This window comes from Oncorhynchus clarkii, chromosome 11 (assembly GCF_045791955.1).
Source record: "Oncorhynchus clarkii lewisi isolate Uvic-CL-2024 chromosome 11, UVic_Ocla_1.0, whole genome shotgun sequence".
Lineage (NCBI taxonomy): Eukaryota > Metazoa > Chordata > Actinopteri > Salmoniformes > Salmonidae > Oncorhynchus > Oncorhynchus clarkii.
In genome coordinates this window covers 35640018-35700965 of record NC_092157.1, presented here as the reverse complement: position 1 = coordinate 35700965, position 60948 = coordinate 35640018, and the positions used below count along the sequence as shown (strand labels likewise).

At 41.1% G+C, this 60948-nt stretch overlaps 3 protein-coding genes and 1 pseudogene across 3 annotated transcripts; 1 reads left to right on the top strand and 3 right to left on the bottom strand.

The window, feature by feature from the left end:
* Window positions 1–20337: 20337 nt before the first annotated feature.
* Window positions 20338–21512, bottom strand: LOC139420569 (sex-determining region Y protein-like). Its single transcript, XM_071170754.1, has 2 exons — window positions 21203–21512; window positions 20338–21005 (listed from the first exon to the last, which is right to left on the bottom strand). Exons 1-2 carry the CDS (start codon window positions 21510–21512, stop codon window positions 20338–20340), a joined length of 978 nt encoding a protein of 325 aa, XP_071026855.1.
* A 10797-nt stretch (window positions 21513–32309) lies between these two features.
* LOC139420726 (large ribosomal subunit protein uL15m-like) lies at window positions 32310–44093 on the bottom strand. Its single transcript, XM_071170957.1, has 5 exons — window positions 43895–44093; window positions 36617–36774; window positions 36205–36370; window positions 35759–35882; window positions 32310–32727 (listed from the first exon to the last, which is right to left on the bottom strand). The coding sequence occupies exons 1-5, from the start codon at window positions 43997–43999 to the stop codon at window positions 32390–32392; spliced, it is 891 nt and encodes a 296-aa protein (XP_071027058.1). The 5' UTR covers window positions 44000–44093; the 3' UTR covers window positions 32310–32389.
* Window positions 44094–45039: 946 nt separating this feature from the next.
* On the top strand, window positions 45040–49006 carry LOC139420725 (acyl-protein thioesterase 1-like; annotated as a pseudogene).
* A 2257-nt stretch (window positions 49007–51263) lies between these two features.
* Window positions 51264–55177, bottom strand: LOC139420724 (regulator of G-protein signaling 20-like). The gene is made up of 4 exons (XM_071170956.1): window positions 55020–55177; window positions 52632–52715; window positions 52146–52380; window positions 51264–51922 (listed from the first exon to the last, which is right to left on the bottom strand). The coding sequence occupies exons 1-4, from the start codon at window positions 55175–55177 to the stop codon at window positions 51728–51730; spliced, it is 672 nt and encodes a 223-aa protein (XP_071027057.1). The 3' UTR covers window positions 51264–51727.
* Between the last annotated feature and the right edge of the window lie 5771 nt (window positions 55178–60948).

Below are 60948 nucleotides of genomic sequence, written 5' to 3'. Positions count from 1 at the left end.
ACTTGGTTGATATGGACCAACCAGGCTTTGTAAGAAACCGCTCATCTCCTGATAATATCAGAAGATAATTTCATATTATGCATTATGTAGAGATTGGCCAAGAATCTGTCTGTATTGGAACCTTTATTAGATGCGGGAAAAGCTTTTGACCGCATAGAATGGAACTACCTGTTTGAAGTTTTACAGAGGATGAATATTGGACCTCAGTATATAGGTCTGATTAGATTACTGTACAAATGTCCGGTAGCTCAGATTCTGACTAATGGAAACATTTCCTCACAGTTCTCCCTATCACGTGGCACAAGACAGGGTTGTCCCGCTAGTCCGCTCCTTTTTTCTTTGGCTGTAGAGCCACTGGCAGAAGCTTTTAGATCTCATCCATCCATCCATGGTGTTCGTATAGGTGGGCGTGAAGATCTGGTCTCGCTAAATAGCTGATGACATTTTACTTTACCTCACTAAACCAGAAATGTCACTCCGAACATTAGTTGATATCCTGAAAGAATATGGGACTTTTTCAGGATATAAAATAAACCTATAGTATAATTATGCCTTTTAACAGGGCAGCTATGCAGAACCCAATCTTAGACCAGCCGTTTTGTTGGAAACCACAGAAAATGACATATCTTGGATTGCAAATTCCTTCTGAAATTATTAAGACATATCAACTGAACTATACACCATTTCTCAAAAAGGTTGGGGAAGAATTGGATAGATGGCGGGATTTACTAATTTCTCTTATTGGGAGGGTAAAGATGAATATATTCCCAAAATTCTTGTACCTTTTGCAAACCTTGCCCTTTTCTATTCCCAAAGTTTTTTTCAAACAACTTAATAGGAAGGTTTCTTAAAGGCTGTGGGGGTATGGCAAGATACAACTACAAGTTCACCCTCACAAATAGGGGAGGAGCGTCTGACCCCTGCTACATTGGCATCTATACCTTATATTAGCCCAACTAAAGCTTTGCTAGGTCTCATAAACAATCCTTTCATGAAGAACACTTTAAATATATTGAAGTCTGTAAACTAACAGAAGGACTTAGATCTATATATGAACAAACACCGTTCTATAATAACACCATCTTTCCCAAAGCCCTGAGAGATGGTATTACATTTTCTTGGTTCAACAAAGGAATTAAAACATTTGGTAATCTTTATAGAGAAGGAGAACTACTATCCTTTCAACAACTGGCATCTCGTTTTCAGTTACCTCAAACTAATTTCTTCAAGTACCTATAGGTAAGGCATTATATTGCCTCTGAGCAGGGAGGGAGGATTCAGCCCACGAGTAACCATAACTGATAAACTGTGGCTCGAAAGGAAAGGGGTAAAAAGATTTGCTGAAAGCTTGCATGAAGTGGCATGATGACCTTGGTCTCATTGTTGAGGATGAGAAATGGGGGATGCTCTTTTTAGATGCTCAGCGTCTTTCATTTAACACAAGGCACAAGTTGATGCAATTCAATATTTTACATTTACACCAGAGAGACTGTATAAGACCAATTCTAAATATGAAAAATGTTGCCCCAGGTGTAAAACGGGAGTGGGCACACTTATGCATATGTTTTTGTCCTGCCCTGAACTAAGCAATTGTTGGAAAGACATTCAGATCTTATCACAGGTCACTAATATGACGGTACCACTAGATCATTCCCTTGCTCTTCTTGGAGATAATTATGTTTTACCAGTTAATATTCGGAGCGAAACCAGATTCATTCAATTGGCAGTCATTGCAGCCAAAAAATGCACAGCTATTATATGAATTATATATTATATGAATATACTGATGTCTGGGGGGACTTTCAGCAGTTTCTAGAGACGTCACCTTAGCTGCCTCATTACTACTGTCTTCATTCATCTATTATTATTATTTGTTTTTGGGTTGAATAATTATTTTTTTAGCATGGAATGTGAAGGTCGTTCTCTTTCTGTTTCTTGTTGTTAATCAGTGAAGCTAATACCGGTAGAGGGGAGGTGGGGGGGGGGGGGGGGGGGGGGTGTTCCTGTGTTGGGGAGGGAAGGGTTTTGCACAATGTGCTCCTGTGTAGTAGCATGGTGTTTTGTGTAGATGGAAGGAATAACTGGGCATTATCTGTGTCATATTTTGCAGATATATATTTATATATGTTTTCACCAAACATAATTGGACACATCTCATCCAAAAGGTTGACTGAAGTTTGCCAAAAGCATCTGGAAGCACCTGGATGATCATCAAGACTCTTGGAAGAATGTTCTATGAACAGATAAGTCAAAAGTATACTGCAATTTTTTTGGATGATGGGTCCCATTATGCCTGGCGAAAACCAAACACTGCATTCCACAGTAAGAACCTTATACCAACAGTCAAGTATGGTGGTGGTATTGTGAAGGTTTTGGGATGCTTTGCTGCCTCAGCACCTGGACGACTTGCCTTAACACAATGAACCATGAATTCTGCTCTGTATGAGAATGTCAGGCCATCCTACTGTGAGCTGAAGCTGAAGTGCAGCTGGGTCATGCAGCAAGACAATAATCCAATACACACAATCAAGTCTGCATGAAAATGGCTAAAAAGCAACAAATTAAAACTTTTTGAATGGCCTAGTCAACGTCCAGACCTAATCCCAATTGAGATGTTGTGGCAGACCTTTGGTCACCCCAAAGCCAACTCCTCCTTTGGCTGCCTTTCCTTCCAGTTCTCTGCTGCCAATGACTGGAATGAATTGCAAAAATCACTGAAGCTGGAGACTCATATCTCCCTCACTAACTTTAAGCATCAGCTGTCATATTGTTTTTTTTTTTTTTTGCTCCTCGCACCCCAGTATCTTGACTTGCACATTCATCTTCTGCACACCTATCACTCCAGTGTTAATTGCTAAATTGTAATTACTTCACCACTACGGCCTATTTAAATAAAGGTGATTTTTGTATTTAAAAAATAAATAAAAATAAAAGCAGCTCATGCTTGAAAACCCACAAATGACGCTGAGTTAAAGCAGTTCTGCATGGAAGAGTGGGTAAAAATGCATCCACAGCGACGTGAGAGACTGATCAACAACTACAGGCTTGCGTTTGGTTGGAGTAATTTCAACTAAAGGTGGCACAATCAGTTATTGAGTGTAGTAAGAGGGCAATTAAGTATGTCATTGTTGTGTTATTTGTTCACTCAGGTTCCCTTTGTCTAATTGTAGGTTTTGGTTGAAGATCTGATAATATTCAGTTTAAAAAATATGCTAAAGTAGAGAAAATTAGAAAGGAGGCAAATACGTCTTCACAGTACTGTAAACTTATCCAGCTATACCTGTATCCTTACATGTTTTACAATATAAGAACACCTTTAATTATGGGGATTCTTTAATAAATGTGTTAAAGGGGTCTCTGCGTTCCATTAACCAAATTGGCGCACATTCAAGAAATCTGATTTAAATAAAGTGGATATTCGTCAAATCCGTCATGATTTATGTAATGTAACAGGCCCACAATGTAGTTACTCAAGTCTGATTTGGATGTATTTGGCTGTTTTCGCTGCATAACATTTAGAAGTTGTCCCTTTTCAGGTTTAGAAGCGACTGCTAAATGGTAACTCCCGTTCGTATGAGCTGGTTAGAATAGCTAGCATGCAGAAATTGGTGGTGGTAGTCAGTTGTTTTGAACTGTAATGCAGTTGATTGGTGACGATGACATGAACATGTGTTGGTGTTGACATCCATACAAGCATTATATTCAGATTTTTACCTCAACATAATGTGAAATACACATATAAACAACAGCCTAAATGTAGGCTGATTTTGCTGGGTGGCAATGAGGAGATTCGGGATCTTTCCCCCACGGCCCTTTCCCCCCAAACGTTTCCATGGCATTTCCATTGTTTTGGTCAAGTTCGATTGACGTCTTTACCGCATGTGTTGTGTTTAATATGTAGGCCTACCTTTTCAAAGTCTAATCAATTTACAGATTTATTCCATTTAAAAACAATGGCTACTGTACATGCAGCTCCTCTCCGCGGGCATTATGTTGTCCTATATGGTTCTTAAATGACAGAAAAAGCTGAGTAATGGGCAATGTGTTGTTTTCACACAGCTGTGGTTTTATGGAGGAAATGCACTGTGTGAGTGCTTCCTCTCTGAGCTGTTCCCTTTACACTAACGGTGTATAGAAGCACATATTACTGACAGGAAGATCCTACTTTATATTGCATTTTAATTGGCTGCACACCTACACACCCACACATGTTCTCATCACTCACAATGTAAGGAAGCCGTACCATTCACTTTCACACGTAGCTTCTATCAAATTCGTAGCCTAAAATATGCCTTCAGTGCAGCCATATATCAAACCAGATGGTTCTTGCCAATAATAATGTTGAATAAATGATGTCTGTGAAAATCATATTTATTTTCTTCTTTTGACAACACCTTTTTGTGGATTTGATTTCACTTTTCAGTGCAGAAATGTAATTGAATTAAGATAAGATCATTGAAAAAAAGATGACAGCTAAATGAATGTATGCAGTTGTCTATGATGTTTATTTTCAGTAACTTTATCTGTGACCCGCACACAGTGGAATAGTTCTATCAATACTTAAGGTTGGATATCTTTTCGACATCAAGGGGACACTTTGCTCAGGTTAACCTCTCAGTGTTTGAGTTCACCTGACGTTAAATTACCTGTCAGAGATCATCTCTTGACAGGGAATTTACACACAATGGTGTCGAGCATCCATATCAACTCAGTAACAACGCAGTACCCTCGCCAAGTCAATGTGCCTTGAAGGCTTCAATCTGAGTCGCCTCAATCCGAATATAAAGAGCAATAACAGTTTCCTTCATGAGCACCTAAACCTAGACCCTAAACCCCTTCAAAGTCAACACTAAATAACTAAACATTGGAGCAGTCTAATTCCATTGATTATGATTTACAGGTACTGTGTACATATTAGGACATATTAGGACAGCCTCAATCTCAGCATGAGGTCCTAATATGGATACCATATTGGGGATCAACAGCAATGTTATTGAGTGTTGATTACTAGAATGATCAACAGGACAGTGTCTGGATCTAGGCATTAAACTTAGCCTCACACTTAACTTTTGACTTTTCCACCTAACCTCAATGGCCAGAGTCAGCAGACCAACTTCCCCTCTGTGATATTCTCACAAGATAAGAGGGAAAACTCTCAGGCAGCAACACAGTCAGAGAGACTCTGAATACTATCCACTGCCATCAGTATACACAAATACACTAAACAACATTCATACACTGACATAGGTAGCATCCCCAAATTGTACCCTATTCCCTATTTAGTGCACTACTTTTGACTAGGATCCATAGGACTATGGTCAAACGTAGTGCAATGCATGGAAATAGGGTATGTGCCATTTGGGAAACAGTCAAAGGTATATATGGAGACCTCAGAGGAACTTGATCACTTCTGGATGTAAAACTTATCTTTCCGACATTGTGGTCGATGCACAGCAAGTGGACCTTGAACTTTGTAGTTATTGTTACGTTTGTGCAGCAGGTTATAAAGCTTTCTGGCTGGGTACCATCCAAAACATTGTCTTATCGCTGGGGGGCTGTGGAGTTTGGGCCCTTATCAGATGGCCTTGTGGCCTTACAATAACATTGGCTCTATCAGAGCCGGGCAGACCCCTATCTGGCAACGCTGCCCTGCAACAACAATAAATACAGCATGCGAGCAACACACACACACTCAAGATGCTCCCAACCTGGTGTGTGTGTGTGTGTGTGTGTGTGTGTGTGTGTGTGTGTGTGTGTGTGTGTGTGTGTGTGTGTGTGTGTGTGTGTGTGTGTGTGTGTGTGTGTGTGTGTGTGTGTGTGTGTATGTGTGTGTGTGTGTGTGCAAATTTCACATTACAAAACCTGCTGCCACATCAACTACCACATTAATATAATGCAAGGCACTAGTAGTAGATTACATTTTTTGATTCACTAGTGTGGTGCAATAAAATAAATTGCCGCAGAATTGTGACGTAGTGGAACGTATCTCTGATGCCACAATATTGTACGGTGGGTGATGCACAGTTTGAATTTCACTTGATTAGCTATGAGGTCAATCACAGATTTGATGGACCGTTTATTATGAGGTGCAGATCTACTCCCATTGTGTGATGAAGCACAGATTTGATGGACCGTTTATTATGAGGTGCAGATCTACTCCCATTGTGTGATGAAGCACAGATTTGATGGACCGTTTATTATGAGGTGCAGATCTACTCCCATTGTGTGATGAAGCACAGATTTGATGGACCGTTTATTATGAGGTGCAGATCTACTCCCATTGTGTGATGAAGCACAGATTTGATGGACCGTTTATTATGAGGTGCAGATCTACTCCCATTGTGTGATGAAGCACAGATTTGATGGACCGTTTATTATGTGGTGCAGATCTACTCCCATTGTGTGATGAAGCACAGATTTGATGGACCGTTTATTATGAGGTGCAGATCTACTCCCATTGTGTGATGAAGCACAGATTTGATGGACCGTTTATTATGAGGTGCAGATCTACTCCCATTGTGTGATGAAGCACAGATTTGATGGACCGTTTATTATGAGGTGCAGATCTACTCCCATTGTGTGATGAAGCACAGATTTGATGGACCGTTTATTATGAGGTGCAGATCTACTCCCATTGTGTGATGAAGCACAGATTTGATGGACCGTTTATTATGAGGTGCAGATCTACTCCCATTGTGTGATGAAGCACAGATTTGATGGACCGTTTATTATGAGGTGCAGATCTACTCCCATTGTGTGATGAAGCACAGATTTGCCGAGAAAATCAAAGCTACTGATTTCCTGTGCTGAGGAAACCCCCTTTACAGAGAATGGCTTTATAATGCCGAGTGCCCGGGGCTTCCTTAAAGATAAATAAAAACATAAATAAAAACATGTCCGACCACTTAACATTTATTGTTCCTCTTTCAGGCTGTGAAGTAGGAACCATATTGTTTATAATAAATAAGTCCATTAGCAGTTTTGGGCCAGGTGGGTGACAGTGGCCCCGAGATATCCCACTATGCCCACCCCAGGCACCTACGCCCCTAGGCCCAGGGCAGAATTCTTCCATTTAAGGCGTTCGTGGCCTAGGAAGGGGGGTGCTGGGTAGTGGCGGGCTGACTAGGCTGAGGCCCTGTCACGTTTTCTCTAGTGATAAGAGCAGGAGCAGGAAGCCATGCAAGGGCAGGAAGGAAGAGCGCTTAAGCTGCCTGGAAGGTGTGAGAGAGGGAGAGAGAGAGAGAGGGGAACAGGGCGAAGGAGACTGAGGGTAGAGAGAGAAATATATATATGAGAAGGCAAGGAGAGAGGGAGTAAGTGAGAGGAGAAGGGAGAGAAAGCAAAGCTGAGTAAGAAATTCAGTTGATTAGTTAACTGTAGTCCAACCCAATGGTTAGTGAAATATCGCTGTCTGTCTAATGAAACATTTTACATTTACATTTTAGTCTTTTAGCAGACTCTCGTATCCAGAGCAACTTACAGGAGCAATTAGGTTTAGACAGGAAACCGCAGGTTTAGACAGGTGTGAAGGACAGCCCTTTGGCCACAGAGTGAACCGGGGCTGTGTCCCAAATAGCACTCCTCCTTTCTCTATGTACTGCTCCACCTTTAACAAAAGCCCATAGGGCTCTGGTTAAAGTAGTGCACTATATAGGCAATAGGGTGTCATTTGGGATGCTGCCCTGGAGTTCAGAGGGGAAGTGGGTGAATTACTATATTTGGTCAGAGAGGCCAGCGTGTTTGTGCAGGAAACACTGCTACATACAGCTGTTTTCCACAGCGTCCAGTATACTCTTCCTTAAAATAGGCCAAATTAATCTGAGATGTCTCAAGAAAGCTGTCATTCATTTTGACGTTTTTGCTGAGATCTTAGTCGTGCAATTTTACATCTAACTGAGATATTTGGTGCAGTATTTCTCAGGTGAGTCTTCTCTTGTTAAATGACAACAAACACTTGATTGAAGAATCCCTACTGATGACGAATCACAGATGAAGGTTCGTAGTCTTTGCCTACCGAATTTAGGCTTGCCTCGAGAAAATGTTGTGTGTGCACGAACCCTTGAACGAAGACCAAAACTAACAAAAGAATTCACAAATTGTCATCATAATATATGCACGAAATGACATGAATGGACATTAGTTAGCATAATGCCATATAGTGGTATAAGTAGCGATCAAATGTGATATAATGATCAAATGTAACACCTAGATACAGTGACACAGGCCTTAAGTCGCCCCCACAGCGAAATACATTCAAATGGCTCCTCCTTAATAAGATGAATGCTTTCGGGGAAATCCCCCACCCATCCTTGTTATATAAAAAGTGCTAATAGCAGCAGTGAAGCCCTGTCACTTGACACACCTGAACTATTTGGGTTGTCACAGTAACAGGAGAGAATCTCAGAATCTCAGCTCTACCACACATCTCTCGTTTTTTTTTCTGAATTCCCTCTTTTTTTAATCAGTCTGCTCATCTAAAAAGGATTTAAGGGCGACCAATAAATAAAGCTCTCATAATGCCTCTCTGGAAATGAATTTCACGGGAAACGGGGTATGGTCATGTAGGTCAATAGTCGCCGCCGCTTTTGTTTATTTTCCCTTCATATGAACGTTTGCAAACTTGGAGAAAGCAATTCCTGTTAACCAGAACTTAACAGGAAATTTAACGTAATTAAATTGTATGTGCACTAGGATTGACTATATAAAGAGCAGTTGTTGGAGAAATATAGCAAAGTAGGCCTATGGATGGGGAAAAATACAGGTTAGATTGCTGTGATTGTGGTGTTGCAAACTAGAGTGAGTCCTCCCCTGGAGCTAACTGGGATAACCACACTCTGCCAGGGCACTCAGGGCTCCCTTCTGTCCATTCTTCTACTTATTGACATAACATACCTATTACTAATTCAGTAGACCATCAACAACATTTAAGTTCCACACACAAATTGTATTCATTTTCCATGTTAAACTTATACATGTAGGCCTAACTATTCGGAGGTAGTAGGCCTTTTTCATTTTACCGCCCCATGTATACAAATATACAATATGCTCATCAAATGAAAGTACATTCCCACATTTGAGACCTAATGTCCTTGAATTGACTCCTTCTTTATTGAAAGGCTTCAACTGGCGGAATGAGAGCCCCATGGGCCCTGGTCAAAAGTAGTGCACTGCATAGGGAAAAGGGTGCCATTTGAGACATACGCAGCCTTGTAATAACCTTTAAGTGGGTGTAGTATCCTATGAAGCGGGGGTTTCTCCCTTGCTGTAAACACTATCAGGTACAGGGGCCTCCCCGGCTGCCACTAAGCAGTAAATAAATATGAGGCTATTGTATTCCTGCAGCCTAACTGTCCTTGCTCTCTCGTGCTGAGTAAACGCAACATACAATGGGAGGCCGGGCTGCTGTGTCATTTGCCATCCCCCTGGATCCCCGCTCCAGCTCTCCTCACCATGGGAAAGTGGCTGCGGAGGAAAGGAGAGGCCGACAATAAGGTGAGTTGCAACCAATGCTTTTCCTAAATTAGGTTTAATATGGAGACAGCCCGCATATGTACGACAAAACAGGCATCTCACCATTTTTACAGCTTCCACAGTGACGTTTACGGTAAATATAAACGGGTCAGATTCCAACAGGGTTACATTATTGTTGATATGATTTTGAGTTATATGGCACTCTTTGGGTCACGTTATTATAAAACTTTCAGAGGAGAAAACAACTCTAGCCTTGGGCTTGTTGTTTTGTCCTCGCTGGGTGTGTTACCGCTGGGAGGATAAACCCAAGTAAAAACTGAAAGTTGGGAGGCTTGGTGGCCACCTTAGGGTGGGTGGCTTCCTCTGCTGTGTCTCCGCAGGAAAAAGGCGGACAGCCAGAGTTCCCTGGAAGAATGCGCTAGGAGACCTTGAGGCCTTGAGCTATAGGTACCCAGACCCAGAGAGGCCCCCAGGAGAGGCACATTACTCAGGCTTGTCACTGCCTCAAGCCAGGGAGAGCTGCCCAGGCCTGCCTATGCCAGGCACAGGCGGCGGTCACTGCAGCTCCGTCCCGTAATCACAGATGACATACTTGGAGTAGTTTTCCAGATTTGTTTTCCTGTCTCTCCAGCTGCGAGTGGGCAAACAGCACAGGAAGAATAACAGAGGTTGCAGCCAGGCTCCCAGAAAGTGGCGTTTATAAACAGAGCAAAAATAAAAGTTGAAAGGCACACTGCTCTCCTCCTGAGAGCCTCAGAGAGAGGGGGAAGTGAGGCCACGTCCTATGAGAGTCCAATCTCCCTTAACACCCCCTGCCTCAAAACACCCTGCCACTCAAACCCACACAGTGTTTACAAAAGCAGTGCCACCCTGAATCACCACATTATGCTACATCCAAATGCTTCCAAACACATCCTAAAAACATTCTGAGACCCCCAAATTACCTCCAGGTGACATTTTTATCATTACAGTATAATGCCATGTCAATCCACACACCTTATACCACAAATCAACATATAGACTGTGTGAAATAACAACATCAAGCTCATGGCTGGTTAATCAGGTGTCAGTGAGCTTTATGTGGTGGCCCTGTTTGCTCAGTCAGTTCAGGTTTACATGGTGGCTATCATGTAGGTAGAAGATATGGCTCAATTGCCATACAGTGGTGCTCCAGGTCATCATTGTGACTGCAGCTGAGAACCAGCTACCCTGCTGAGAGAATGGGGCTGTATCACTCAAGTTTACTCTGCTAAGCCAATTACTACAGGTTCTCAAGTCAATACAAGCTAACAGGTGCCCACCATGGAGGGGAAACAGGAGGAGGAGGAGGCGGAGGAGGAGGAGGAAGGTGTTAGGGGACAGACAGATTGTGCCCCCAATGAGAGATGTTGTTGGAGTTACTACGGGAATTGTCATTGTATGGAGATTGTATGTAGTCACACACATGCAAGCACACACACACACACACACACACACACACACACACACACACACACACACACACACACACGCACATGCGCAGGTATTGTTCTTGTCCCTGACCTTCATACATCGCTAACAGATTCCACAGACACATCAAAGGCCGTTGAAGAAGAACTGTGAATGACATGTCTTCAATTTTATAAGCGCTTGTTATTGGGATTTAGAGTTTAAGTGTAGAGGAAGGTCATGCTTTGTTTTAACAGTCCACTGTTTACCTGATATTTGGAAACAACATTTTTTTCCTTTGGGATTCATTGAAAATGGTAGCACTAACCATCACTAGAAAAACACAGTTACACATATCAGTAAATATCAAATAATTACCCATTACCAAATGTTAGCATGTAATAGATGATGAATACATACTAGTAATAATAATAATTAAATAGTATAATATATTACCTTTGTAAAGCACTTATTATTACATATGCCTATGAGGTTATATCCTGCTAAAATTCAAGTGACCTCAAACCATTTTGCTAATGAAGTGATGTCCCAGGTGTATTGAGGTGCGGAGAAAGCAGGGGGAATCTTTTCCTGTGACGTGTGGACACACCATCTGGAAGGCTCATCAAATCAGTCTCATCAAATCATAAAAACACAACTGCACAACACTCATATACAAGTACATACTCAAACGCTGAGTCATAGTAGTGTACTCTGAGACATTCAGGAAGAGCCCTGACGTTATTTCCAGAGGACGTAGTGTAGTAGGGTAGGGTAATGGGCTTGCTAAACAAACTCCAGATGATCACAGCGCGGGTAGCTCCCTGTGAGCAACTCATAGTACATACACTGATCTAAGCGTCCAGGTGATTATAAAAAAAAGAACACACGCACCCTTGCACACAAACACACACACACACACACACAAAACACACACACACACAGTACATACGACTACGCTTAGATTGAGGATTGTGTGTGTAATCAGTTCCTATATGTGTTTGTTGACAAGCTCTGGTCTCAGGAGCCTCTAATAGAGTATTGTATCTTCCCAGCAGGTCACAGGGGCCACACCTAGACGCCCCATTCTATTCAGTCTATCTGTCAGACTAAAACCCCATTACTGTAATCAGCTGTCTGGTTTTCTGGTGGTGTCTCCCTGCTCCAAAGGCACCCACTCCACTCAAAAGAAGGGTCCCCACTGTGTTCCCCCCTGGAGACCGGAGGTCCCATTTACCCATCTCTTCTCTTCTCTCCTTTCCGCCCTACTATATCTCTTCTACAACATTCATTCTCCTCTCCTCTCTTGTCTCCTCTCTGCTCTACTCTCCATTCTTCCCCTATCCCCTCTCTTTTCTCCTCCACTCTCTATTTTCTCCCACCTCCATTCTCCCCTCTACTCCTTCCCTTTTTCCATCTCCTTTCTCCATTGTCCCTGCAGATAGGAGCCAAAGCCAGGTTCCTACCCAAGTTAGCCAATGATGGCCTGGCCTGCGTCTGAGCATAGACCTGTGAGACTCAGAGGTGAAAGCCCATTGAAACTGTTGGACTGAGGCTGAGACTGCCCTGATGAGGTTATTGTAATCTGATTGTCCAAACAAGAGCTTGATTGGAGTTGCCCCAGATAGACTCATAATTAACTGTTCTGCCCTTAGATTTTTATCAGAGACTAATTAATGGGTTGTAATAGAACTGGTTGGTTTTTAAGCTTTTCATTTCAAGCACACTACACACCTACAGTGGATGGTGGTCATTTTAAGCTGGAGTCAGAAATGTCTTTACATGTCTCCTTAGGGAATCCCCTTGCCTATTTATTTGTATTTATTAATTAATTAATAAAATTATGTTCCAAGCTCTTTATGTTGTCCATTCCAGTGCCAAGTCTATCAAACAGCCTCTCTATTAAATTATAGAGAGAAATAAAATGTGTTTCTAGTCAAGAAGCCGTTGAGAGTCTCAAATCAGACTTTCCTGTTTCCTGTTTGACTTTTCTTCTCGTCCATAGACAGAGAGACATTCCTGAAGGAGAATTCACGAATGAGCACTATCAGTAGAGAGCAAGTATGGGTAGCTGCAGCCCAATATGGCAACCAGACTATGAGCAAGTGGTTGGGTCGAAAGAAGTGGGTGTATGGAAAGTGAATCAGCTAATTGGGCAGATTTCTTGCCACTCAAGACTGTTTTGCCTGGCTGATTGGGCTGCACGGCGAGTTGATAAGCCGATGACTAGAGTACTGGTGTTGTACGGAGGTGCCTGCCGACCTGAGGTGCTTCCCACTGGGCAGCTGTATCAAGGTATTAACGGCAGTAGTTAACGTAGCAATATTTTTTCCAAACATGGTTTTATTTCAAGTAGAATAGCAGCCGCTCCATGTGAATCTTATTACCATCTTAAAAAAGATAGCAATAATAAATATATGAACAACCTGTAAAGATTCTAGGCACATCTCCCATGCATAGTTTTTTATTTGGGGGGGGGGGGGGGGGGGTAGGCACCTATATCCTTCAGTAGGACTCATGAAGTTAAACTCAGACATCTCAACATTCACAAAGTCAAATACAGATTGCACATCTCGCCCACTTGACAAATCAAAGCCCAAGAAACATTCCTGAATAAAGCCCTGATCATCCACATACCTGACGATAAGTGACAACTGCAAGCAGACTGGTGCCACCATAGGTCCTAGAGCGGTGGGGCAATTCTTACCTCCTGGGGCTCAGAGTTTTTCCTTATCTGTTAACCTAACCAGGAAAACTCTGGACATGACAGTGATTAATCCGCTGTAAAAAGGTTTTGTATGGGATATGATGGGACCAGTTTTTCCTAATCAGGCCACATGGTTTTAAAACACTGGGGGGAAGAAAACCATGTCAAACTAGCAACCTTATACTTGTTCATATGAATTATATTTAGACTAGATTAGAGGGGGATTTCCTCTACCCAGACACATAGACAACAAGTGATAGACAACAGAACTCACAGGGCTGAGCTTGCGTTATGCATGTTTGCATCATGCAGGCCTATGCAAAAAATTACTCACATCTGTCATCACTATTATGACAATTGATTCCTTCCAGTTAATCATTTTGGATTGAAAACGTATAGGCAGCATAGCCAGCCAAATTTGGAATATTAAACCGATTTTGATCACATTCACATTTTCTCCTGACACACAAATGGACTATAAATACATAACGTTACCAATTTGTTTACCCTGACCAGATGGACAGCGCACATTAGTAGTCTACAGTTGTCTCGTTTTCATCCCATACAGTATGTCAGATCTCGACTGTTTAGGTGTAGCCTAGGCTGCTGCAACATTTATGTATTGAGTTTTTGCTTGTGTCTGTCTGGAGTGATTATGTGTTATCATCTTTGCTACGTATGTGTTTGAAAGTTTCTTCAAGTGCAATCGCACAAACCAAGCGCTTTGATGAAACTGGCTCTCATGAGGGCAGGAAATGAAGACCCAGAGTTACCTCTGCTGCAGAGGATAAGTTCAGTAGAGTGAACAACCTCACATTGCTGCCCAAATAATTGGTTAACAGAGTTCAAGTAACAGACACTTCTCAACATCAACTGTTCAGAGAAGACTGCGTGAATCAGGCCTTCATGGTCGAATTGCTGCAAAGAAACCACTACTAAAGGACACCAATCAGAAGAAGAGATTTGCTTGGGCCAAGAAACATGAGCAATGGACATTAAACCGGTGGAAATCTGTCCATTGGTCTGATGAGTCCAAATGTGAGATTTTTTTTTGTGAGATGCAGAGTATGTGAACGGATGATCTCTGCATGTGTGGTTCCCACCGTGAAGCATGGAGGAGGAGGTGTGATGATTTGTCGGGTGCTTTGCTGATGACAATGTCTGTGATTTATTTAGAATTCAAGGCACACCTAACCAGCATAGCTACCACAGCATTCTGCAGCGATATGCCATCTCATCTGGTTTGGGGACTTAGTGGGACTATCATTTTTTTTTCTCAACAGGACACCGCCAGGCTGTGTAAGGGCTGTTTGACTAAGAAAAAGTGTGATGGAGTGCTGCATCAGATGACCTGGCCTCCACAATCACCCGACCTAAACCCAATTGAGATGGTTTGGAATGAGTTGGACAGTATAATGTTGGAAATGCATACCAGGTGAAGCTGGTTGAGAGAACGCCAAGAGTGTGCAAAGCTGTCATCAAGGCAAAGGGTGGCTACTTTGAAAAATCTAAAATATATTTAGATTTGTTTAACACTTTTTTGATTACTACATGATTCCACATGATGGGGGGAGGGTAGGGCTACCGTCTTATCGGCTCTTGACCATCCATGCTACTTTACTAGTGTTTTGCGTTGTTTTGTACATAATGTCGCTGCTACCGTCTCATGTGACTGAAAAGAGTTTCTGGACATCAGAACTGGAATTACTCACCTCAAATTGGACGAGGAGTTTTTCTTCAATGAGTCAGACATGAGGGATGTACTATGGACCAGGCCCAGATTCACAGGAAAAGGAAACGTGGGTTTCGCGGAAAGAAATCATGCCTTGTGAGGATCAGGCGACGAGTGGCTAATCTGCCCTTGCCTTCCGTTCTGCTAGCTAATGTTCAATCAGTAGAAAATTAAATGTGACGAACTGAAAGCGTGTATATCCTACCAACGGGACATTAAAACTGTAATATCTTGTGTTTCACTGAGTCGTGGCTGAACGATGACATTAAGAACATACAGCTGGTGGGTTATACACTCTATCGGCAGGACAGAACAGCAGCCTCTGGTAAGACATGTGGCTGGGCTTATGCATATTTGTAAACAATAGCTGGTGCACGATATCAAAGGAAGTCTTAGGGTTTTTCCTACCTGAGGTAGAGTATCTCATGATAAGCTGTAGACCACACTATCTACCTAGAGAGTTTTCATCTGTATTTTTCGTAGCTGTTTACATACTACCACAGACCGAAGCTGCCACTAAAACTGCACTCAATGAGCTGTATTCCAACATAAGCAAACAGGAAAACGCTCATCCAGAGGTGGTGCTCCTAGTGGCCAGGGACTTTAATGTAGGGAAACTTAAATCAGTTTTACCTAATTTCTATCAGCATGTTAAATGTGCAACCAGAGGGAAAAAAATTCTAGACAACCTTTACTCCACACACAGAGACGCGTAAAAAGCTCTCCCTCGCCCTCCATTTGGCAAATCTGACAATAACTCTATCCTCCTGATTCCTGCTTACAAGCAAAAATTAAAGAAGGAAGCACCAGTGACTTGGTCTACAAAAAAGTGGTCAGATGAAGCAGACGCTAAACTACAGGACTGTTTTGCAAGCACAGACTGGAATATGTTCCCGGGATTCTTCCGATGGCATTGAGGAGTACACCACATCAGTCACTGGCTTTATCAATGAGTACATCGAGGACATCGTCCCCACAGTGACTGTACGTACATACCCCAACCAGAAGCCATGGATTACAGGCAACATTCACACTGAGCTAAAGGGTAGAGCTGCCACTTTCAAGGAGCGCGACTCTAACCAGGAAGCTTCTAAGAAATCCCGCTATGCCCTCCAACGAACCATCAAACAGGCAAAGCGTCAATACAGGAATAAAATCTAATTGTACTACACTGACTCCGACGCTCGGTGGATGTGGCAAGGCTTACAAACTACTAGAGACTACAAAGGGAAGCACAGTCGAGAGCTGCCCAGAGACACGAGCCTACCAGAAGAGCTCAATAATTTCTTTGCTCGCTTCGAGGCAAATAACACTGAAACACGCATGAGAGCATCAGCTGTTCTGGACGACTGTGTGATCACGCTCTCCGCAGCCGACATGAGTAAGATCTTTAAACAGGTCAACATTAACAAGGCCGCTGAGCCAGACGGATTACCAGGATGTGTACTCCAAAAATGAGCTGATAACTGGCAAGTGTCTTCACTGACATTTTCAACCTCTCCCTGTCTCAGTCTGTAATACCAACATGTTTCAAGCAGACCACCATAGTCCCTGTGCCCAAGAACACTAAGGAAACCTGCCTAAATGACTACCGACCCGTAGCACTTACGTCTGTAGCCATGAAGTGCTTTGAAAGGCTGGTCATGGCTCACATCAACACCATTATCCCAGAAACCCTAGATCCACTCCAATTTGCGTACAGCACCAACAGATCCACAGGTGACTCAATCTCTATTGCAATCTCTATAGGGTACAGAGATGGATGGGGTGGTCATTTAACAATCATGTTAAACACTACTATTGCACACAGATTGAGTCTATGCAAATTATTATGTGATTGTTAACCACATTTTTACTCCTGAACTTATTTAGACTCGCCATGACTAAAGGTTGAATACTTATTGAGTCAAGACATTTCAGCATTTCATGTTTAACTAATTTATACAAATAAAAAATAAAAAAAACATAATTCCACTTTGACATTATGGGATATTGTGTGTAGATCAGTGACACAAAATCTGAATTTAAAATCTGAATTTAAAATGTGATCCATTTTAAATTCATGCTGTAACACAACAAAATGTGGAAAAAGTCAAGAGGTATGAATACTTTCTGAAGGCACAATATATTTTTGCATCAGCACAATAGTGCACAAGGATGGATAATTCATAGTATTTCCTTCTTCACAAGTAGATTCACTCATTATAAATCTTAAAAATTGAATGATTTGTTTCCAATCGTCCCACTGGTGTCTGCTCTTTACTGTTGATCATATGAACCCTTTCACTGCTATCATTGACACTGTCTCTGTTGGTCCTTCAGGAAATTCCTGAAACGGAATATTGATTGTTGCTAAGAGACCAAATTACAACAGAGAAACACAGTAGAGAAATGTAGGATTAGTTTAGAGAAGGCATAGACAAATTGTGCACGAGAGAGAGTGAGAGAGTAAGAGAAAGAGAGAGAAAGAGGGAGAGGGAGAGATTGAGAGACAGATTCTAAAATGAAGCGATTCCCAAACTATCCATAACAAAGCCATCACCTACAGAGAGATGAACCTGGAGAAGTGACCCTAAGCAAGCTGGTCCTGGGGCTCTGTTCACAAACACAAACAGACCCCACAAAGCCCCAGGACAGCAACACAATTAGACCCAACCAAATCATGAGAAAACAAAAAGATAACTACGACACATTGCAAAGAATGAACAAAAAACTGAGCAAAACTAGAAAGCTATTTGGCCGGGACACACACACACACACAAACATACACACACACACACACACACACACACACACACACACACACACACACACACACACACACACACACACACACACACACACACACACACACACACACACGCACACACACACACACACACAGTGACAGAATACCTGACCACTGTGACTGACCCAAAAGTAAGGAAAGCTTTGACTATGTACAGACTCAGTGAGCATAGCCTTGCTATTGAGTGAGGCCGCCGTAGGCAGACCTGGCTGCCAAGAGAAGACAGGCTATATGCACACTGCCCACAAAATGAGGTGGAAACTGCACTTCCTAACCTCCTGCCAAATGCATTACCATATTAGAGACACATTTTTCCCTCAGATCACACAGACCCACAAAGAATTCGAAAACAAATCCAATTTTGATAAACTCCCATATCTTTGGGTGAAATACTACAGTGTACCATTCCAGCAGCACGATTTGTGACCTGTTGCCACAAGAAGAGGGCAACCACTGAAGAACAAACACCATTGTAAACACAACCCATATATATATGTATGTTTCTTTTTTTTCTTTTATGAGTGTAATGTTTACTGTTCATTTTTTAGCGTTTATTTCACTTTTGTCTATTGTCTATTTCACTTGCTTTGGCAATGTAAACATATGTTTCCTATGCCAGTAAAGCCCTTTGAAATGAATTGAATTGAGAGAGGAAAGGAGAGATTTCAAACCTTCAAAATATCCTGTGTATTGAGCTTGTTGTTGTATTTATGTGTGAGAGAGATAGTGTCTCTCAGTCACACATAAACACACACTGTCTGACGGTTTTACATGAGTATCATGGGAATGGACCTGACGTCAGATTTCTTCCGTTCATTCAGGGATCTGTGGGTTAGAGCCTGGAAGTGCTGAGCGGAGCTGCTCTTTAGGTCCCTAATCAGCCCTCTCTCCCTGGGCAGGTCGCTGGACCTCTGTCCCCTGGCCTCCATTTTGCACCTCCCCCTTCCCCACATAATAACCATCCCTGTCATTATTCAATGTTTCCTCATGTGAACCCTCAATAAAGGATGCATAAAAAAATATATGTGTTGGTGAATTTGAGTGTGTAGTGGGGGCTTGTGATGTGTTTTATTGTAGCGTTCATTGCTTGGCTGATGGAGCTACCCTGCCTGGTCCTATGCCCAGTCAGGTTGGGGCAGAGTGAGAGAAACATTTTCATAAATGGATAAACATTTGGCAGCCAGAGGCATATGAGTCGGGAGATGTGTGGATATTTGGCATATTTTTAGAGCCTTTGTGAGATGTTTTAAAATGAAACAGGAAGTGTGGAGGTTTATGCCCATGGCACCCACCCTATTTTCCTCCCCTCGCCCAGTCAAGAAAGACATAGGCCCAGAGATAAAACAGTATGTCAACAGCCTGGCTTCTGCCAACGGCTGGGCAAGCAATAAACCCAACAGCCTCTCAGTCCACTCCAGTTTGTTGACACGAGTAATAAATATTCCAGATCATTTGTTGCCAGTCATCCATCAAAAGACAGTTCTCTTTATAAGTGAATCTGTTGAAATGTTGTATAATTTAGTGCACCACACATTTTAATCTGTTAATTGTGTAGCATTCACTTGAGAGTAAGGACATCCAAATGTGAGATTATTTTAGATGTATTTATTTATAAGAAATACTGGGTTGGAAACATTCATCAATGAGAATACATTTTGACAAAAACAAAATATACAATATAAATAACAATGCTAAAAATGTAATCTTTAAAACATGTAATACCATTTCCATACTTCTAAAATAGTATCAAATAAGTTGGAGAAAAAACAATCATTTAAATTAATACATTTTGGAGTTGACATAGACAGGTTGGTTGTTCAGCAACTAAACCGAAGGGTGCACAACTATGGGGGAAAACAGACAGGTTTGGCTTAGATTGCTGACAACATGTAAACTATATTTTGTTTTATGTTTATTGAAAACATAAAACCTTTGCACAATAAACACTTGTTATCTCTCAAATACATGGTTAGCTGATTAGAGAATTTTAGCCATATTAGCATAGACATGACATGAGTCCAAACCCCCTCAAAACAAGAAATGGTATCAATAACAAGATACAACGAGCTGAAACAAGCCACCTACGATTCCCCACATGGCAGCTTCTTGTCATGGTTCCTATCTATCTGATCATTCAGAATCATAACACAACACAGCCTTCTGCCTCATCGATGAGAGCCAACCCATCTATACTGTACACACAAAAACAGCTCAAATCTTTGCCATATATGGCAAATGACATAGTTCAGGCCTGCCTTGCTGGTGATAACTGGACTCCATTGGCTCAGGCCTGCATGGGGGCGGGCTCAGGTACTGTTCAAACTCACTGCGGTCCAGATCATACAGCATATCTAGGTGAATCTGCTCCAGATAGAGCTCCAGAGAGAGGTCAGTGGAGGAGAACAACTGGAGGCCCTGGGCCATGAAGTCCCCCTGCTCCCAATGAGACACAGCATAGGCTGGGCTGGGGACCTCACACTGCTGCAGCCCATGCTGGGTAGAGTAGTATGGGTGAGGCTCTGCTGGGTATGTCCCTGTGTTAGAGTATTCTAGAAGCTTGTTAGGGAATGTGGCTGATGGGTCTGAGTAATTTGACCTGTTTGGGAAGGTCCCGGGCATATGGGAGAAGTATGCCTGGGAGTTTGGGTAGATGGCTGTGTTTGGGTAAGCTTGATGCTGATGGCAATGGTTCTGGATTAGGTAGTTGAGAGGGACCAGGGCCTCCACAGGTAGGGTTTTGGGGCCCTTCTTCAGCTGCTTCTTCCTGCGGGGCCGGTACTTGTACTTGGGGTGGTCGATGGTGTGCTGTACTCTCAGGCACTCTGCTTCCTGCATGTAGGGCCGCTTCTCCGCCAGAGACATGTCCTTCCAAGTTTTACCTGCGGCAACACAATCGTATTAGTTATTAGTATAGAAACACCACAAAACACACAATATGCATGCTACATTCAGCTAACTTGCCATGTCTGTCCTCATCAATTGGTTAATAGGCGAATAATGATTTTGGTAATTGTTGAAATATGAATAGTCTCATAATAGTTTTAAGACAAATGGAAATTATGTGAATAAAAGTTACCGAGCATTTTGCTGAGTTCCTTGTTCTCTAGTTCAGGGTTGAGTTTGGCAAGACGTCTGCGTTCCTCCTTGGTCCAGATAATAAAGGCGTTCAGCGGCCTTCTGACCCGTGGCTCTGCCAATGGTTTCGGCTCAGGACTAGAGCAGCTGGAGTCGGAGTTGACCGAGAGATGACTGGATGGGACAGAGCCGAGGGACTGCGTCTCGGGCATCTGCTCACTCTGGAAAGACGCACCGCAGAACTCGTCGCTTTCAAACATGGCTTTCGTTATGCAAAGATCGGAATGTGGGGGGATCCGATCAAAGTACATGGTTATGTATCTTTTTTTTTAACCTTTGATGTTGCTTTGAGGTTGCTCTCCTACTCCACTAGTGATGGACATTGGCTATATGCGTTCCCGGGTGTCTATCCACCAATAGTAGGCCAGGAGGAGTGGGTTTAAGGTGTCAAATCAAGGTGTTCTCTCAAGTCAGTGATAGTTCTTGATGCCTCGCTCAATCTATCATCAATCAATCAAATGGCCATTTAATGTTAAATCAAAAATAATACATGTAGGCCCTATTATTTGCCTATCGAATTTAATATATATATATCATTTCTTTTTTAAATGATCCGTGATAAATGCTCTCATGATTCGGTACAATGACTGCTCGATTGGATCTCGACAATCTTGGCAAATTTGATGTGGGCCGTCTTTCCCTTTGAAGTTGGAGGCTAAAAATATCAACGTATTCCTTATGGATTTACCTTTTATGAAGCTGGTGAATTCCTATGCCTTGCCCTGTGCCAAATGAATCGGATGCCTACTTTATTCCCCTTTTGAAATATATTTCGTTTTTCTATTGATGCCTTACTTCACTTTCCTCTGTGTGTTATAAATACAATTAAATAAATTGGACATCCATCCTCTAACATCAAAGTTCTCTGGCAGAACTTTAGTTATTCATTATAAGTCACGTGCCAATTGCCCGATCCTCAAATCAAATCCAATCAAATTGGGTTTGTTAGCAGATGTTATTGCGAGTGTAGCGAAATGCTTGTGCTTCCAGTTCCGACAGTGCAGTAATATCTAACAGTAATCTAACAATTCCACAACAACTACCTAATACACACAAATCTAAGTAAAGGGATGGAATAAGAATATGTACATATAAATGTATGGATGAGCGATGCCCGAGCGGCATAAACAAGATGCAATAGATGGTATATAATATAGTATATACATATGAGATGAGTAATGCAAGATATGTAAACATTATTAAAGTGGCATTATTAAAGTGACTAGTGATCCATTTATTAAAGTGGCCAATGATTTCAAGTCTGTATGTAGGCAGCAGACTCACTTATCAGGTCCACTGCCTCTCTCAAAGCACGTTTTACACATATGGGGACACTGAAACAAACGTGATCAAGGCAGGTTTATTATAGGATTATATACACACATATTTACCCACAACAAAAGCGATATCTAAACGTTTGATAAGGGTGCTTGACAAGCTTATCTTTGTGTGTGACAGTGGCCTATTTCAAGTCGATTCATCAGCAGGCCTATAATACAATAGTCTATTGAGCTAAAGCCATCTTGGACATTCTGGGGGTTTTCATGGGTTAGCACAAAGACATATCCAGCATGTAAAAATATATACTAAGAAAAATATGAAGCCTATTTTAAACAGGCCTTTTTGACATCTTGGCCATGTTCGTGTTGCCTTTGCCGTGTCAGCCATTGCCGTGTCAGGTTTTTCAGAGTGATAAGATTTGCACAGGAAGTCCTAAAAGGTCAGGAAGGAAAATCTATTGGAGTTGTGTGGGACAGTACAACCCCCCAGGGAGCTAGGGCGAGCTTGTTTTCATATAAACATGTTTCATTTTCACAACTCGTGATATTGTTCATGAACTCACAAATTTAGATATTAAAATGACCTCAGTGCGTCAACAAACCCTGGCTGTGAAGCGCAGCCTTTGAGTTCAGTCAGTGTATTCCTTTTGATTTGCAATTTGCATGACTGGTCTATTACAGAAAAAGGCCTAACATGATAGAATTCCTCTTGGTTTCATATGATAATCCCACTCTATTGATACCACATCTGATTATACATCCCATCAACTTCAACAGGAGGCTAGTGTCATTACAGCAGTTTATGCAGATGTAGAATCAACAAGACACAGGCGAGCGCCTGTCATCCATTCTGGTTTGCGCCACCTGTCATGTTTTGTTGTGGCTAGGCGTTGTGGAAAAAACACACGGCACAGCAGTGTCTTCATTCATTTAGGCCTTCACCTGCACTGTTTTGCAGTGACAGATGAATTGCTGAATATGTCTTCAGGCCCCGTATATAAAAAAAAAAGGTAATGGGAGTTGACACCTTGATCAAACAGACGAGTCAGTTCTGATGTTGCCTCGGTTCAGTCAATAACAAGGCGATCAAGGTTTATTTTTCTCCGAGATGCTCCTCTTTTAGACTCTTCAAAGTCAAAGATCAGTCTGGGCGTCGGCGCAACGAAACTTTGAGCCCTGAGGTGTATGTTTGTGAATCGATATAATGTATGTTTGCTTATTAGACAGTCTAATGATAACAGAACGAAGTAATCGAATTTAGGCGCTCCAATTAAAGCATAGGCTGATGGCCACACTAAATATGTGTTAGTAGGCTATAGCCCGATTTGTTCAAATTGATCTGGCCCCTATAGTTAAAGATGTCAATGACATTTTGTCACATACTGCGTTCATGATCTCTCACAGGGTTCGTTAATCAAGATTGTGCGCTTGACATTGCATATGAAACTAAGTTATTTAGCCCAATAAAAATAAAACATAGTTAAAAAAATATATCCTTATTATTTACTAGCGTACTTTAGAAGCCTAATATTAGCCTAATAAGACACATAAAACATTTTATTTTATCCACACAAACTGCATTGCAATATATTTTAGGAAATGTTAGAATTAAGGTTGGAATCCACATCCAAGTGTTAAATTGCACACACAGGCAGCGGCCGTGTGAAAACCGCTAATGGTTTGAATTAATTAGCTTGAATGACTCAGCATGAATACAATAATATTCGTTTCAGTTGACATTTCTGTAAATAATGTTTGACATTCAAAATAGCGTATCTTATTTCCCCCCCTTATCTCTGGTGTCTATTTACCTTTGGCATTTACTGGTCAGAAAATAAAAACGTGATTTATTTTTATAGTTGTTGCAAATGTTCATTATATTCTTAACCATGATTTTGTTATGAATTGAAGGTGTGTAATCCCATTGGTTTCTTAATAAATTAATGGATGGCAGTTGATCCACAGTAGGCCTATCATTGCATTGTTTCATGCATGCCATTGTGAGTGTTGAAATCCAAACAGCTAGGGACAGTGATGTTGCTGAATGGTCACTATAATGTTTGAATGGGATTGTTCTCTGAAGATTCCGCATCACAATGTTCCATTGTATTGGACAGAAGTCATATATGAAACACTCCTGAGACACTCTCTGTCTTCAGTCTGATTTGGAGTGAGCCTGGATGGCCCGGGTGGAGCGATCAGCATTGGAGGTCTCCAGGGGTCTCCACTACAGTCTCTTCACCCGAAGAGCACCTTCTCTGGAATGGGTCACCTTCTCCATGGATGTAAGAACAAGGATTCCCGCTATGACAGTGTCTTGGATGTGGCTGAACCTAGGACATGCTGGAGCCAATGCTGTCCCTCGATGGACCAAGGATGTACAGTACAGTAGTAGAAGAGGAAGCTCTTTGGATGGGTCAGAACAAAGATTCTTGCTATGACAGTCTTCGATGTGGATGTTCCTACACTATCCATTACCTAGAAAGGTTCTTCAGCTGTCCCCATAAGATAACCCTTGAAGAAGCATGTTCTGTTCCAGGTAGAACCCTTTAAGGCCCAGGTAGAACTCGCTTGGGTTCAATGTAGAACTCTTTCCACAGAGGGTTCTACATGGAACCCAAAAGGGTCTACCTGGAACCACAAAAAGTGTTATCTTATGGGGACAGCTGAAGAACCCTTTTGTAACCTGTGTAGGATATGCTGGAGCTAATGCTGTCCCTCAATGGACCAAGGACATACAGTACAGTAGAAAGAGGAAGCTAATTGGATGGAGTGACATGAGGCTGATAGCCATGCCTGGATATAATTATCATCACCACCAATGGGACCATTTTGTTTTGTGTCCGTGTGGTTTGCATGCAGGGGTTACGTTTGCATGTGGTGGAACTGAAAGTAAAATGTTCAGATCCTACTGTTCACCATCTCCCATCCTAGGATGATCTTCACCAACTATACTTTGAAGCTCTGTGTATTAAAGTAACTCCAATGACAAATGTGTCACTGCATAAAGGAGACATGAATGAAGAGCATTTCTAACAAGAGGATGTTTGTTGACGGAGCTCTTATAAAAGAGTCCCATGTGGAGATACAGGTGAGTTTCCTCACAGTGGTTCATCATAGGAACCTGTGATGAGGTTTGAGCTGTGAGCTGCATTGGTTCATGAAACTGTGTGAGAGGGAGTGGAGGGGGAATCTGGTGACTTTTGTTCAGACTCCTAGTGTATTGTATGGGCTCAGATACACTGTCAAGCTAAGGCACTATTCTATGTAACAGTCGTGTTCCCCTCCTCTCCCAATTCAATTCAGCAGGCTTGCCCCCCCTCTCCTCTATTCCTGCACCCAGTCAGTGCTAATCATGTGTCTGCGCACACACCACATAGACCCAGGTCTCAGCCCTGGGTGCTAGCCCCGGCACTTGTAAACAGTGCCCTGCCCTGTCCTACGTGGGGATAGCTGAGACGATTACATGCCCCCTGGGGTGGCAGGGCTTAATGTGGTCTCGTTAGCTGAACACAATGATGTCCCCACCTCTCCGAGCAGATAACACACCAGACCCCAAACAGAACTTACAACGGTACAACCACATCCTCAGACCACCAAACCCTGGCTGGCTACAGTGCTGCAGCAGCAGGGACCAGACACAGAATGGGTGTATTCGGCTACATCATTTTTGGGATCATTTCATCATGATTATTGCTTTATTAGGGTGATTTGTGCTTCTACATACATTCGAAATAGCACATCTGCTTTTCCTCAAGTTTTGTTTTCAACATTTAGTTAAACGTCCACATCTTGGTCACTGAAATAAGACAAAAGGATAACAAAATCAAGGTATTTATATTACGGTGTTGTAATACATTCAGTGATGAGGAAGTACATCTAAACAGTATAACCCGCACCTTTGCGAGAGCACAACACAGCTGGTTCAGAAGAACAAAAGACACCTCTAGAGATCCAATAGGAACCAATGATGACTCTGTCCATTGTGTCAGCCTACTGTGTCACGATGCAGAAACAAACATCAGTGTTCATATCCCATGAACCGATTCAAACTTTATTCCTCCCTAGTGAGTTATCCATAAGTGTCTTTCCCTGTAAAATGCATTGCTCAGCAGCTCTGAAATACACTATTGAAGGAGGCTTCAAACCTTTCGAGTCAATTCTATTATTTGCAAATTAGGAATTGTATTCTGGACCTGGCTCTCTGATAAGACCCTTATCTGTTGAATTGAGTGGTTTGTTTATTGTCCGGGCTGTTGAGCTTTGGCATTTGATGAAGTATTGTATTGCCACAGCGGGCTATTGCCACTATATCCAATACAGGCAGTCTCAGTCACTGAGCCTCTCTGCCGTTCTACCCAAGCACTGCTGTCATGGAAACTGTATCTCATCATGGTCCTATGCAATATGCCAGATTCTCATATTTTACCCAAAGGTAAAGACTTGTACCCTAGTGAGTGTATAGCCCCTTGATCTGACCCACTGCTCCTCCCTGTCCTGTCCCCGGTTTTGTCTGTGTGATCTGCCCATTGCCCAGGTCCCCTGGCAGACAGACAGATAGAGCTCTAATTATTAACTGGTCTAGAATCAGTATCAATGCATAGCCCTCACTAGACCTCTGCGATACCATGATATCTGTGTCTGTCCTAGGACGGCCTACTCAGAGATAGCAGATAAGTAATCACAATGCTCTGATCTGGTCTGCTCGGACAACGACAATATTTGAATGTTTAATTAGATAGTGTGAACTGGGCAAACTATCAGACTCAGACATTAGGTTATTTGTAGCACAAGCCATGGTAAATGCTTGACAAACTCACGGCAAATCTTTTTAGTCTTAAGTAGGAGAAATGCTTAGACCACTCGATTGACAGGCCATGTGAATTAAGTTTAGAACAAATGTTTAGTCTGGCTAAAGTGTAATTTAGTTTAGTCTAAAACACTTAAGTCTACTATTATACAAATGTGGATGCTTTCTGCGTAGATACTTTAAATTCAACATGAACTCCAGACCAGGGATTTCAGAGAAACCTCTCAAAAGTTTAAACAGTCTCTTCTTTTTTTAAATGTTCAGACCTGATCCAGATTAAAAAGGATTTCTGTTGCTTTGAAGATAAGGACTGCAGCTCTGCCATAAACAGTAATTGTGTAGTTTCTTTCCTGTGGTGTGATTTATTTAAAGTATTATGCTGTAAGGTTTCAGGCTTGTTTTCCTGGCAGGGCCTGTCATGTGTGTACTGTATCTACTACGTGTGTATGGAGTTTATTATTGGCAACAAGATGCCAATCCTGAGACCCCCCCCCCACACATACCCAGAAAAACACTCATGATGGCCTTCGAATTCGAATGTGACATGTGTGCAGTATATACAGAAATAGCATAAGACATTTACAAACGCTATAACTAAATGCGTAGTAAGATTAGGACATTTTACATTTAAGAAATTAAGTTGTACACTAAAATTCCCCTAATTTTGCAATTGTAAAAGTCTAAAAGGATGTTCAGATCTATTTCACCTTTGGCAATTGATATTACAAAACACCCAAGCAATTTGATTTACATACTGGAAGATAATATTTATTTGTATTATTTTATATGTATTAAGTTATTTATGGAGAACACATATAGAAGAGGCTGGGGAGTATGACTTTTCTGATGCCATTTATTCTGGAATGCCAATGTAAATTCAATAGCTTACATCTGTTGGGAAGAATATGTACAGACGACTACACAGTATAAATATGCGTTGTTTAAAATAATGTATCTGATCAAATTAATATCATTAGGAATGATGAAGAAATTAAAGGTGATTAACTATATGGATGTTGTTTTGCATGTTTGCATATTTCCGATTGCATCAAAGAAGCCCTTTAGTCAGATGCATGTTTTCTGAACTGGGGGTGCACTCTAATGGTGGAATTCCAGAAATGTGATGTGGAATACCTTGTCCCCTTCCTGTCTGAAAGGGTGATCATTTAGATAACAACCAGGAAGTGTTTTTTGAGCATTACATTAACATCATGACATTTTTTAAATACCTTTTACGTTTCAGTCAGCTTTAGAGCATAACAGGGGCAAAACGGCAAGTGTGTGCTTCAGATTGTGTTCCAAACAGGGGGTGTAGAATCATTCCAATGTCCAGGCCAGGATACAGCTGCCTATGACTAATTTAAAAACCCCTTCTCAATCTAAGGCAGGCCTTTTCACATGTAACACACAGCATGCATCTGTTTCCTGTTTTCATTCAGAGTTTTTATTTTCCTTATTTCCCCCTCACCTGTTGGGGTCTACGTTCCTTCCATCGTGTTGATCATTGGTGTATCTCAGTAAGGGGACCTAAAGCACCGCCAGCGGATGTGATCATTACAGCACTTTCATCTTAGACTGCCATGCGGACATTAATCAAAGTCAATACATTAGTCAAAGATTTTTTACTATTTTCTATATTTTATATTAAATAGTGAAGACTTCAAAACTATGAAATAACACATATGGAATCATGTAGTAACCAAAAAAAAGAGTTAAATCAAACCATATTTTATATTTGAGATTCTTCAAAGTAGCCAACCTTTGCCTTGATGACAGCTTTGCACTCTCTTGGCATTCTCTCAACCAGCTTCATTAGGTAGTCACCAGGAATGCATTTCAATTAACAGGTGTGACTTGTTAAAAAGTTAATTTGTGGAATATCTTTCCTTCTTAATGCGTCTGAGCCAATCAGTTGTGTTGTGACAAGGTATGGGTGGCATACAGAAGATAGCCCTATTTGGTAAGACCATATTATGGCAAGAAGAGCTTAAATAAGCAAAGAGAAACGTCAGTCCATCATTACTCGGAGACATGAAGGTCAGTCAATCCGGAAAATATCAAGAACTTTGAATATTTTTCAAGCGCAATCGCAAACACTATCAAGCGCTATGATTGAACTGGCTTTCATGAGGACCGCCACAGGAAATGAAGACCCAGAGTTACCTCTGCCGAAGAGGATAAGTTCATTAGTTACCAACCTCAGACATTGAAGCCCAAATAAATGCTTCACAGAGTTCAAGTAAGAAACACATCTCAACATTACCTGTTCAGAGGAGACTGCGTGAATCAGGCCATCATGGTCAAATTGCTGCAAAGAAACCACTACTGAAAGGACACCAATAATAAGAAGAGTCTTGCTTGGGCCAAGAAACACGAGCAATGGACATTAGACCGGTGGAAATCAGTTCTTTGGTCTGATGAGTCCAAATTTGAGATTTTTGGTTCCAACCGCCGTGTCTGTGTGAGATGCAGAGTAGGTGAACGGATGATCTCTGTATGTGTGGTTCCCACCGTGAAGGAGGAAATGTGCTTTACTGGTGACACTGTCAGTGACTTATTTAGAATACACTTAACCACCATGGCTACCACAGCATTCTGCAGCGATACGCCATCTCATCTGGTTTGCGCTTAGTGGGACTATGATTTGTTTTTCAACAAGACAATGACCCAACACACCTCAAGGCTATGTAAGGGCTTTTCGACCAAGAAGGAGTGCTGCATCACTGGAGTTGTGGAGTGCTGCATCCACAATCACCCAACCTCAGTCCAATTGAGATGGTTTGGGTTGAGTTGGACAGCAGAGTGAGGGAAAAGCAGCCAACAAGTGCTCAGTGTATGTGGGAACTCCTTTAAGACTGTTATAAAAGCATTCCAGGTGAAGCTGGTTGAGAGAATGCTATCATCAAGGCAAAGGGTAATAAAATAGATTATTTTGTTTAACGCTTTTTTTGTTACGACATGATTCCATAGCTGTTATTTCATAGTTTTGATGCCTTCACTATTACTCTACAATGTAGAAAATTGTACAAATAAATAAATCATTGAATGAGAAGGTGTCCAAACTTTTGACTGGTACTGCACATTCAAAAATATGTGGACACCCCTTGAAATGAGTGGATTTGGCTATTTCAGCCACACCCATTGCTGACAGGTGCATAAAATCGAGCACACAGCCATGCGATCTCCATAGACAAACGTTGGCAGTAGAATGGCCTTAATGCCTCCTGAGTGGTGCAGTGGTCTAAGGCACTGCATCGCAGTGCTAGCTGTGCCACTAGAGATCCTTGTTCGAGTCCAGGCTCTGTCGCAGCCGGCCACGACCGGGAGACCCATGGTGTGGCGCACAATTGGCCCAGCATCGTCCGGGCTATGGAATTGTTTGAACGGCAAGGATGTCCTTGTCTCATCGCGCTCTAGCGACTCCTGTGCCGGGCCGTGCTCATGCACGCTGAAACGGACGCCAGGTGTACGGTGTTTCCTCTGACACGTTGTGGTGCGGCTGGCTTCCGGGTTAAGCGGGCATTGTGTCAAGATGCAGTGCGGCTTGGCTGGGTCGTGTTTCAGAGGATGCATGGCTCTTGACCTTCGCCTCTCCCGAGTTCGTTGCAGCGATGGGACAAGACTGTAACTACCCATTGGATACCACAAAATTGGGGGGGGGGGAGAAACAACAAAAAATGGCCTAACTGAAGAGCTCAGTGACTTTCAACATGGCATCGTCATAGGATACCACCTTTCCAACAAGTCAGTTTGTCAAATTTCTGCCCTGCTATGGCAGCCCGTCAACTGTAAGTGTTGTTATTGTGAAGTGGAAACGTTTAGGAGCAACAACGGCTCAGCCGCGAAGTGGTAGGCCACACAAGCTCACAGATCGGGACTGCCGAGTGCTGAAGCATGTAAAAATTGTCCGTCCTCGATTACAACACTCACTACTGAGTTCCAAACTGCCTCTGGAAGCAACATCAGCACATTAACTGTTCGTCGGGAGCTTCATGAAATGGGTTTACATGGCCGCACACAAGCGTCAGTGCGCAATGGGTCGGCTAAAGTGGTGTAAAGCTCACCGCCACTGAACTCTGGAGCAGTGGAAACAAGTTCTCTGGAGTGATGAATCATGCTTCACCATCTGGCAGTCCGATGGACAAACCTGGGTTTGGTGGATGCCAGGAGAATGCTGCCTGCCCCAATGCATAGTGCCAACTGTAAAGTTTGGTGGATGAGGAATAACGGCCTGGGGCTTTTTTTCCATGGTTCGGCCTAGGCCCCTTAGTTCCAGCAAAGGGAAATCTTAACGCTACAGCATACAATGACATTCTAGACAACTGTGCTTCCAACTTTGTGGTAACAGTTTGGGGAAGGGCTTTTCCTGTTTCAACATGACAATGCCCCCGTGCACAAAGTGAGGTCCATATAAGAAATGGTTTGTCAAGATCGGTGGAGAACAACTTCACTGGCCTGCAGAGCCCTGACCTCAACCCCATCAAACAACTTTGGAATGAATTGGACCGCCGACTGCGAGCCAGGCCTAATCACCCAACATCAGTGCCCGACCTCACTAATCCTCATGGCTGAATAGAAGCAAGTCCCCACAGCAATGTTCCAACATCTAGTGGAAAGCCTTCTCAGAAGAGAGGGAGGAGGCTGTTATAGTAGCAAAGGGGGGACCAACTCCATATTAATGCCCATGATTTTGTAATGAGATGTTCGACGAGCAGTCGTCCACATACTTTTGGTCAAGTAGTGTGCGTAACCTAACCTCAATTTACTCCTCCATTCACTATAAGCATTGATCATTAAGCATGGTGCCTTTCTTACAGAGATGTACAATATAATTATTTTCAGATTTTGGGTGAAACGCCCCTAAGACGAATGAGAGAACCATGGCATTAAATTATGAACATTTAATACAGTATACACAGTACATCAGTTGTGTTGAAAAAGCTGAATCCGTTGGCCAGTTATGCTAAGAGACGTTTATTTTAAATCACCCATCATGACATTTATGTATATAAACAGAGCATGTTTATGTTAATCATTTTTAAGAATTGTAATATTGGAGCAGTTTGTCGTCAGTCGGTTTCAGAATCTTTTTCTCTGTCATGTTGACCACCCAGCCTGGCGAGAGGCCAAAGAAGATCTGTCTGGGGTCCTTCCTCATAAAGAGCATGTGGAACAAGTCGTCTTTGGAAATGTCCGGTAAAATGTAGCCATACTTCTGGGCCAAGGCTATCCGTGCTTTTTGAATCTTCTCTGGGTCTGCCAGGTAACCACGGTTGGCAGCATCTGTGTAGTAGGGGACCATGTCCTCCCCAGGCAACATTCTCTTTGGAATGGGCTGTCCACTTAAGAAGAACGGCACAGGCTTACACAGGACCGCTACAGACAGAACAAAGCACAGAGTTACTACCTCTCCAAGTGTAAAATGTAAGCGTCATAGCAAGATGATTCAAGTTTTGGCTTAATGTGTTTCTACGGAGTAACACTTTACAATAGGGTTCTATTTGTAAAGGGTTTATAAAAGGACTTATTATGTAAATGCATAATAAATCATTAATAAATAGGTTATAACAAAACACCCCCAGCTATTAACCATTTATAAATGTACTTACAAATGCGTTGTATAATCATGCAACCTTATTTTCAACGGTTGCAAAGTTAAACAATAGTTATTTTCTCACTTTTGGGTATGATGCATTCCTGCTCTTTCCCAGGAACAGAAATGATTGGTTTTCAGACCAATGGTCAACTCCAATGATATGTCTTTTATTTTTTATTGGGTGGGTGGGGGGGGGGGGAGGGGGGTAGATCAGCTTTAATATTGCGGATAGATTGAGGCTTCCATGAAAAACTTTCCCAACTTTGGGAGATCTGTGAAACGCGCTTAAAATAAACGACCTGGAATGTGCACAAAATGTTGTGTTGGCACTGACATCATGTGACAGTGCGTCGTGAACAATCATGATGGACGTGGCTATGAGAAAGGTTCACAAAGATACAAATGTTGACAGCGGAGACTGTAAAACACCAGCTGCTCAGTTAGCTAATGTTTGCTAGCACATCTGTCCTGCCTACATAGCTAGGAAACGTTAGCTAGCCCGCTAGCTAGCAGTAGATAGAACCTCAAATGTATTTTTGAATATAGACATTCTGCTAGACTACACAAGATAATCTTTGGAATGATATAGCTAACTAAATAAGTAGATCACGTTTGCTGGCTAGCTAGCTAGAAAAAGACCCCCTGTTTTAAGACTTAACTTGCTAGCTAGCGTATTAGCAAAAAATGTGGTAACTACCTAGCTAAGCCCTTTCATCAGTGTCAACTATTAGTGTTGACAAGTAATGTTAAACTCTAACTATTATTATTCATATTATTAGCTAGCAGTGGATAACATAATTAGTTAAGCATAAATGGTAGAAATTATAATAATGATGATAGTAGAGTAATGTAGCTAGGTTGCCATAAAGTTGCCATAAATTCCTCTTCCTTACATTCCCAACTGCCAGGTTTTCTGAACAAAAACACATATATATATATTTTTTTTTTCATTGCTGGACATAAGACTGTAAAACACCAGGAAATCAGCTCCAAGTGATTTTAATGTAAAAAAATCTGTTCCCAAGTATTCCCACGCATAATAGAGAGACGTGATTGTATACAAATGTAAGCAAGGTTTGAAATTATGTTTCAGTCAAACATTATATCAGTTTGGGCCTCTTGCAGTCAATTTGCAGTTTACAAATGACTTGGAATTATGTTCTGGTCCCCCGACCATCCGCTCAGCAAAAACATTTGCACGCGCTGAATCTAGTTGATGATCCCTGCCATAAGGTCTCAGACTCCAGGATGGGAAAATGATTAACAAGAAAGAAACAGATGAAGACACAGAAGGGGACTGTGTTGTATTTTAAATAGTTAATCTGTTATACATTTCTATTCTGACTTCTAAATGTTAAAAGGGGGAGAAAAAGACCCCCCCTGTTTATCCGAATTACATAGGCTACTCACTATACCAATGACAGGCTACAGATTTGAGTCCCCCCAATGTATCCTATTAAATGAAATGTTGTTCTTAGTATGTATTGCATGTTTGAGGAGGTTATATACTGTTATAAAATGTTTGTATCTTGACATTAATAAATGGCCAGAAGGTTTCTACTTTCTTTTAAGGAATATTTTTTTGAAGATATAAATATTGGTAGGCCTAGCTCATTAATAAATGATCCGTAGGGTTCCACTTTCTTTAAAAGGTTTTAGATCTGTCATTCTCATTGAAAGCAAGTCTAATAAGTGGTACATCTGTACATCTATGTGCGCTATTTCTATCTTTCCTGTTTTTAAGTTTTGTTTTTACCTTCAGTTTTGTACACCAGCTTCACATAGCTAAAAATACGATATTCTGGGTTATGGGAAAAATATTTTACAGCGGTCTAGATGGTTCAATGATTGTCTACACAATGAATGCTTGTTTTGTCACAAAACTGAAATTAGGCAACCAGGAAATGGCAGAGCGATTTCTGCGACATTTAAAGGAATCTTTTCAGCAGTTATAAATATTGGTGACTAATTTGTTATTGGTCTGTGGATTGACACTTTAAAATAAGGTATAATTTGAGCAGTTATACATGTTCATAGATCTGTTACTTAAAATAAGGTATACTTTTAGCAGTTATACATGTTGGTAAACCATTTATAGATTTGAGAGTTCACTCAGAGTTTAGACATACTTATAGGACAGTATTGGGTACTCATCACCACATACATGAGAGAAGATAGCACATAGTTAAGCATGTTCAGTCAATTAATTGTGGGTATGAAGACCAAAACAGTCTATGTTGTGAGAGGATATATCTTCCACTGTTACACAGACCAAAGGTATTAGGGTTACCATTTCACACCAGAGCATTCACCATACTTGGACTATCACAGAGAAGTGGTAAGTGTGTGTTGATATAATCTGGTAAGGGGTAATAATTTAATTATGTCGTGGATGTAAATTTGTCCAGGGCATCAGGGTTTCAAACGTGGGCCAAGATACATGAAAACAAAGCTTGTCTGTTCCAGGGACAGAGCACCAATGCATCACATCCAAAAGTGATAAAATAACTATTGTTCAACTATGCAACTATTGACAATACGGTTGCGTAAGGGTTCATCAATATATGCATTTGTAAGTGCATTTATAAATGGTTAATAACTGGAGGTAAATATTGTCTCACTATTTGGCAAACACTGACCAGTTATTGCACTATTTTGACCAATGCGATATTGACCAACCGTTTATTAATAGTTTAATGCATTTGATTAAATAACTTAATAACATAATTATAACCCCTTTATAAACACTTTACAAATGGAAACTTATTGTAAAGTGTTATCTACTACGACATTACCATCACTACTACTCACCAAGACTTCTGGGGTCATAGAAACCTGTAGTGACGATCCCTCCGTTTCTCTCAATGGCAGCAATGGCCTCCTCAGACGCCATCTGAACTTCTATGTTGACTTTCGCTGCAAAGATACCAGCACCCTGATAACACACACAATTGGATGCAAGAATAGAGAAAATAGATTTTCAATCAATACAGCACAAACCTACAGAACGGGAAAAAAACTGCCTCTGGTCTAGCATAATCACACTACAATCTAATTAGCCAAATACTGCCCCCTACTGGCAAAATATATGTGCACTAAATAACAGATCTTCCTTGCTTTACATAAATATAAGTAATCAACTACCTTGGTGGGATCGTGTTTCATCCCCAAGCTTCCGTAACAATGAATTCACCCCCAAATCAAGCGGAGACACAGTCATGACAGCTCATAGGTGTAAATGTAGCCAATGTAAATACCTCGCCAACAAGCTGAACACCATAGTCCCTCTTCTGGGGCTGGATGGTCACTCCCCTGCCGTTGACCAGCTGTGTCAGGTCAATGGGCTGAGTGGGGTCAATCCGGCCAAGGTCAATCAGATACTGCAGCCTGTTCAAGGTCAGTGGCTGGTACTGAGCCCGCCGACTAGGAAGAAAAGCACACATTTGTGAGCATAATCTCCTGTCCCTAAACAAATGGCTATAACATATAGAAAATGTGATTGATATCAAGGCAATAACAATTACAGTACAGAGATACAGTATGAAAAGCTACAAAGCCTTACTTTGTTGCTTCTCAGACTGCATCTCTGTATTGGAACGTTATGGCCGTTTGATAGTATGACCAACAGAACATGGCGTGTTCAACAATGCACATGGAACAACAATGTACCTGTGTCCCTCATTGTAGCCGTATTTGGGGATGGCTAGATAGAAGGGAGTCTGACCCCCCTCGAACCCCAGGCGAGGACGGTTGCCTCGCTGCCTCTCCCCTTTGTGACCCCGGCCACTTCTGTTTCCTCCATGTTGGCCTCTGCCTCGCTTCTTCTCCTACAAAATGAAAGATGAGACAGAATTTGATTCACATTATCAGTGTTTGTGCTATTCTTTCTTCACCATTAATGTTTCATAATGTAACAATTGACATATTACATAGTAATCAAAAGTAAATTATTTGTCAGTCACAAATAACATTATCACATTATCTGACATACACATATTTTTTATGTCCATTATTTGGCGGTACCAGGGCCTCGTTTCCCAGTTGTGATGTAACTTAAGCATTACAATGATTGTTCCAGATATAAAGTTGTTTCTTAAATAACGATGTGTTTTTCCCAAACAAGCACATGGAGAGAACGTTTGCTAAGTCTGTAGTTAGACCATGTGTTGCTACCAATAGGATCAAAAGAAAAGCAGTGCTGCTCTCGGATCAGCTTTCACTATTCAAATCTTTCCTTAGCATTAGAATTACTCCACAATATTGACGACGGATCACTTCCTAGAGTGATATTACCACCAATGGCTGCAAAACTTGAGGCGGCTTATTCTAAATGCTTACCCTATATTAATGCACTAAATTAAGATTTGGCACGTCATTGTGCACATGTCATGAAATATATTTAGCCAAAATGTACAAACAGTATAACAGAAGTAATTTGAATGAACATAACATTTAATGTGATTGAAATGTACAGTGCATTCGGGAAGTATTCAGACCCTTTTACTTTTTACAGATTTTGTTATGTTACAGCCTTATTCTAAAATGTATTAAAATTGTTGTTTCCCTCATCAATCCACACACAATATCCCATAATGGGGCCTCCTGAGAGATGCAGCGGTCTAAGGCACTGCATCGCAGCCCCAGGTTCGATTGCAAGCTGTGTCATAGCCAGCCGTGAGTGGGAGATCCATGAGGCGGCGCACAATTGGCCCAGCATCGTCCGGGTTAGGGGAGGGTTTGGCCGGCCAGGATTTCCTTGTCCCATCGCACTCTAGCGACTGCTTGTGGCGGGCCGGGCATCTGCAAGCTGACTTCGGTTGCCAGTTGTCCTCTGACACATTGGTGCAGCTGGCTTCTGGGTTAAGCGAGCAGTATGTCAAGAAGTAGTGCGGCTTTGGCAGGGTTGTGTTTTGGAGGATCTCATTATTGTAATATTTTTTTTTAAATATTCGATGACGTCAACAGCTGGTATTCAACGGAGAGAGATGCTCTGACATATTTAGTGCACTGAATTCAGAACGTTATATAACCTGACAAAATGTAATTTAAATAAAAAACAAATAGAGTGTAGTGATATGAATATCTGGTCAACTAGTGGAACCAGTGAGCTAGGTAGCTAGTAAGGAAACCTGAGCTTAAAAGAAAGAACTGGACTACCCTAAACCGAGAAGGTTGTGATCAATATGATGAACCCGTATTCACATTTACAAACCTGGTGATATAAAACGGGGTGAAGGTAAAAATCACAAATCGACTTATTACTCCAGAGTAATTTAGCCAACTCTTAGTGTTATCATTTGATTTGTAAAGAATAGGACGAAATCAACGTCAAGTCAATGTAGCTATCTACCTGAGCAAAGCGTTTTCAAAAACATTCAGTACTTTCATGACATTCACTTGACCTCCTAGTATCTCTAAACGCCAGGGGTTTACAAAACATAACTAAAAGAAAAGCACCGTTTTTATTTTGTAAATACTGTAATGTAGATTTAATTCTACTCCAGGACACTCCCTCCTGCGATTCAGATTCTAGCTTGTGGGAAATACAATGGGGAAATACTGTTTATTATAGTCACGGGTCTAACCACTCAGCTGGTACTATGACGTTGCTTCATAAGTTTAGAGGTGATATTTCAGAGTTTGGTGTGTCCAAATGGGTACAAGATAATGCTTGTTTTATTATATGCAATTTAATAATTCTCAAACAATTCTCACACCACAAATAAGACTTTATTTTTTGGATCTTGCTGATAGGCTTACTGAGCTGCAAAACAAGTATACTAATAAATGGCTTATAATATCTGGAGACTTTAACGAAACACTTGATAACTCTTTAGATAGATTTCCACCTAGAATAGCTCTGAGATCTCAGAAAAGTGACATCTTCACCTCATGTTGCAGTAAACTGACCGTGGTTGATACATGGCGTTTCTTTAAAACGAACTTAAAACAAATACACCTGGTGTAATAGGTCAATGATGGTCAGATCCAGAATTGATCTGTTTCTCATTTATCCCCCACTTGTACAGTATGTACAAGAAGTAAGTCATAAACATGCTCCTTTGACTGATCATACAATTATTTTTATTGACAAAAGAATGTTCTGAAAAATCCAGTGGCATTCGAGGTCACTGGAAACGTAATAATTCGCTCCTAAATGATCCGGTCTTCAACAAGAACACAACGAACTGGATCATAGACTCGTTTAATTCAAATGATTTAGAATCAAAGCATGGAAGTGGGAATTATTTAAATTCAAAGTAAGATCTATCGCCATTACACGCAGTAAGGAACTAAAGAAACATTTTTGAAAGAAGATGAGCTTATGAATAAATTGAATGTTCTTTTAGAAAAGGATACCCTTTCAGCAGAGGAAGAATGAGATTTGAATACAGTGTCTCTGTGTTCACATCTCTGGAATAGAACTAGATCAAATGTATATGTAATTAGCTAAAGGGCCCTAGAGCAAAAATTAGAGATGATCTTAAATCTATGAAGAAGGGCAAAGCACCTGGAACAGATGATCTTTCTGTGGAATTATATTTACACTTTTGGGAACATTTAGAGGGACCAGTATTCAACATGTTCCAAGAATGCCTTGCTAAAGGGTGAAATGATAAGTACCATGAAACAAGGGCTTATTTCCTTAATACCAAAACCTGATAAAGATCCCCTTTGCATAGATAATTGGAGACCTATTTCATTATTAAATACAGATTATAAATTGATAACTTTGGCATATGCTAATAAGATATATATATCTTTTTTAAACACCCTGTTAATGAAACCCAAACTGGTTTCATGAAAGGTCACCACATCAGCTGTAACATAAGGTTAGTTTTAGACTTGATTGATTACGCCGATTCAATTGAATCAGAAGCTATTATTCTTTTCCTCGACTTTTGTAAGCATTTGATACAATTTAACACAAATTCCTAATACATTCGTTGTACACTATTGGTTTCGGAACTAGCTTTGTCTCCGTTATTAATATACACTGCTCAAAAAAATAAAGGGAACACTAAAATAACACATCCTAGATCTGAATTAATGAAATATTCTTATTAAATACTTTTTTCTTTACATAGTTGAATGTGCTGACAACAAAATCCCACAAAAATTATAAATGGAAATCAAATTTATCAACCCATGGAGGTCTGGATTTGGAGTCACACTCAAAATTAAAGTGGAAAACCACACTACAGGCTGATCCAACTTTGATGTAATGTCCCTAAAACAAGTCAAAATGAGGCTCAGTAGTGTGTGTGGCCTCCACGTGCCTGTATGACCTCCCTACAATGCCTGGGCATGCTCCTGATGAGGTGGCGAATGGTCTCCTGAGGGATCTCCTCCCAGACCTGGACTAAAGCATCCGCCAACTCCTGGACAGTCTGTGGTGCAACGTGGCGTTGGTGGATGGAGCGAGACATGAGGTCCCAGATGTGCCCAATTGGATTCAGGTCTGGGGAACGGGCGGGCCGGGCCAGTCCATAGCATCAATGCCTTCCTCTTGCAGGAACTGCTGACACACTCCAGCTACATGAGGTCTAGCATTGTCTTGCATTAGGAGGAACCCAGGGCCAACCGCACCAGCATATGGTCTCACAAGGGGTCTGAGGATCTCATCTCGGTACCTAATGGCTACATCTGGCGAGCACATGGAGGGCTGTGCGGCCCCCCAAAGAAATGCCACCCCACACCATGACTGACCCACCGCCAAACCGGTCATGCTGGAGGATGTTGCAGACAGCAGAACGTTCTCCACGGCGTCTCCAGACTGTAACGTCTGTCACATGCTCAGTGTGAACCTGCACTCATCTGTGAAGAGCACAGGGCTCCAGTGGCGAATTTACCAATCTTGGTGTTCTCTGGCAAATGCCAAACGTCCTGCACGGTGTTGGGCTGTAAGCACAACCCCCACCAGAACCACTCCTTTATTGGGGGTGTCTTGCTAATTGCCTATAATTTCCACCTGTTGTCTATTCCATTTGCACAACAGCATGTGAAATGTATTGTCAATCAGTGTTGCTTCCTAAGTGGACAGTTTGATTTCACAGAAGTGTGATTGACTTGGAGTTACATGGTGTCGTTTAAGTGTTCCCTTTATTTTTTTTGAGCAGTGTATTTTATAAAGATATGAATAGTTCTATACATATCTAGACGATACAGCTATTTCTAAAAGACAAGGATCAAGTTACTATTGCACTTAATATTATCAAATCATTCTCTTCTGCTTCTGGTTTGGAACTTAAGTTAAATAAAAGCGAAATATTATCCATACATAACTCAAATGATCAATCTGTTGAGTACATTCCAGTGAAAGATAATGTGAAATTTTTAGGGCTGCACATGGCAAAAAAAACATTGTCCGTCAACATCTCAATTTCTCTCAGAGATTAAAGAATACAAAATACATTTTTAATAACTGGCCCTTACGTGACGTCTCGATTATTGGAAGGTTTTTATTGTCGAAGGTAGGAGGGTCCTGTCACGTTTTGTCTACCATGCTCAATCCCTATTTGTAGTGGATCAAACCAGCAAGGATATCAACAAAACTTTCCTAGACTTTATATGGAAAAATAAACAATGCAAACTTAAGAAGTCTGTAATATCAAACCAAAGAGCTGATGGTAGGCTTGAAGTACTAGATTTGATTGATATCAACAATATCTTTAAAGTAAACTGAATTTAAAAAATGTATCCTTAGCTCTGAATGTATATGGTACTTCATTCCCTGTCATATTTGTATGAAATTGGGTGGTCTTACATTTGTGGAAATGCAACTATTCTCCAGCAAAATTACCCACCAAACTCTCCAAATTTCATGAAAAATACATTTTATCCTGGAAAATAAGTTGTCCATAACTTCTCCCCACACAAGGCACTTTTGTAGAACAAAGATACTGTTGTTAAAAACAAGTATTTGTTCTTGATTTATTTGATAAAAAATGAATTATTCTCTCTTATAGAAAGTTCTTAGAAACATGTAACTTCCAAATACATCAAATAATTTAATTATATATGCAAAGCAATACCTTCAGGACTTAATTAACGAAATATAATTTGTGTTTAGGAGAACAGGTAGGTGCACAACTTACAGTGCATTCAGCAGATTTGTACCTTGTCAGCTCGGGGGTTTGAACTTGCAACCTTCCGGCTACTAGTCCAACGCTCTAACCACTAGGCTACCCTGCCGCCCCAGTGGCTTCTCTGCTATGGCCGTGCTGAAAACTAAAAGCAGAAACAGACTGGACAGCCAGCACGACCTCTGAGTTGACCTGTCAACCATCACTCCAGACGTCAATAAACTTATCAATCTGAAGAAACCCCCAGCTTTCCCACTGATAGGCCACACACACAATAAATAAATAGGTTAATGAGTTATTGTTCACTATGTTAATTTTTATTGTTCATTAATTCTGACATTTATATTACATTTTATTGAACTGGTTAAAAACTTACACCTTTAAAAAATATTTTAAGGTTGTGAAACTATTCACATGGTAATTGATGATTACGAATTCCTAATGATTGTTGTTTTTTCTATTTTAAACACTGGTATGTGTTGCTGTTCATTAACATTATTGGACTGGTTTTAATGTCATGTTCTGAGTCTAATCATTTATTACACCCCACAGGTGAACTGGTCGCCTAATTAAATGGCTTATTCTCTTGAACTGATAATACATGTTCTCTCAGTTAATCCAGGCTGCATCACATCCGGCCGTGATTGTGTCCAATAGGGCGGTGCACAATTGGCTCAGCGTTGTCCGGGTTTGGCCGTCATTTTAAATAAGAATTTGTTCTTAACTGACTTGCCTTGTTAAATAAAGGTTCCATTTAAATGATTAAAAAAAATATTTGAATGACTTTAATACCATAATAGTACACCGTGAGACAGTCTATTTTGCAAGTAAAGCCTGCCCAAGAAGGCAGCTGCAATACAACATTACAAAATGTAATCATCAACAGTCCATAATACTGGGTCGCGACTCAATTGTCATTGTCAAATTTGCGTCCCCAAGCAAAACCAGTTGAGAACCACTGACTTAGAGGACATATGACTTTTCTGTGATAAAGAAGGGGAAACTATTATACACATTTTTTATGTGTGTGACTCTGAAGTTATTTTAAGTATTTAAGAGTTAAGGATTTACATGTTTTATTTTATTAATAAGACCAATGTATTCAAATGAAAACCAAACTTCTGAATTGGTCATTAATTTCTTAATTCTCTCTGGTAAATTTTATATACACAAAACACAAATATTTTAAATCTGTCCCCAAATGCTATATATTTCCACTTCAAATCCAATATAAACTCTAGCATTAGTCAATAACAACAAAAAAACACTGTATTCTTACAACTCTATCATAGATTTGTAACCCTTAACCTTATTTTAGGCACTTTAACTTTTAAAACTCAATTCATGTGATTTTTGTATTTTTTACTTTAATGTTATTTTATGTTTCTTCAGAGAAAACATACGTGTACTGATATCCTATGTTTTTGTGGTTACTGTATTGTAATTTGAAATGTAATAATAATAAAAAAAGATTTAAAAAATAATATAAATAAACATGCTATGACATGAACATGCTTAGCCATCTCGAGACAACTCCGATGTAAAAGTGTTTTTTCACAAAGTTGCAGGGATGTCACATCTCCTATTTATACCAGTACACTCGTAACAACTCAAGCATTAGGAAACACCTATTTGATCAAATAAACCTCACGTAGCAAATAAGCCATTATATTTTGTTGTTGACCAAATTCGACAGCAAGAACTCCTTGCTTGGTGGGCGAAAAAACGCCACCTGTTGGAGGGACAGATTTTACTCCGAGTTGGGCCCTCTTTTCCTCTTCCTCTCTGGCTATTCTAGCCATGATAGCTAGCTTGCTAGCTTTTCAGAAACTTTTGGGCTAGCTAATAAACGCATACTTACAGCTTTCTTCGTCCCCGGTTCCGGTCGCAAGTTTGCTAATGTAATACGAGGCAAATTCTGCAAAATATCTAATGCCTTCCCACCAGGTTTTTTGGTAAAAGACATTGTCCTCTCCACATGCCAGTGTTACCCAAGGACAAAATGAGGAACCATGGATGTGGCTCACGTGACGTGACACAATCCACATGCCGGAAGCGGAAGTACCATTGTTTCACTGATTTTTGGAACATCTAGATTTCCCACAGCTTGATTGGGTTATAATATTGTCCTATCCATTGTGTTTACCAGTTAATGAATGTGTACTGCGCTCGCTCTCTGCCAAACTGATGCCCGCGACTACGTAAACAAACTGTACCCTCATAACTATCGCAAATCATAGGGCCAAGGGCGATACAAATTGAACGCTTTCTTCCCATCCAAGCATACATCGTAAATGATGTTGTTGAACGCCAGCTACGTACGTTGTATGCAGTGGCGGTTCTAGCTTGTTTGGCTCCCTGGGCGAACCCCCCTTCAGCGCCCCCCCCCCCCCCCCGCACTAACTAATTTTTTTCTGACATTTGGAACACAAAAAAATTATCATAACATTTAAAACTATATAAATATACACATATATATTTATATATATATATATAAAATAAGACTCATACATATAAAAAAAGAAGTGACAAAGACAAATAGAAACAAATTTGTGTTGATTAGGCACTTGAGCATCAATACATTACCCATCCCCCAATACTGTAAACCAAGAGTCAAGACTAAACCAATTCACCTTGGTGGTGTGCATGACTGTACAAAGTTAGAGGTGCACTATTTGATAGATTCCCCCGCTCTCCCTACCTCGGGCTTCCAGTGGGGAGACCTGAGGTCAACCTACCCACACCCCCCTCCCCATCTCGTACTTCTGAGTGGGAGACCTTCCCAGGCAGTAGCCTGCCTAGCTCACAAACTAGAATCAGGGCGCCCACTCCGACAAGGTTAATTGACCCACAGTCCCACACGGTGACATGATATCATTGACGTAACATGCAAATGAGCAATAGAAAACTGATCACGCAAATGTCACCATTACGATTGTTTTTGTGTGGGTGCCCCGTGCCGCCACTGGCAAGATACCGCCTATACCTAAATCTGCCACTGGTTGTATGTGCGGTAATAATATGTAATTGCCGTTGCCTGCTATTGTACCTGCCGCTCCTAAAGCTACTGCAGCGGTGAGTGAGGGATGTTTGACAGCGAGCATTGAAGGCAACATGCATGTTGTTGCAGACAATAGCTCTCACATTATTGTCTCACATACATCTGTATTCACAGTAAATGCCCCCCTAGTGGGCTGCTAGTACCAGTTGTTTTAGTGTAGGGCTGTAACAAAAGCCTGCACTGTAGCTTGCAGGTGGAGGGTTGAACACCCCAAACCGAGACCGACAAGCCATTGACATTAAAGTGTTGTCAATAAAGCTAACCACATTGTACATTTATGTATCTCTTTTGCATTACAGGTGATATTTCTTCATGGCCTGGGTGACACTGGGTATGTGCAGTACAGCTCATTCATTTCATCCGTCAATTTACTCCTACCACTCACCATTGACTCAAGAGTTATCTGTCATATTATTTCCATTTACTGTAGTCTTCAGCTCATAAGATATATTTTGCTTTTGTTCATAGCAATGGCTGGGCAGAGGCCTTTGCTGGGATCCAGACACCACATGTGAAATACATGTGTCCTCACTCGTGAGTACCTCTGTGGACAAGCACAGCTCCTGTACTTGGAGATTGTTGATGATAGTGATTATTGATTACATTTTGTTAATACAGTTGAAGTCGGAAGTGTACATACACTTAGGTTGGAGTCATTAAAACTTGTTTTTCAACCACTATACAAATTTCTTGTAAACAAATTATAGTTTTGGCAAGTCGGTTAGGACATCTACTTTGTGCATGACAAGTAATTTTTCCAGCAATTGTTTACAGACACATTATTTCACTTACAATTCACTGTATCACAATTCCAGTGGGTCAGAAGTTTACATACACTAAGTTGACTGTGCCTTCAAACAGCTTGGAAAATTCCAGAAAAGGATGTTATGGCTTTAGAAGCTTCTGATAGGCTAATTGACATCATTTGAGTCAATTGGAGGTGTATTTCAAGGCCTACCTTCAAACTCAGTGCCTCTTTGCTTGACATCATGGGAAAATCAAAATAAATCAGCCAAGACCTCAGATTTTTTTTTTTTTGTAGATCTCCACAAGTCTGCTTCATCCTTGAGAGCAATTTCCAAATGCCTGAAGATACCACGTTCATCTGTACAAACAATAGTACGCAAGTATAAACACCATGGGACCAAGCAGTCGTCATACCGCTCAGGAAGGAGATGTGTTCTGTCTCCTAGAGATGAACGTACTTTGGTGCAAAAAGTGCAAATCAATCCCAGAACAACAGGAAAGGACCTATTGAAGATGCTGGAGGAAACAGGTACAATTGTATCTGTATCCAAGGTAAAACGAGTCCTATATCGACATAACCTGAAAGGCTGCTCAGCAAGGAAGAAGCCACTGCTCCAAAACCGCCATAAAAAAAACAGACTATGATTTGCAACTGCACATGGGGACAAAGATCATACTTTTTGGAGAAATGTCCTCTGGTCTGATGATGTCAGATGGTGGGTGTAGCTGGTGCATGAAGTCAGGCGCAGGAGAGATGAGTGAACAACGCACTTTACTCAAGAAAATAGCACAATTAACAGTACCAATGTGCGAACAATAACGGTTGCCACAAAACACGGGTGAAAACAGCACCCGGACAAAACCATCCGGAAACGTAGCGATATAAACAATCACACACAAAGACATGGGGGAAACAGAGGGTTAAATACATGACCAGTAATTGGGAAATGAAAACCAGGTGTGTGGGAAACAAAGACAAAACCAATGGAAAATGAAAAGTTGATCGGAGATGGCTAGAAGGCCGGCAATGTCGACCGCCGAGCGCCACCCAAACAAGGAGAGGAACCGACTTCGGCGGAAGTCGTGACAGATTAAACAAAAATAGAACTGTTTGGCCATAATAACCATTTTTATATTTGGAGGAAAAGGGGGAGGCTTGCAAAGGACACCATCCCAACCATGAAGCACGTGGGTGGCAGCATCATGTTGTGGTCGTGCTTTGCTGCAGGTGGGACTGGTGCAATTCTGAAAATAGATGGTTTCATGAGGAAGGGAAATTATGTGGATATATTGAAGTAACATCTCAAGACATCAGTCAGGAAGTTAAAGCTTGGTCGCAAATGGGTCTTCCAAATGGACAATGACCCCAAGCATACTGTACATCCAAAGTTGTGGTAAAATGGCTTAAGAACAACAAAGTCAAGGTATTGGAGTGGCCATCACAAAGCCCTGACCTCAATCCTGTAGAAAATTTGTGGGCATAACTGAAAAAGCGTGTGCGAGCAAAGAGGCCTACAAACCTGACTCCGTTACACCAGCTCTGTCAGGAGGAATGGGCCAAAATTCACCCAACTTATTGTGGGAAGCTTGTGGAAGGCTACCCGAAAACATTTGACCCTAGTGAAACAATTTAAAGGCATTGCTACCAAATACTAATTGAGTGTATGTAAGCTTCTGACCGACTGGGAATGTGATGAAAGAAATAAAGCTGAAATAAATCATTCTCTCTACTATTACTCTGACATTTCACATTCTTAAAGTAAAGTGTTGATCCTAACTGATCTTAGACAGATAATTTTTGCTTGGATTAAATGTCAGGAATTGTGAAAAACTGAGTTTAAATGTATTTGGCTAAGGTGTATGTAAACTTCTGACTTCAACTGTATATGCATTTATTAATGACAGTGAAACTGTTTAATTTAATTTAAATGTTTCAGTCCATTCAAGCCTGTTACATTAAACGTGGGCATGACCATGCCCTCCTGGTAAGAAGTCAAGTTTATTTAATTTGATAAAAAGAAGACAATATCCAAGAACAGTAGCCGATTTGGGTTAATCACTCCCCTCTATGTTATAGGTTTGACATCATCGGATTGCAAACAGATGCAGAGGAAGACGAAGCTGTTATTAAACATGTTTCAGAGAAAAGTGAGTCTACATGGTTTGGATGTAGCTGCACTAGGGCATACAGTATGGTAATGTTTTAAACTGTATGAACCTGAGCTTGATTCTATTTGAGTTTGATTTCATTGAGTGCTGCCTGTCTTCTCAGCTAAAACGCTGATTGATCAAGAAGTGAAGATTGGGATAACATCCCACAGAATTGTTCTTGGTGAGTTTTCTCGGGTAGACTAGCCTGTGACAATAAAAACCTGTAAAACAACGCTCAAATGTACTAAACTCAGTGGTAAGACATAGCGATAGTAATTGTTTGTGTGCTTTGGTGTATACAGGATGGAGCGTTGTCTCTCTACACTGCTCTCACGACCCAACAGAAACTGGAGGGAGTGGTTGCTCTCAGCTGCTGGCTCCCGCTACAGTACACCCTCCCTCAAGTATAGGCTACCCTGCATTAGAAGTGTTCTGTGGTGCACTTAGGTTATACATAAGATCCATTCTATTGTTTTGGAATGTAAACAGTCTATTAGCTTGTTACTTTTACCAAACCACACAAATCAACAATGGTCAAAGTCAATTCCCAGACATGGACAAAATCGTTCTAGAGACGTAGCAAGTCGTAGCTGATTTGAAATATAACCCTAATGTTGTCCTTTCTCAGGCGTCGGCCAACTCTGCCAACAAGGAGATGCATGTCCTGCAGTGCCATGGCGAGGCGGACCCTCTGGTGCCCGTAATTTTGGATGTCTCACAGTGGAGAAACGGAAGACCCTCTGTAACCTATCCAACATCACCTATAATACCTATCCCAGAATGCCTCACAGTGCCTGCCCTGAGGTTAGTATGGTTTGTACAGCAGCTGTGTGAATTCTGTAATTATGGTTCAACTTAGAATATTGGCACTTTTTGAAGTCTTTAAACATGCATAATAGAGTTGACATGAAATTAATGTATTATATTTTGTGTTGTAATACTTGTCTCTCTTGCGTCCAACAGGAAATGATGGATATCAAGCAGTTTATTGACAAGCAGCTTCCTCCAATCTAAGGGTTAGACCTACACACCCACTGCCATTAGAGCTCCTTGAAGGTGACTCCTGTGATGCTCCATAGACTGTCTGAACCACATATCTGACTCAATATAACCTGCTGCTAACTCAGACTGACAGAGACATAGTCAGGGACAGGCCTGAGGGCTAGCTAGAGACAAGCCAAGGAGAGGGACACCATAACTTCAAACAATTGTATTCTCTGCTGGAGCCTGGTGGAATCTTTTAATGTTTGAATCTGTTTGCCAGTTGCCAGTGCTGTTGTCGGTGTAGCTATTTGCTATTGAAAAGCCATCTCTTCCAGGGAGTATTTTTTTGATTGTATCGTTTTGAAAATATGAATCTTAATATGTTGATTTGCTATGGGGAAATAAAACCCTGATATAATGCAATAGTAAAAGAAGACGACAACATATGAATTGTTGTGCTTTATTCGATTTGTAAGACTTGAAAGCCATTTTCTGTTAATTCAATACACAAATACAGTATATGAATGGTCACATACTATTTATTTCATACATGTATGTTCCTGTTTATGTTTTGATGGAGAAATAGGACTAAATTAGCATCACAGTATTCATATCAAAGGCAAGATCTTTTTCCAGGTATCAGCTCACACTGTACATAAAAAGTTACTATTCTTTGATAAGAGCTGAAAGCGCCACAATTTAATATCAAGTGTGTTCAACTGCTGCACCATTTTTGTGATATTTTATTCAAACTACAGTACCAGTCAAAAGTTTGGACACACCTACTCATTCACCTACTCATTTTTCTTTATTTTTACTATTTACTACATTGTAGAATAGTAGTGAAGACATCAAAACTATGAAATAACACATGGAATCATGTAGTAACCAAAAAAAGTGTTAAACAAATCTAAATATATTTTAGATTTTAGATTCTTCAAAGTAACCACCCTTCGCCTTGATGACAGCTTTGCACACTCTTGGCATTTTCTCGAACCAGCTTCACCTGGAATGCTTCCCACAGATGCTGAGCACTTGTTGGCTGCTTTTCCTCCACTCTGCGGTCCAACTCATCCCAAACCATCTCAATTGGGTTGAGGTCGGGCGATTGTGGAAGCCAGGTCATCTAATGCAGCACTTCATCACTTTCCTTCTTGCTCAAATAGCCCTGACACAGCCTGGAGGTGTATTTTGGGTCCTTTTCCTGTTGAAAAACAAATGATAGTCCCACTAAGCCCAAACCAGATGGAATGACGTATCGCTGCAGAATGCTGTGGTAGCCATGCTGGTTAAACTTTCCCTGAATTCTAAATAAATCACAGACAGTGTCACCAGGAAAGCACCATCACACCACCTCCTCCATACTTCACGGTGGGAACCACACATGCAGAGATCATCTGTTCCCCTACTCTGCGTCTTACAAAGACACAGTGGTTGGAAGCAAAAATCTCAAATTTGGACTCATCAGACCAATGGACAAATTTCCACCGGTCTAATGTCCATTCTTCTTATTGGTGTCCTTTAGCAGTGGTTTCTTTGGAGCAATTCCACCATGAATGCCTGATTCATGCAGTCTCTTCTGAACAGTTGATGTTGAGATGGGTCTGTTACTTGAACTCTGTGAAGCCTTTATTTGGGCTGCAATTTCTGAGGCTGGTAACTCTAATGAACTTATTCTATGCAGCAGAGATACCTCCGGGTCTTCCTTTCCTGTGGCGGTCCTCATGAGAGCCAGTTTCATCATAGCACTTGATGGTTTTGCGACAGCACTTGAAGAAACTTTCAAAGTTTTTGAAATTTTCCATATTGACTGACCTTCATGTCTTAAAGTATGACTGACCTTCATGTCTTAAAGTAATGATGGACTGTTGTTTCTCTTTGCTTATTTGAGCTGTTCTTGCCATGATATAGACTTGGTATTTTACCAAATAGGGATATCTTCTGTATACCAACCCTACCTTGTCACAACACAACTGATTGTCTCAAACGCATTAAGTTAACTTTTAACAAGGCACACCTGTTAATTGAAATGCATTCCAGGTGACTACCTCATGAAGCTGGTTGAGAGAAAGCCAAGAGTGTACAAAGCTGTTATCGAGGCAAAGGGTGGTTACTTTGAAGAATCTCAAATAGAAAATATATTTTGATTTGTTAAACACTTTTATGGTTACTACATGATTCCATATGTGTTATTTCATAGTTTTGATGTCTTCACTATTCTACAATGTAGAAAATAGTAAAAATAAAGAAAAACCATGGAATGAGTAGGTGTTCCCAAACTATTGACTGGTACTGTATGTTGAAGGTGTAGTGGTAAACGATCTAATGCCAAGGCACTTTCCCATGTCTTCTTAATATTAAGTGAAATTAGATTTCATTAAAAATAACTGAAAATGATTTAAGTCTGACAATAGAACTACACACAAATGCAGTGCTAACAGACACAACATGCTTTCCCCTCATAAAACTATAGAAAAGTGCAATGTGAAGTGCTAGGCAATATAAAAATATAAATATATTTGGAAACATCTTGAAATCTGAATTGGAATACAGCGTATGTTCTTGCTCGCTTTGAGGATTTTGGAAAGCCAATATTTAAGGTAGCACACAGTAGTTACACCTTAATATCGCCATTTTTGTAAATAGAGCCTATTGATCAATCAACATGTGAACTGTAACTGAAAGCTGGACCTAAGATACACAAGTGTCATCTAAGAGCAATGTGTAGAGTGATTGACGGAGAATGGAAGTCTATGGCTCTGTGGCAGGTGGTGGTTCTTCCAGGCCCTGCAGTAATTCGGCATACGCTGTCGAGTTCATGTAGCGTGGGTATGAGTCTCTCTGCATCAGCGTGTAGATCTGCTGCTGGGCGTCCTCAAACGTGTGGGACGTGGGCTCCAGCATGTTCTTGTTGATCACGTCTCGAACACGTGAGTCCAAACTCACCTGGAGAAGTAATTCAACAACCAGAGAAGTTGAATAAGAGCAGTAGCGGTCTAATGAATAACTGTAATAAGTCGGAGGTATGTGAAATCTAGAGTAGTCTTGCTGAAGCAAGTCACACTAATGAGAATACTCTATGGAGAAAGCATTTTAGGCTTACAGCTATAAATGAGCACAATTATAGGATACTTCAGTCTCAAGAAAGGCCAAAGCGGTGCAAGCTCACCTCTTTAGGGGAGAGGATAGAAATGAAGTCCTCATAGATCTGTCGTACTTTCTCCTCCACCACAGTTTTGTTGGTCTCCTTTTTGAGCTCTTCGCAGGCCAACCAGAACATCATGTTCTCTTCACTAAACTCTGTCCTTAGGAACTGTCGGAAGCATCCCCGCCCTGCGGGGCTCTTCATCAGCCTCTCAAACGACATGGTCCATATTGTCGCATCCTCCAGAGTAGGCTTGGGGCTTCAAAAAAAGGGACCGTGCTCTTTATTTCATACAATAGATGTAGTTGAGAATGTTTAATGTTGACGTTTCAGCTCTAGCTCTATATAATTACATATGGAACTCAAAACATTACATCACATATTAGTAATTTAGTAGGATCTCTGTGTCTAGAGATTTTATTAAACAGTCTCAACCATATCCCCTTTTCTTGTTTTTCCTAAACTATGTAGCTAACCCTATAGGGTATATTTACTGTGTAGTGCTGTTACCTGTCATCACAGTTTGCGATTCCCTCTGCCCTCCTCTCATAGGTGCTTCTTTGAATCCTCTCATCCTCTGTCATAACAGTCAGACTGAAAAACAGTGAAAAACGGAATAGAAATAGAACATGTACTGTATGTACAATGTAGGGTTTTCGGCTATTGTCAATTGGCGTGGAGGGCAGCAGGCATGTTGTTTTGTTCCAAACTGTGAACAACAGTGGTGGTAGGTGCACATGTCCCGGATGCGTGAGTTTTGCAGGGAGGTCTTGTGTAAACACTACTGTCATCCAGTCCTTAGAGATGTGCTGGAGTTAATTTAAACACCTAGTGTAGCAGTCACCTGTAGCCTAATTAAAGGCAGGTGAGAATCCACCACATCTGGGCTCTCCAGCCACACACTGTAGCTCTGCGACAATTAGCACAACTTAATTGAGGTTGATGTGGAGACAGAGACTATTCCCACTCCCTGAGGTGTGAATTAGCATGCTCTTATTCTGCACACAACAGGTAGTGCTGTCCTAAGAGAGCAGTCAGAGGAAGAGGCATAATCCTTGCTTACGTATACATCTATGACTTCAAAACATAAATGTCCCTGTGGGTTTTGTCCACAGAGACCGTGTGTAGCTGGCAGATGCTCCGTTTTTATGCCTCTGTTTGTGTCCTGTGCAGAGTATATTGTACAGTGCATTCGGGAAGTATTCAGGCCCTTGACTTTTTCCACATTTTGTTATGTTACAGCCTTATTCTAAAAATATTTTTTTCCCTCATCAATTTACACACAATATTACATAATGACAAAGCAAAAACTGTTTTTTCTGAATTTATTACAAATAAAAAAACAAAATACCTTATTCAAACCTTTTGCTCTGCGACTCGAAATTGAGTTCAGGTGCATCCTGTTTCCATTGATCATCCTTGAGATGGTTCTACAACTTGATTGGACAATTAAATTGATTGGACATTATTTGGAAAGGCACACACCTGTCTATATATGGGCCTACAGTTGACAGTGCATGTCAGTGCAAAAACCAAGCCACGAGGTCGAAGGAATTGTATATAAAGCTCCGAAACCGGATTGTGTCGAGGCACAGATCTGGCGAAGGGTACCAAAAAATGTCTGCAGCATTGAAGGTCCCCAAGAACACAGTGGCCTCCATCATTTTTTAAATGGAAGACGTTTGGAACCACCAAGACTCTTCCTAGATTTGGCTGCCTGGCCAAACTGAACAATCGGGGGAGAAGGGCCTTGGTCAGGGAGGTGATCAAGATCCCGATGGACTCTCTGACAGAGCTCCAGAGTTCCTCTGTGGAGATGGGAGGATGTTCCAGAAGGACAACCATCTCTGCAGCACTCCAACAATCAGGCCTTTATGGTAGAGTGGCCAGACGGAAGCCACTCCTCAGTAAAAGGCACATGAAAGCCCACTTGAAGTTTGCCAAAAGGCACCTGAAGACTCTCAGTCAAACAAATATTGCTTTGTCATTAAGGGGTATTGTGTGTAGATTGATGAAGCAAAAAAACAATGTAATCCATTTAGAATAAGGCTGTAACATAACAAAATGTGTAAAAAGTCAAGGGTTCTGAAGACGACCGAATGCACTGTATGTAGGTTGCTCCAGATAACGACGTCATGTGCATAGGGGGCACGTGCCCCATCAGAGATGTCTTGTAAAATATAAATAATATGTTTAATTTTTTGTTTGTTGTCTCTCTGTAATACTACTATCCACCTAGCAATTTTATGAAGTTGGCTTTAGCTAGCCCAGATAGGTTCCCAATCTCCCAACCTCATAACTAGATACCAATAAGCAATTTCAGGCTATCAATCAAGTAGCTAGCTTGTCTAACTATCTTAGCTGGCATGCCAGCTGTCGGTGGACTTTAGAAACACAAGAAATTACTAAATGCACTGAATATGACCCACATTCCTTTCAATCTTATACCCAGATTTGAGCATATTTAGTTTATTTAACAAAATAACTACAGAGGATACAGACAGCTCAATAGGTATGCATAGATATGCAGAAAAATAAACATATTTTTGACTTAGAATTAAGTATAATGATTATGGCTCTTGATTGCAGAAAAGACTGTTTCAGGTGTTTGAAAAATGCTAAATTCTCCAACTTTCTGACTGGGGGCTTATTCCCACTCCAGACCCCTCCCAAGCCATCTTCACATAGTTGGTGCCCACTCAGATTTTTGGGGTGCATGACGCCCCTGCTCCGGAGTGCAGAGTTTTGGTATAAGCATGGTATATATAATGTAAGGTAGCTATGGGTTATGTCCCAAATGGCACCCTATGGGCCCTAGTCAAAAGTAGTGCGCCATATAAGGAATAGAGTGCCATTTGGGACACAAACCCTTACTATGGATAGTATAGTGGTACCTACCAGGAGCAGCTGCAGCAGCAACACCAGCAGAAACAACAGGCATTGGAGGCGTTGGTGGGCATGTTCCCCATCCTGTGCTGTGATTGGAGGACACTGACCGCGGCTTCCTGGTGCATTTGCATCTGTCTCTTGCGCATCTCCAGCCGCTCTGACCCCATGGGCTGCAGACCAGGACACACAACACCACACTGAGGTTGTAGGTGAGACAGACTCACAATACTGCAGACCCCCCCCCCAATACAATACAATACAGCACACTGCACTCACTTAGGCTATACAACATGGACACTCGAGTTGGTTCAGATAATTCCCACATAGAATGCAGGCATCAGTCATCCATCCGTATACTTGTCTCCATATCTTCTTGTACATGACATTGAGGGAGTGAAAAATATACAATTTTAAAGACTTGTACACAGTGGCGGATTTAGGTATAGGCGACATGGGCAGCCTCCCAGAGCGGCATCTTGCCGGGGGCGGCACGGGGCGCCCACACACATTTTTTTGGAATGGTGACAATTGCGCGATCGGTTTTCTAGCGCTCATTTGCACGCCACGTCAATGATAGCATGTCACCGTGTGGGACTGTGGGTCAATTAACCTTGTCGGAGTGGGCGCACTGATTCTAGTTTGTGAGCTCAGAAGCAGGAGATGGGGAGGGAAGCGACCTCAGATCTCCCAACTGGGAGCCGGAGATAGATTCCCCTGCTCCTCCTATCAAATAGCGCACCTCTAAATGTGTACAGTACTAATGCAATTAGTAAAATCAGACACACTACGAAATGCTACCAAATAAACCACAATTCATTCATAATACTGTGAATATATAGTTACACAGACATATTGTTGCATTTTTTTCTGTTTTGTGCAAAATCGTTAAGAATAATATTAAACCAGTCTGCACACCACCAAGGTGAATTGGTTTGGTTTTGACTCTTGGTTAGCAGTGTTGGGGGATGGGTAATGTGTTGATGCTCGAGTGCCAAATCAACACAAATTTGTTTCTATTTGTCTTTGATACTTCTTTTTTATATTTATGAGTCATATTTTGGGGGGTGGTTCGCCCAGGGAGCCATACAAGCTAGAACCGCCACTGCTTGTACAACATCTCGAAACCACGTAAAAATAGTAGCCTACTGAGGGAATCCCCACGGCATGTCGTCACATCAGCTCGAGCGCGCATGTCTTGCGGAATGCTCTGACCACTTCAACAGAGCAGAATGATCGCTGTGCGAACTTCTTTTCACTGTCAAAGCGATAACTTATTATAGCGAGAAATGTAGTACCAGTTGGCTATGAAAAATACCGTCATTGACATTACATACATAAACATATATAAGCTATATCTAAGCTATTAAACGCCTATTACCAAGCCTAACATTCGCAGGATCAAATCATTTTAACGCGCTCTGGGGTGAGAAATGCATGGGATGAGAAAGACGAGGCGTTGCTGCCTCCATCCAAGCATCCTCAGATACAACACAGATGGAGACTTGGGGGTTAGAGCGCTTTTGTTTTGTTTTGACCATTTATTAGGTTAATCAACATTGAGAATATTTGAAACCAAATACTGTATGCTGACAGTATAATAACGCATAAGGTGTATTTTTCTTTCAAGATGGAGAATATGGCATCTAATGATCTGATGCAAATTATGACTACAGCAGCAATAAATAAATACATGACCATTCAATTCGGTAGCTATTTCCAAAAGATAGAACGAGATTGTCAAGAAACCATGCTGGCAATAATTATCTAGTTGTCCATCATTTTCCATTAAGATTGCTGAATCTAATTCAAATTTTAGCATTCAATTATATTTCAAAGCGGAAATCCCAATGTAACTGTACTCACTGTGTCACCATGAATGCCAGAATACAGGTGATTCTTGCCTCAATCACAACCGTCGGCACTGTGTTGCAATTCGTTTGCTCCGTGCGCATGCGTTTTGTTTGAGTGCAATATGTTCTGCAGCTGAATCGTTGAAGGGCAGGCCACGTTTTACTGGAGGCTTCAAGCAATGTGTGATGATGCTCTCATAGCCTCGTCTGTAGCAAAGCCTACTTCACAACCACTGAATGAAACCTATACATGATCCACCCACCATGAGTAGCTAGGTTTCCATCCAATTGGCGGCAGATTTTCATGACAATATTCTAAAATCCACATGTAGAAAATATGCGCAATTTAACCAGCACTAGTGTTGTCACCAAACGGACTCGTTCCAGATACAAATCGGTGCGTGATGACATAGTGCACACAAAAAATATTTGTTTCGTTTAATTTTTCATTGTACCAAATCAAATGTCAACCGCATTTTCCAAAACTGTTGCGTTAAATAGCAATAGCCTTCTCTGGTTTTGGCACGTGCGCTCTAGGCAACAACAGTGCGGGTAGGCTGTGCGATTAGGCTAGTCTACGTGATGAGATTATTATAATTATAACATTTGTATTTGTCAAACAGCAGTCAAGCATCGATCTGATCATCATGTCTCCAGAACAAGACCCTCGATATGTATTGGAAAAGAGCATCAAGCTCATCACATTGCACTTTCACAACCCTGTGAAGTTCATCATCATTTATTTAATCTGTAGCCTGATAAACTGCATGGTTTCCTGACAGGTCGCAGTGGGAGGACCACACAACATGTCTTTTATTTGTATTTATTTGTTTTACCACACAACATGTCATCGCGTGACTCCATGTGTACTTCGATATGATGGTTATTGTATCAATATTTGCGCATGAACGCGTTTCCTCCTAAATTTCTCGCATAATTAATTTTACTGACATAAATAGATCCCACCTTGTCTAGCATATTTTGTTTTGTAGACATTTGTAAAGTGTACCGATACATTGTATGTTTCCACTATGCCTGTCATGACATGTTTTATTCAACATATACAATATGCGCATAAACATGTTGGATGGAAACCTGGTTAGTGATAGAGATTTTATTCTATAAATTCATCATCAGGATACAGTATACCCCCTCTGTAATTCACATAAAGCCCACAAGATGCCACCAAATTATTTCCCCCAAACGTACCCTGGCTGCCACTGCTCATGCTTAACAAAGCAATTCCTCTGAGTTGTCACAACATTTGGAGGTATTTCAAGAAAACGATTTTGTGAGAAGTTTATCACATTTTTTTTAAATTTGAAAAACTTGTCGATATATTCCAATGAAGTTAGATACATAATTGTTTTTTAAATATGAAAGTAGGAACGCTTAAATAAATAAATAAATAAATAGCTTAATAAATAATCCACTTGTTTTAGAGAGAAAATGTAGATACTTTTTGAGTAAAGTAGTAATATGTTGGATGAGTGTGTTGAGGGCAACTAGCCTTTTAGCAATTTTACACAGCATTTTATGTCATTTTGATGGGATAGCTAGCTACGTTGTTAAGACAGAGCTTTTCAATTGGCCTCGCTCCCCCTGTTTTCAGTCACAGGTGGGGACTGGATTAGGTGTGAGAGGTGCAGGAGGTGAGCTCATGAGTTGTGCTCCAATTTGACTGGGGATAGCTTTATTCGTGACCTATGTGCAAATTAGAATTGTGCAATAGCAGAGCATAAGAGAGTTGCCACATCAATTAGAGTTAATTAGTTAAGTTATTGTTATTAAAATGTTATATTTAATTTTAGAAGTTATATTATATTTCCAATAAATACATTTCTTTATGAATTAAAAACAACTTTTGATAACCTTTTGCTCATGAATGTTATTTTAAAGACTGCTGGGTTTTAAAATCTTGCATTATTTAAATGAGATTTAGTGTAATTGTACATAATGGAATGTACGGGAAAGGAACTACGAAGAAAGAACAAAGAAAATTAAAAAGGAGGGATTTTACATCAAATCTCCTCATAGTGAGGTTAGTAATGGTGACATGTGCAACACCATCCCCCCCTCCCCCCATATTTTATTTAAATAATTCAAATGAGACAACTAGACTTAGCTTTTAACTATTACTTACTAAAGAATTTCTAAATAAAACAGAGTAAATTGATTTTAACACACTTGTGTGAAACCCTTTGACATAATCTTCTACCGGTGTCAGGTTTTGAAGGTAAGACCCAGATGCAGACTGTGTCAAAGTAACAATGTTTATTACAGCAACATGGGCAAGCAAACAACATGTCAAGGCAGGCAGGGGGCAGTAATCCAGAGGTGGGGCAAAGGTGCAGGATGGCAGGCAGGGTGGTTAGGCAGGCGGGCTCAGAGACAGGACAGGCAAGGGTCAAAACCAGGAAGGCGAGAAAAAGAGCGACTGGGGGGGAAAGCAGGCGCTGAGACAAACCACTGGTTGACTTTACAAACAAGACGAACTGGCACAGACAGATAGAAAACATAAGTACCCAGGGGATAACGGAGAAGATGGGCGACACCTGGAGGGGGGTGGGGACAAGCACAAGGACAGGTGAAGCAGATCAGGGCATGACAACCGGGGTAACTGGCACACCCGTGGTTACAGCCTTTTTCTAAAGATGTTTTTCATGAAAGAAAAACTAAGTCTGAACTGTAGCCATTAACTTCCCTTTATGGTTGATTTGCCTAAGCATGACCTTCATCCACATACCTTTTTTTTCCTCCAAACATTTATTTTTTTTGTGTCAGCAATTAGACATTGTTCATTGCCTATGCAATGGTGTGGGTCATTGAGATGTGAGGTGTTAGAATTTGTGACCCATGTCTTCCATGATACAAGGCCAACTGTGTCAGCCAACTCACCGCCTTGGAGAGCCCGGATTTGGTCTCTCTTTGCGTAACGGCAGTAGGAGCCTACAGCCACAAGAGAGCAGTAGCGATCTATGTTAAAATGCACAATGCAGTTTTCATAGGACTTGATGGACGCTGTGTGGAATTAGTTTCCGATGGAGCGCGAAGTTAATTAACAGATCTCTTTGCTGCTAATACGAATGTTAAAGCACAACTATCAACACGTGTTTCGTTTCCAAGTAGAGAATGGTCTTATTGAAGACTAAGGTAGGCTTAACTCCGAGACAATGTCCATTAGGCCTCTGCCTACGTTATAGCCTGCTTAGGCCTACATAGGTGTATAGTGGTGGCACCCATGCTGCACCAAATGCCAACTAAACTGTGTGGGTTCCTTTGAATTCAGCCGTGATTGACTTTGTCAGAGAGTTGAAAATCGTACAAGCCATCAGGGACTCTCGGCAAGAATAGACTCCTCCATCGGTTACATATCTCTATCCAATAGATCTGGTTTTAATGTGAATTGAAAATTGGTTTCTCTGTTTATTGAGCTTGAAATTCAGCAGGAAAAAAGGACTTGTGCTTTTATACATACATAAGCGAATAGACAAAGGCGACTCTATAGTGAAACAATCAATCGACTGTACTTGTTAATCATCTCTGCCTGTTCACTGAACTGTAACAATCACTATCTTGCCAGTAGCCTATTGCAAGTTTGAGTGTTTATGCTAATGTATGTGTGCATGTGGGTGTAACTGAATTTGTGTGTTTGTGGGTGTGTGTGTGTGCGTGTGCATGCGTGTGCATGCTTAGGGGCATGCATTAATGCGTGCATACATGTCTTTGTCCATCTCATGAACTTCTTGACAATTGTAAAGTTTGTAAAGTTGGTGTTGCAATATGCAGACATCTAGTGTCTAGGTTTGATGAGGAAAATAATTGGGTAATAGGGTAACAGGGTTCTTCTAAGACAGATACGGTTGAGCAGATGTTCTGACGCACAAGCACCTGTCCTGAAGGACATCCCCACGGTGTTACATTACACAGCACTTGGTCCTGGTGTTACATTACACAGCACTTGGAACCGGTGAGGACCGAGCTGGGAGGGTATTTTATTAACTGTCATCTCAACTTTCTCCTCTTCGATCCTATTAAGAAGGTCAAACGAGGGCTTTATCGCTTGATAAAATAGCTGTTGTGTGTCT

Excerpts from the sequence above, each read along its gene's own strand:
- LOC139420569 (XM_071170754.1), bottom strand. The coding sequence starts at position 21,512 with ATGTACTTTGATCGGATCCCCCCACATTCCGATCTTTGCATAACGAAA. Across the intron at positions 21,006-21,202 it reads GGAACTCAGCAAAATGCTCG|GTAAAACTTGGAAGGACATG; the intron begins GTAACTTTTATT and ends GTGTTGCCGCAG.
- LOC139420726 (XM_071170957.1), bottom strand. The coding sequence starts at position 43,999 with ATGTCTTTTACCAAAAAACCTGGTGGGAAGGCATTAGATATTTTGCAG. Across the intron at positions 36,371-36,616 it reads GGCTACAATGAGGGACACAG|TCGGCGGGCTCAGTACCAGC; the intron begins GTACATTGTTGT and ends TTTTCTTCCTAG. Across the intron at positions 32,728-35,758 it reads CTATGACCCCAGAAGTCTTG|CGGTCCTGTGTAAGCCTGTG; the intron begins GTGAGTAGTAGT and ends TTCTGTCTGTAG.
- LOC139420724 (XM_071170956.1), bottom strand. The coding sequence starts at position 55,177 with ATGGGGTCAGAGCGGCTGGAGATGCGCAAGAGACAGATGCAAATGCAC. Across the intron at positions 52,381-52,631 it reads ATCGCAAACTGTGATGACAG|CCCCAAGCCTACTCTGGAGG; the intron begins GTAACAGCACTA and ends CTTTTTTTGAAG. Across the intron at positions 51,923-52,145 it reads CTATCCTCTCCCCTAAAGAG|GTGAGTTTGGACTCACGTGT; the intron begins GTGAGCTTGCAC and ends TTACTTCTCCAG.